The following is a 57,995-nucleotide window of genomic DNA, read 5'->3' as shown; positions in this document are numbered from 1 at the left end:
GAAGACCGGATCAAAGGCTGCAAATCAAGAAATATTCACTGATCTGCTAGATGAGGAGGAAGATGAAGTCATTGTTCTCCACCAGTCAACAGAACTGGTTCATATCTGTCATACAAAGGATTCAGTATTTAATGTGTCAGGCCTGCCTATTGGTCTGTGTGTATCATGTGACTTAGTTACCATTACGACTTTTGATGTTGACACTCTAACCTCAAGAGTCTTCATCAAGAAAGAGATTAACCTGTGTAAAAAGAAACTGGTGATGTGACCCCATTCAGATGTTTCACCTTTCCAGTCAGAGAAGGCAGGAATGCAGATTTAGTTGCATCCAAAGAATGTCAGGTTTTCCTTGTAACATCATTTTTGACACAGGTCATGAAAACATCGAGTACTGACACAATTAAAATCAGTGACAAACTGTTTTATGCCATATTTGGTGCAGATGTATGCTTACTGAAATCCCCAGTTCTGCTGATGTGTCCCCCTGGTGGTTCAGTATACCATGCACCACTAAAATGCGCCACAAAAACCACTCTTTGTATGCCAAGCATGGGATGGGAAATATTTTGTGAGACAAGTAGTCCTGTCATATCTGTGGCTCAGTGTGAACTAAATGTTTCTGAGGCAGACAGAGTGGGTGCTGGAGATATGGATAATATCTGTCAGTCAGACACTTTGCTTATTTGCATGCAGAATGGCGCACTTTATATCATACATAATGAAACCGCAGTGAAGGGGAAAGGCTCAACTGGCACTCAGATTGTCATTCTGTACCTAAAAAACTGTGTCACTGATTTTTGTACATATCAGAACTTAATTTACTTTTCGACTGAACATAATACGTTTTAGGAAGCTCTACTATTAGAGAAGGGTGTTAGTAAAGACAAAAGTAGCACCATGTAACTGTCACAGTCCAAGAACTTGAATATTGCTGGAGTCAGGGCAGTTGGCATAGTTTCGCAGCATTTGGAGATGGGCGGTAAGGTTTTCAGCATCACATGTTGACCAGTGTATAAAATAGTTTACTTTTTTATTATGGTAACCAAGCAACCAGCAACTCTTCATTAAAGTTTTGTATTAATGTTTTCGTAAGTCAGACATTAGATCAATATAGAGATTAAAATTGGTTAAGAGCAACTGCTTTGTAGAAGTTCATATCAGATGATACTTCAGTTCGAAAGATAAGAGTCCACACTGTATATATTTAAATATTGCTTAAGGTGTTATTCATTTATACATAAGCACCCATATGAAGATCATGACAATCTTCTGACCCTTGCAGACCTTTTCTCCAAAAAAGTTGATGTCCACCAGGTATTTGTGAAATTCAATATAAATACATTAATAAAGGGTGTTACTAGTTGTTACAAATGAGAAATATTGATAAATCCAAATAATACAAATACTGAAAACTATCCTTTTTTTTGTACTGAATTTTATGTTGCTTCATTGTGATTATTCTTCTTATCTTCTTCACTTGTTTTCTGTCAAAATGTCTGAGCAACAATGTTATATGCCACTCTTATGTTTTTTCCAGGCCAGACTTTCATTGTAAAGAAGTAGACTTGCAGCCTCAACAATACATACCTCCTAATTGACATATATTTTGTACAATCTGATGTTAATGCTAAAATTCCTCTGCTAATTTCATTTTCAACATATTCAAAATTTGTCTGTAAACACTAATATGGGTGGAAAAGATTAATTCCTTATGGAAAAGGTGCCAGATATTTGCTGTGAAGGTTAAAAGAATAAAATCATTATTTCTCCTTCAAATATGTTCCCCAAGATGAAAATCGTCTTATCATGTCTATTTTTCGATAGACAAAGGGCAGTAATTCTTGTCCATTACCTCCACTTGATACCACCAGGTGTCACCAGTTTTTAGCTTTGCTTTCATGCAATGAACACGCAGTGCTTTAACCTCTAACAATTCAGCCTTTTTCTACTTACCTAGAGACCTGCTAAAAGCATTTTGGATTTATTCTGTTGATTTACATCCTGCGGGTTGTATATATTATTTTTACCAATTCAGCCAAAATTTGACTGATTTTGCTACTTATTGGGACTTCGTGTTTTTGACCCCATCGCACCATGCTATCGTTGACCTACACAAGTCATTCTGTGCTGAGCATGAATTGGACATTTTTCGTTCACACTTAGTTGCGGAGCGGCTTTAACATTATAGTTCAGTGTCACCTGATATGTAAGGTCATAATTTTTATTTCATGCTCTTGGTTAACTAATAATAAGTCCATAGGGCCTTAATATTTGTTTAAAAGAAGCATCACAACACTTTCATTTTTGATCTGTTTAGCTTTAGCATTGTAGTAATTTTACACATTAGTATTCACTTGTTATTTATGACTATAATATTTTTCTACACTCAAGTTTTGATAATCTAGTGTTTAATTTATATTAAGCCCATTAGGGCCTTAAATAATGTTACAAACACCTTTAATATATGTCCCTTAAGACACTGTCTTCTAGCGTTTAGTAATTTCAACCCATTACTATTTCTTTTTGGCCAAGTGGTCTAAAGCGCTCACCGTTATGGATCACTGCCATCTTACCTCTGTCTGCGTCGGTTCGAGTCTCGGATTCGGCTAATGTGGTTATGTGAGAAAGCTTACCAGTAGCTTCTCCTGGGTCGGTGGTTCTTTCCGGGGGTTTTCCAGGTTCTTCCTCCACCATTAATGCTGGCTTCCATGTATAGCCTATCTTGTGCTGAAAAATGGCGTTAAACCCTACAACAACAACAACAACAACAACTATTTCTTTTTGTCTCATGTCATTTCAGGGCCATGTTTAAGTGCATGAAATGCAAGAGACTTAAAGCCAGAGAGGACAACCATGACCCCTGCATTACACGTACAAAATGCACATCTCAATCAACATGCTAAAAAATAAAGTGTTTGGTCAGAAAACACGTGGACTGCAGGGCTTAAAAAAGCAGCAGAGGGGAAAGATATACGGTCGAGGTCAGGGCAGGATGCCTCTGACATCCTTAATCTCCACCCCAAATCAGCCTCCATGGCAAATTCTTGTTGGGGATGCTGGAATTCTCCCCACACTAAGCTTCATAAGCTTCATCACACATAATCAGCATATACAGATATGGACTGAGAGGATGATGGAGGGGAATACTCGTTGCTGGATAAAATGCATCACTTGCAACAGCAGACAAAGACACAACTCCATCAGTCTGAGCAAATCATCCCTCTTTTCCCATCTTTTGCAGATACTTTAGGGGAATATTCCCCAAGTTTTAGCAACCCAGATGGGGTAAGCCTTTCCATAATATCAGCATGGCCTTCGGGCTGGTAAGTTGGGGTGCATTGGATTAACGACAGATCAGCTGGACCCAAATAATAACAATACTGCTGCACTGACACCAGACATCCAGCCAACACCAGCAGCCACCCCGACATTACCAACAGTCCAGCAGCCCCAGCATGGGGAACACCTGGCCGGAATGGGTAAAATATACAATGTTTATGGGGATGTTAGTGATAGATCCTTCCGTCTAGCTGGGCAGCAGGCAACATATCCTTTTTTCACTGGTGATTTTGATGAGACATCTACCAGTCTGCCCATTCTGCCATGGCTTTGGAGAGACCGGCACATGTGCTGGCTGGGCTGAAATATATACAGCAAGTCACTGGATCAACCTGACACCCCTTTCACCAACCTATAGTACTGGAAAGGCTGCCAGTTCCAGAGATGCTGGATATTAGATTACTAACAGTTTGTCCTCAAGGGAGAGATCATGTCTTGGAGAGATAGGACCGAACAGTCTTCATTGCCACCCAGCATGTGTTATGCCAAGCTTGGAGCTGAGTCGGATGAGGACATGGCACAAAGTGAGGAAATTTATAGGGTGCTGGCCACTTTGGAGTGTCCCACACTCCCTCCCACCTGACAAGCTTACAAAGTCAAGGCGTTCGTGGATGTTACGAAAGAGGGGGAGATGCTTTCTTTCCAGCTTCTTCTTCAGTCAGCAAAGATTAAGGAAATTAATGACCGGCTTTTGGTTAGAATTGGCAACCCTGGCGACTCAAAGGCATTCTTTTCGGAAAGCTAGGTTCCAGCAAACTTCACCTTGTACTGGTATCAGACACACTCCAAAGCCTTCAGTACAGAACTTATAGCCTTTCACATGTCGTCTCCTTTGTTTTGCAAAGTAGATAATAATGTGTTTCATGCCATGTCGAAGCTGGTTCGGAACATAGTGGTGATATCATCCATGTTAGATCTTTCAACTCTCCGAACAATCCAACAATAGCCATGTGTGGGAGGTGATGGCTAGAATCGCTTGTTTCCTTAATCAAGCAGCTCACCATACTATGGCTAATGCTCTGACGGCTTCAGCTGATCACTGTCTGATGGTCGTGTGGTCGGCTCCACTTAAACCACACAATTTGCTTGCTTTACGGACAACCCCTTTTGCATCTATACTGATATTTGGAGGACAAATTGAAGATACTCTGAGGCAGGCAGCTCAGGACCTACCAACAGCCACGAGAAATACCTGTAAGTGTATAAAAATGTTCACCAATGTGTGCAGATAAAAGTTTCTGCAGATTTCAGCAGGTTTTAACAAATAGGCAATATCAGCCCCTTCGCTTCCAGGGAATATCACTCACTTCCATCTGATCAGGTTTGGAACCAATTGTTAGAGGATAATAATGATAATTGTAATAATAATAATAATAATAATAATAATAAAGATTTTGTTGATAGTCATTTTCTTGGTTTTACTGGAGTTGAAAGCTATGTATTGTTAAAGTTTGATATATGTTTGGTTCTCTTTTTCAGCAAATGGTAACAGCTTATATTAGAAATTCTCAACAATTAAGCTGTTAGTGGAATGTGGTCTTTTAGGCAGAAAACTAGGGAGGCAGTAGGAAATCATTGTTTGAGTTGATAGAACTGAATAGAACCCTATAGTATGCTTTGAACTTTCACAGTCAAGCAAACAAGTTTGTGCTTTGGGCATTTATATATGGTTATGAATTTATGTTTTGGGAAGGAAAAATGGGTTTTTACAAGAAAAGATTTATTGAATTTCTGACTGAAAGTTTGTGATGTTTTTATCTTTGGTAACATATTAAAGTGTTGAAACTGAATGTTAATCCCACTATAAATGGTAGTTGGGAACTGCCTGCATTATGTACTGAAGTCCATTATAATGAGAACTCGTCTAAGTTGAATAAATTAGATTAATGCATCAGTGTAGTATTATGAGGATGATTAAATATTCAATTATTTTGGGGGTGAGGCAGGAATAAACAGAATGCAGACAAACTTATAGTAATAATTTTATTCTCTGCTAAGTTGCATATCCTCATACTCAATGAAAATTAATAATAGCTGCATAGGAACATTGGTTATAGTTTGTAAACTTTGGATTTTTCAAACTTGACTGAATTTATTTCATCTGTTTGACAGCTTGACTGATGTTTTGTGTACTGTCAGGTTACTGGTGGGTTCTGTGGGGTTTTTAATGCTTCTTTTAAGCACATGATAGGATTTACTTGATGGTCAATATATTTGGTAAAAAAAGAATTGGTTCAGGTCCCACAAATAAGGCACATCTAAGGCAAATATGGATATGGCATTAGGTGATAACACATTGTAGAAAACTTTAGTGATGTGATACACAGAGTACATTCTCGTATCATACAAACATTGAAATTCTCTCATGTACAAGCTTTGATCATAAACATAATTAAAAGATGTCGAAAAGAAACTTTCCATAATATTTCATTACTGTCTATGTCTAACTTGCTCCAAAAAATATTCTACATTCCTCCATCACCTTTGCTATTGAAGTGATGAAGTGCCAGCTGAAAAACTCATTCATTGTTTGAATTTTAGATTCATAAATTCCAGCTCCAATCATTTATCCAAGATGTGTATACTAATGCTAGAACTTATTTGATACAAAGAACTCAAATAAAACTGAAGAATAATGCAATTTAATGGTGTAATTCATTTTAAAGAGAAAACATAAAATTTCCTAATTCTGAATCCCAACCATAATCTATGCAAAACAAGAAACTTTCACCAGTCTTTTGAAAAATAGTAATTCTCAGTCCTGAAACTTCCCATATTCTCTGTATCATATAAAATTCTGACATTGCCATTGAAAAATCAAACAACCAACCAGTCTTGTTTTGTAAATATCAAACTGCATGGTTTCTTTGCAGCTGAATATATTCCTTATGAGAAAAAGAAAATGAAAATGGTGTGTGTGAGAGAGAGAGAGAGAGAAATGTCTGTGCTTAAAAGTTAAAACCTACCACCAGCTATAATGTACGAATGTTGAAATAGGTAAATATATACTCAAATCAACCTTTCCTTGGTGGCGGATTAATTATGTATCGCAACATACAAAGTGTATTCCACTTACGGAAAATTACGAGCAATATTTCATTCCACACAAAGTGAGAGCCTCAAAAAATAACAAAATAAATTCATTTAGTGGTCTGAAGTCTTGACATATTATTAGCCTTCAGTGATAATACAGTTAACTTTCCAACACATTATATTAAAGAATAGTAAAGAAATATTAAATCAGTTTAATGTTGCAATGTACCAATGTTAGATTAACATCTAAACACTAAAAATCTCTATACTATATTTTAAAAAATCGCAGACGGTATCTTACCTGTAAGGATACAAGCCTCTTTGAGATTCTGACGAATGGACTACTTCGTCAAACTAATCTCCTCGCTCTTTATGCATTTTTTAGGACGCAGCCAAATATGGTCATACATCTAGTTCTTGAATGTCGCCAGAATCTCAAATTGAGGCTTCACAGTTTCTTAGAGACTACCATCTGGGTCTGCGTACATCATTAGACAGACAATTTTGCCACATCAGCTTATTTACCCACTTAGAGGGAATTTTTGGAAATCGTTAGTTCAGTGACCTACACAACGTACCGTGTGTACTTTTTGCTGACTTTATGATACAGGCGAACTGTATAGTGAAAGAGAGTTTTGCCTTTTTGTTCATAAGGGCGCAATCTTTATTAAATAGTATATAATTGTAATACCGAAATAAATAAATTTAATCTCAATATATTTTAGAAGAAAATTACTTTCGATATAATTTAATCATAAATTACTTTTAATACAATTTAGAGTAAATTTCAATCTTATTACTTTTACTTAAAAAATTCTGTCCTGATACAAATAAATTCTCTTGTGACCAAGAGTAAGTTATGTATGTTCAGTTTCCACATTTATTCTTTTTTAATATTTCTTAAAATTTCTTTATTTATTTGTTTATTTATTTTTTATGGGGAGAGGGGGTTGCCAAATATGGAGATTTCAGCAGATATAATTACATTTGATCTATTCAAAAATTTTACATTCACTAAAACATTTGCATGGAGTAATAGCCAACTTGACACGAACAAAATGAATCCACTACACTTGGCTAGCGATGTTGCTGAAGACCAGAAATAGTCTAAGCCCAACAACAACAACAAAAGATTACTCTTGCAAACTAAAATCAATTAAATGGTATAAAACATCTATTAAAAAAATCAGGTCATCTACATATGTACACAAGCATGCATAGCAAGCTTCAATTTGCCATGCCAATTGAGTTCAGTGCAATAGTTTAAACAAGGATTATTGCCAAAAATATCTGAGTCCACTGGATATCCATAAATCTAGACATCTTACTTTAAATGACACTGCAGTGATATATATATACTGAATTTACATTATGTTTGATGTAGACATGTACATTGACGATATTCAATGAAATAATATTATTAACCTTTATTAATTATGATCAACTCAATACTACGTTTATGACATAACTTCTGCAAGTTTTAAGAAACCACCATTTCATGGGAAACTTAGTACATTCAACTAACTATGTGTTATGTGCTAAGATCGATTCTTAACTCATTAACCCCTGGAGATTTTTGTCATTTTTGCCTGAAATGCGTGTAGGAAACACATGTTAGTAGCTACTTCTGATTGCATCCAAATAAACCAGCTTGCAAGAGATGTTAGGTGGCAGAGTCCAGTTTTGTAAATTGGTCCCTGGCAAATTTCTTAACTTAAGGCTATGGTGTTACATTTTCAGCTATTATTGTTTACTATTTAAAGATATGGATATATTTGTGAACTAGGTGTTTCAGGCTTGTGTTGTTCTTGAAATTGATGTCAGGCATGTACACCTTCCATCGTTACTCTGCAGTATGTTGATAGTGAAATACCAATAGTTGGCTAGGAAGAAAAGCTAGCCTCCCAGAGCAGTAAACACATGGGTTTGGGGCATGTAGAATATTTCAAAAACAGCTTGGATGACAACTATTTTCAGTTGCATCAGTCTGTTTAGTACACACTGTTTTACACAAGTGACATCTTGGAAAAGGGCTTGTGTTTGCACTGTGAGCATCACATGGTATCAAAATTGATCTTCGGACATGAAAATTGCAGATAGAAATTTGGAGTTGATGTGCATTAACTTCTGCTATGAACTGTCATTGACTTCTTTGGTCAAATGGATAATATTCTTATGCTTTGCTTTAATATAGGTATCCAGAAATATGGACCTTTTTGACCTATTTTATTTTTTATGATTTTTTTTAATACTAGGTTTCTGATTGCGGCATTAAATTTGTACATAAAAACTGGCCCCTGCCTATTTAAGGAAAACATAATTTTTATTGGTGCAGTCAGCCACATCTATTAAACTTTTCTGTTTCTTTGTGTATATTTAAATAATTTTTATGCATTGGCTTCATTATATTTCCTTCCTTTTTCCACCTATCACTTAATGTTGTATGTAATGCTCTTTGGAGAGGGAGGTAACTGTGTTTTGTACCTCAATTGTGAGAGCTGTTTACATCATGACAAAGTAGCATATTTTGGACTTAATAAATATGGGAACAAAATGGTGACCATAATGTATTGTCTTGCACTTTCTGTAGTTGTCAAGGTTTGCACCTCTATTTTTATGAATATTATTCATATTTCAATACACACACACACAGAAACAATTGCATCAACATGCATTCTTAAAAGTAATTGAACTCCACAGGAGAAAATAGATTTAAGAGAAATCATGCATAAACATACTGTTTTGAATGTTGAATGTCACCAGTGGAATGGTCTTAGAAATAGTGATGCATATGACATATTGCTTGCTATATTTTGGTGAGAAGAAGGAAAGTTTTAGCACACCGACATAATTTCTACCTTCATGACCCCACTGTGAAGTTGACATAAGAGATTGATATCTCACACTTGGGTGATAATAGGAAATGTTTCAATGTTACATATATATCTTGAAATTTCTAGATTCGGTTAACAAAGGGGGAAAAGCTTAAAATTATGTGGCAGTTTCATGCATTTGGCAATACACACAGTTTCTCCTCTTATGTTTTCACTGAATGTTAAAAGTACATCAATATCACTTGTTTCTTTTCTTTTTGCAGGTCTCAGTTTGCATGGTAAGAGATTAGGATTAATTGGTTAGTCATGCTGAAAGAAACAATAATGTGAATCTCATCCAGATAGTCATTCTGATCTAAGTGCAAGAGAGTGACTTTGACGGACAGATTTAGCTTCTGCAGGAGTTGTTTTATGGTACGTGCTTATCAAAAGCCAAGCAGGTGAAATGCTTTTTACCTTAAACTGAATTCTCCACTGTAAATATTTGTTCTATACCGTATCTTTTTATTTACTAAGATTTTGTCAGTATCATTAAAGTCAGTTGTAAGTGAAATGGTGTCTGAGAAGAAATTTCTGTTAAACTGCATTGAGCAATTGTGTTTGTGTGGTCAATTTCAGTGGCTATGTATCAATTAATTTATTTGATATGTCACTTTGTAAGTTTGACACGGTCCCACACATCAGTATATCAATTCTCAAGCATGGTCTAATGTTAATTGATTAAACTTTGATCTCTCCAGATTAGCTAGACTTGTTGTTGAGATTACCCCCCCCCCAACACATTCCTACACAACATGATTGCTGCTATCAGCGTCTCCAGAATGATATGAAAGGTTAGGAACTGCATGTTTTATATCATTCTAAAAGTACTTCTAAAGCACATTATTTACTTAAATGTGTGATTTCTTTAAGTTTGCTAAAAGAGTTCATAGAAACTTTTCACTTCTGTCACTGACAACTAACAGCATTTCTGTCATTCCCTCTTAAAATTTATAACTTCCAGATCTCTTCTTGACATTCATGAAACAATGTAAAGGAATTTTGATTTTGTACTGATGCTATGGTGGTAAACAAAGACCAATGTCATTGTAGATTGCAAACAATTTGAAATCTTTCAAGAAATGCAATCAGTCATAATTCACAATGTAAATAATGCAGTGCTTTTTGCCGCAAAGTAGTCACTTTTCTAAAAGCATAATACCATTTTTAGTTTTGCGCACAAAAAGTTTTCCTTTATACCATTTTACTAGATAATGTCTAAATATGTGACATGTACACAACTTTTGACATAAACTATTTTCCGCCAAATTCTTAAGGTGGCTTGGTCCAGTTTTGTAAATTGGCCCCTGGCAAATTTCTTAACTTAAGACTATGGTGTGACTTTTTCGGCTATTATTGTTTACTATTTAAAGATATGGATATATTTTTGAACTAGGTGTTTCAGGCATGCGTTGTTCTTGAAACTGATGTCGGCATGTACACCTTCCATAGTTGGAATTGGGCCACAATTAGTACTTCCAGTTCAGTACTCATGAATGTAGTTCTAGTCTATTTTTAGAACATTTTTTCCTCCTCATTTTGGTGGTGATAGAAGATTTTTATTTTATGCATGTTTGATAGGGATTTAAAGGTAATTGTTTATTCTTGATAATATGAGCTCAGGGTGTTGTTGTCTGTGTGTATTTTGGCGACAGTGCAGTGAGTAATAAGGCCTTGGTGATGATCCGGAAGTGAAATCTGTGTTCTGTTTACATGCTGCTCTGTTGACAGTCCGGCATCTAAAAAAAGAGCAGGTCAACCTTTGACAGGAACTTCACCGTGAAGTCATCTTTGAAGGTATTTTAGATTAACATGATTTGCATTGATTGCCACACAGTGGAAAGGTCAGTACTGAGAAACAAATGTAGAGAACATATAGCAAAATTAATTGTGTTCTATGTCCACTCTGTAGTATGTTTATAGTGAAATACCATTAATCGGCTAGGAAGAAGAGCTTGCCTCCCATAGCAGTAAACACATGGGTTTGGGGCATGTAGAATTTGTCAAAAATGGCTTGGATGACAACTATTTTCAATTGCATCAGCCTGTTTAGTACAGACTGTTTTGCACAATTGTCATATAGGAAAAGGGTTTGTGATTGCTCTATGAGCATCACATAGTGTCAAAAATGACCTTCGGACATGAAAATTGCAGGTCGAAATTTGGGATTGGGGCGCATAAACTTCTTCTGCTATAATTATAACTGTCATTGACTTCTTTGGTCAAGTGGGTAATATTCTTATGCTTTGTTTTAATATAGGTATCTAAAAGATGGACCTTTTGACCTCACTTGTGAATTTGATTTTTATGATTTTTTATACTAGGTCGCTGATTGTGGCATTAAATTTGTACATAAAAACTGGCCCCTGCCTCCTTAATAGGTTAGCCTGCAGCCTAGTTGTGTTAGAAACTTTGTTTTCATTGGCTATTTCACTTGTGCATGTGTAGAAGGGTCAAAGTTTGAGGTTTTTGTGTTATTTTTTGGTTACTGGATGCATAATTTTCGTGTCCTGGCCCCTATTTACTCCGAATCCCCATCTTACCCTACGTTTTGCAAAGGTTCTCCTATCTGTGTGCACTTCAGACAGGTCTGCCTTAGATCTAAGGCCAAAAAGTCTAAAACCCGGACACAAATCAGATGCCGACTACAAGCAAGTGGTGTAGAAAGAATCGGGTGTCAAAAATACGTTTTTCCTTCTGTGTTTTGTAATGCGACAAAGTTCCAGGTTATTTTGGTATCATTGTAGAGCAAAATCCGTCTACTTTTCTGTATTACCTACTTTAGCGTATCTTAAACGATATTGACGCTACAGAGCTCGGAAGTAGGGTACTACCTCCTGACGCTTAAATGGGACGCCAGGGGTTACTGAGTTAACCGAGTGAATAGCCCAAAGTAATGACATATAAGTATTTATTTGGTCTGCTTTCACAACCCTCATATAGCTGCTGTGTAATCTATTTATATTAGTTTTACAAGCATAAATTTGAACATTTTAATAAAAATCTTCATGTAAGCAATTTCATTTTGTATTGCAATAACAGTTCAACATTATCCGTACTGTAATCAGTCTTAAGGAGTCTGTATGCATCGCAGGTTACCATTTCAGTGTGTCCAGGTTTTCTTCTTTCAGTGTCCTCGTTTTGTCTGCAAGAAATTAAAAAATCTAATAACACACGCATATGCACACTCGTGTGTTCGTGTGTTTGCATATCCTACTTTATGAATCAGTCCATTTCCATCTTAGGAATTAAAACAAAAATCCTACTGACAATTTAAATAGATCACTGAAAGAAGAAAATCAAAAGGACTTTAGTACCTGCTCCAATTATCAATGCCAATTATCAAATATTTATGTTGCAAAGAGAAGACATGAGTATAAATACTTATTTCTACAATATTCTACTTACAATTAAAGCGCTCATTCTATTTTATTTCTGTCTTGATTTAAAACTATTTTAGAGTGCAGTGGTTTCTGAATGTATTGGAAGCTGAAGAGAGCAACTTTGATAGGATCTCATTGGTAAGGTAACAACGAGTAATTAATATGGTAAGTCTTTCTGCTGTTCAAGATTGTGTTGTGAAAGATTTTGACGTTTTATTTATGTACCATCTTACTTTTGTGTGGTAAGCTTCACAAACATTCCAAAATATGGCATGAATATACGCTTCTTAATTCATCCAATGCAAAAACTTTCAACCACAGACCTTTTTTTGACTCACCCAGTTAGTTTGAATAACTTCCAGCCCCAAAAATCAACTTCATTATGTCTTCGCCATTAAAGTCTTGCTTTCCTGCAAAAAAGTATTCCACTTCATTTGCTGCAACATTTCTTATAAAAGTCTTACTTCTGTCCATAAAATGCTTTCAGTGATCAATATCGGAATCACCCAAGGAGATACCATTGATTTCACCAGATATACGGGTAATGGTACGGGTCCCAATTTTTCTACGACGGTAGGGATGGAGTGGAAGGGACCTAGGCTGCCAATCTGACCCTGTCAGCAATAAAACTGTTGAGTTTTTCAAGTTTTAATTACTTATTGTAGTAGTAGATAGAAGGCTAAAATTTCAATAAATTCGAGGTTAAATGGTGCATATAACATTATATATTTTAAACAAGAAGCTAGAGTTTATCGTACATATCTCTTTGCTATTGATAGAATTTGATTGAAGAGAATATTGGTAGTTTCCTCAACACTCCATTGCATACTCTATAATGTGTGAGTTGAATGAATTCAAACAAATTTTTTCAAGCAAAGGGACATTTATGTAAATCGAGGGGGGTTTTTACCGTTACGGCGGAGATCGATGATGGCATTTCTTACATCATCTTCTGTACCATATCCTGTTTGCAGTACACTTTGTGCAGCAGTACCTTGCATCATGCAATCCATGTTGTCATCTAGAAAATAATGAAATTTTAAAACTATGTACAGAAATCATATATATTTTTCAGATGTATCATTATGACACAGCAACACTTTGGCCTGTATATCACACACACACACACACACACGTGAAAGTCTCTAAACAATAAAAAGTAGTGAATGTTACAAACATAGAAGGGCGATAATGTAAAAATTAATATTACCTCCATCTACTCCATGTGTACCAGAATCCTGGTTCACTTCAACCCTGGGCGATGTGTTTTCCATGGGCAGTCCTATATCAGGATGTGGCTGTGGTAGAAAAGGTTTAAAAGTTAACAAATGACAGACAAAGCTTACTGCTTCAGTAAACTTATTTTAAAAATAATATTACACTTGTTTCTGCCAAGTGTGTTCTTTACGACCATATCTGTGAGTGGGGTGGAATAAATTATTTCCTTAGACTCGAAAAGCTTAGTAGACTTCCTTCAAAAATTCTTTTAATATTCTGTACAAACTTCATATATATAATTGTTAGAGCTAGGTACTACAAAAAATTTTGTACTGCGGTATACCGCAGCATTTATAAATATAGTGCGATACGTATCACGGTATACCACAATTATTTTAGGGAGCAACAAAGCAATATTCCGAGGCAGGGGCCTGACACTTTATCTTCTAAAGAAAAAATCCATCTGTCAGTAGCTGGAAAACTAACTCTGATTTATAGCAAAATAGCATCGCATTTTATCCATTAATGTAGTTTGAAAATCCGTCTGTCAGTAGCTGGAAAACTAACTCTGATTTATAGCAAAATAACATCACATTTTATCCATTAATGTAGTTTGAAAATAATTAATTATATTGAGATAAATAAAATATCTTAGCTCCATAGAAATTGGCAGCACCATCCCCTCCCCTCCAAAAATGAAATGGTCAGTACGTTATAATAGATTAATTAGATATGTGTATGTTAATTGTTGTACAAGCTGTAATCTAAAAGCTGTAACTAAAGTGGGATGATTAATTGTACACTATAGGTGTAACTAAAGTGGGATGATTAAGTTTACACTATAGATGAAACTAAAGTGGGATGAATAATTTTACACTATAGATGTAACTAAAGTGGGATGATTAAGTTTACACTAACATTCGAGAAATTAGAGATACAAATAAAAGTATTCACACGGTATCCTTCACTTTGCTATTTACACTACTGATATAATAGGCAGAAATGCTCTGAGTGGGATTCCAACACCTTGGCAAGATTTAATTACACTACTGATATATAATAGGCAGGGAAACATTGAGTGGGATTCCAACACCTTGGCAAGATTTAATTACACTACTGATATAATAGGCAGGGAAACATTGAGTGGGATTCCAACACCTTGGCAAGATTTAATTACACTACTGATATAATAGGCAGGGAAACATTGAGTGGGATTCCAACACCTTGGCAAGATTTAATTACACTACTGATATAATAGGCAGGGAAACATTGAGTGGGATTCCAACACCTTGACAAGATTTAATTACACTACTGATATAATAGGCAGGGAAACATTGAGTGGGATTCCAACACCTTGGCAAGATTTAATTACACTACTGATATAATAGGCAGGGAAACATTGAGTGGGATGCCAACACCTTGGCAAGATATTTTTCAGAGAAGGCCAGTCAATATAAAATAAACTTGCTCATCAAACGAGAAAATATTTAGTGGACTTGACAAATTACTTAATATTCAAACAGGAAACAACTGCTCTCATGACAATTTCTAAGGATGAAATTCGTAATCTTACACAGTAATAAATGTACATAATACATTAACATACACAGTAAATAACTAAAATATGATACGCTTTGAATGCAAAATTTGTTTGAAAGTTGGATTTGGGCCGAATATCGTTCACAACATCCAATTTGGCCATGACGTTGGCATACGTGACTGATCTCAAACGTGATTCAAGGACTATAAATATATTTATAGCTGTAATATTCAAAATTGCTTTGTGACAAATAAAACTGTTCTTCATAATAAATGTTTGAATTATTTTTGTAATGAAAATGAAAGCATGTTGTTAATATCATTAAGTTCGTGATAATATTACTCTGGAATTTACATACATTCCTTACTGATGGAAACTAACAATGTACAAGTACTGTATAAAAGTACCATGGTACGTACCACCGGAAAAAGATACAGAGGTATACATGTAATATCGCACACCTCTATTAATTTTACATAATATCAATAATATGCCAATACATATATGGCACAAAATAACAATCCTTATACTCGCCCCTCCCCCCTTACAGTTACTTAACATTTACTGAAGATTACTAATTCAAGTTGATAAGATAAGCCATCACTGAGAAAATGTGTGCTTTGGATAAGTGTTATTTGCATACACCATAATATGTGTCCAAACGAATGATATTACATGTAAACTATCTTACATGACAATCTGATTTCATTACAGATATCCTGCTATTGGATCAATTGATATGCATGTATTTTAATATAAATTTTTATATTCATGACTATATATGTTGCAAAATATCGATACAAATCATATACATTTTCATACTTCAGGTCAGGCTACATACATTAAATCTATTCATACAAATTGTACATATTTTCATATGTCAGGTCAGAGTACGGTTAGGGTTAATAAGTAACAGTAGACCATATTAAGCGTGTCTGTTAACCCAGAATGGACAGCTTCACCTGCTCTCTTTGGAAAGTTCTTTCTAGTGGATATGGAGGTCCAGCAGACATGCTTATCCCCCGGTTGTGAAGGCAGTTGGCAAGAGCTGTGTGGACAGCGCAGGGCATCAGCTCAGGTGCAGTAGCAACTGATGGCAATCCACTGTATCCTGACTTGTCTCCAGACATCTGGACATTGTCGTGCCACTGGATTCAGACAGGCCTGGATGAAAGCGTGAAAGTGACTCTGCAACTTTCCCTGACTTAAATCCAACTCACATGCAAGTCATGGCATTACTCCTTTGCACCCACCAGATACCTTCAAGTCATGTTGTGTTTGCTTTAACGTAAAATCAGCAGGCGTGGATGCACTTGAAGCTGTAGCTGCAGACCTATACTCAGGGTATATGGTCACTTTTCACTAAACTGAATCAGCAGCAGGAGAACTAGGCAGCCCCCAGAGTGACTGGGCAGCCCTATTGAGGATCACACTGTTCAACTCCGTGGGATGAGAATGGGGCTAGAAAATGTACCATAAACATTGCCTGGTTCACTTTAACCCCGGTTAACATAATATAGTGATCAAAAACCTAACATGAAAGCAACACAACTCGTTGGTGCCTGGAATGAACACACACACACATTGCCATCAAATCATAGCTTATTAGCAAGCTAACAAATCTCCCAACGAGTGTGAATGACATATGAATGTAAATGAGACTCCCACTGTTTGATAAACAACATGCAACTATCATGAATGCCTATGCATTCACCATGACCAATTCTAATGAAATCAAGGGCAAATTCTTTGAAGACCTGGAGTCTTAATTACAGAAGTACCAATTGCAAACAGTCGCGACATCCTTGGTGACTTCAATACTAGAGTTGGCACAAATCACCTGGCGTGGTCAACTGTCATGGGCAAAAATGGTTTTGGCAAATGCAGCAGCAACTGACACCTTCTCCTGAGAAAATATGCTGAACACAAACTCGTAATCACCAACTCGGTCTTCCGCCTGCCAAACCACTACAAGGCGTCTTGGATGCAACCAATCTACAAGCACTGACATCTTAATGAGTATGTCATCATCAGGAGAAGAGACATGCAGGATGTCCGAGTGACGAATGCAGAATGATGGACTAACCGCATTTCAGTATCTAGATTCAGCCTAGCAGAAGAACAGAAAGCATAAAAAGTGCCCCAAAGATTAATGTCTCCAAATTGATAAAGGAGAATGCAAAATAGGCATTTGTTGAAGTACTGTAAGGGCAAAATAAATACAATCGAAGTAAATTATGAGAATGTCGAGGAAAATTTGGCATCATTCAGAAACGGATTTATCAGCTGCATCCAAATCCCTTGGTCCCACCTCACATAAACATTACAATTGGTTTAATAAGGATGTTCCTATACAAAGAGTTCTGAATAAGAAATATCAGCAAAAAAAGTGCCTTTTCAGAAGACAGCACTCCATTATTCAAGAACCTACAACAACAAGATCGATAGGACTGTTCAGTGCAAACTGAGAGAGTTGAAAGACTCATAGCTAAGCAAAAACGCAGATGAGATTTGGTTCTCCGCAGACTTGAATAGCATGGCGTATCTATGATGCTTTGAAGACAATCTACAGGCCACAGGAACATTAGCAGTGTCGAGTGCTGCCGTCGCCACACTGCTCACTGACATGATTGACTGCCCAAGTGGATATCAATGTATCACCTGCTGATTCTCCAACGCTGACTGAAACTGTGAAAGCAATTGACCTGCTGTCAAATTCAAAGCACCTGAAGCAGATGCAATGCCAGCTGAAGTCTACAAAGCCGGAGGATCGAGCATGACACAGAAGCTGACTGAACTCTTCCAGTCAATGTGGACTCAGGGAAATTTAGCCCAGACTACATCCAGCGTCTACACATATGCAAGCAGAAAGGCAACAAACAATCCTACGACACCTATCGATGCATCTCTTTGCTGTCAGGAGCCTGCAAAATTATCACCAGAATTCTTCTGAATCGCCATGTGCCTCACATTCATCAAGGGCTTCTGCCGGAGACAAATCAAAGTGGCTTCAAGAAAGGACGAGGATTCACAGACTGTGTTTGCAGCGCATCAGGTCCAAGAGAAATGCATGGAACAGAACTCCAACCCATATGTGACATTCATCGACCTGACAAAAGCATTTGACACAGTCAGCTGTAGAGGTCTTTGAAAGACCATGGCAGAATTTAGTTGCGCAGAGAAATTCGCCGTCTTCGTTTGGAAATTACAAGATGGCATGCTTGCTTGTGTCGTGGACGACGGAGTGTCATCTGAACCATTCCCAGCACCAATGGAGTCAAACAAGGCTGTGTGTCGGCCCCAACCCTCTTCAGTATGTTGTTCTGTGCCACGCTTACTGAAGCATTGACTACAGCACTGGCAGACGACAGACGAAGACCACATTACATAAAGAGTCTGTAATCTATTTGCTAATGACTATTCCCTGAATGCCAAATCTGACTCTGACATGCAACAGAGTATAGACCATTTCTCTTCCGAATGTGACATTTTCGGTCCCACAACCATTATCAAGAAGACAAAGGTGATGCACCAAGCTGCACCAGGAAAGCCTTACGTAGAGCCTACCATCACAGTAAATGGCCAAATCCCTAACGAAAACAACACCAGAATTGCAAAAGCAAATGTGGCCTTTGGCAGACGACGCGCAAATGTGTGGGAGCGCAGATGCATTAGTCTACAAACAAAACCAAGTCTACAAAGTCAATGTTTATAGGGGCTACCTGATAAAACTGACGAGGCTATGATGGCAGGACCAGGTTCTAGACACTGAGGCTCAAACGGGAAGGTTTTCAAAGCATGCACACCCTGCTGATGAAATAATAGTTGAGATGGGCAGACCACGTCATCAGGATGTCAGAAGATCGACTACCAAGGAGACTCTTCTACGGTGAGCTCAAGGATGTAAAGTGATTTCAGGGTGTTCAAAAGAAATCCTCATGTCATCCTTGAAACACTTTAACATTGATCCCTGAAATCTCACACAGGTTCTCTCCATACCGGAGCTACATGCTTTGAAATGTGGATAATTGCAGAGGCAATGAAGGTGCGTGAACAGTATGTCCTCTGTTGGTCAAACAAAGACATGAGGCATCTTCTGTCAAGCATGCCACAGACAGTTTAGAGCACAAAATGGCGTAGTCAGCCACGTACACGAACTCAAAGAACGAACATCAAGATTTTAATATGAAGATGCCTACTTACTGTACAGTCAATGTGTCAACAGCTGTAACCAGTTCACTTGTCTTTAATTTTCTGTCAGACTAGTATAAATTGATTTGTTGTTCACTGAGACATACAATTTAAATTTCTGCATCCTGGAAGTTATTGACAATATATTTGATATATTAATTTCTACTCGGATTCCTTCACATACTTGCAGACAACTTGAAGATCTTTGAGTAGAAGATATACATTTAAAGTCTCAGTGGACCATTGGAAATATTATAGAATATTATAAATACCACTCGAATGAAACATTGGGTGTTTACTCACTGTACGATGAAAATACCACTCGAATGAAACATTGAGTGTTTACTCACTGTCCGATGAAAATACCACTTGAATGAAACATTGGGTGTTTACTCACTGTACGATGAAAATAAACAGCTTTATTCTGATAAACCATACCAAGAGCAGACAGATCAATTATCAAGTATCGCTTTTTTCTTTTTTTCATTTTTCGATGAGAAACAAAACTCATTTGGGAGATACGTCTTTAAGAAATATGTATCAGTCTTGATTAACAATTGCTTTGACTAAAAGTATTTTCGATCGTAAATGAATATTTCTTACTACTTCTTCCTCTCCTCCCCTACCACCTCCACTTGCTCCTATTTGGACACAATTTTCTCTAACTTCAGAACCTTCTGAGAACATGTCAGTGGATCTGATGGTGTCCATGTTTGACTCTTCGTTGTCTGGATCAGGTTGTATGTTCTGTTCAACAGACGGCTGCAGTGCTATAACGTACATAACGTCGTGTACCTCGCCTTCAACTCTCTCACCTACGGAAGAAAATGGTTAAATAAGCTTGCATTTATACGTATACATACCACATCTGATCAATGAATACTTTTACATAAGAATTATATCACACTATCTAGGAAACCTATTTAAATTTTCATCCCATAATACTTTCAATTGAAAATCTTCAACCTATCCATAAATCAAAATTATTCAAGAGAGATTCCCTACAGCAACTCGGTAACAGTTCTTGTAAAAGGAAAACGTGTTCAAACACGTTACAAATTGATTCCAAATGGACAAATATCAAATATCAAATGGCCACAAAGATAAGTTATAAAGACACTTCTTTGGAGGTATGATCAACAAATACTCCCTATAACATGGATATATGTACAGGATCACTGCTGTACATGAAAACAAGGCTACATTTTAATTCAGGGTAGTGGATTGCTTGATTTGGGCTTGTAATGGAGATTCCCGTGAACAAATACCATTTTATTTCAGGGCAATGAATACTTGGACTGGGACTTAAAATAGGTTTCTTGAACTGTGTGAAAATATCAACAACAGATCTAACACCAGCATTTTGTCACCACTGACATCCTCAGCCTTGCCCATATCCTCCAATGCTAGCAGTATCTGCCAAGCAAGGCCATAATTCATTTTTTTTAATCATTAGCTCAAGTAGACACAAACTATGCAGTGCCTAAATATTAATACCTCCCTCTTGTCTTGCCAAAGTAAACCCATATACACTCATCAAAATGTAGAAGACAGTGAAGCTAATCAAAATAATGCATATCACAGCAGTGCTGCACAGGCAGACATAATCCACAAAGTGCCGAAATTTATATAAGACATCCCTCTCAACAGGCCAATAAAACATAGAGCCCCTTCATCAAAGTGTAAAAGACAATGCGACTAACCAGGATAATGAAACTTCTTTCAAACATAATGCAAGCAACATTGCCAAGGAAAATTATTTTCTCATTGACTTGATAGTTATGACCAGGAAACTACTCAATGTGTGCATGTATATGCATGAGCATCCATTTAGGAAGAGTAGCGATAACAAGACTTTGTGGCAGCCATGTTGAATGTCAGATCGAGACCATCTTCATTTACGACCAACTAAATATAGAAGTCCTTTGGTGTAAACCCCCATGTCAGTATGACTTTCTGTTCAGCAGGATTTGCGATAACAAAATTTTCAAGATGGCTACCTTGGTAGGTATATTAAACATCAGATCGGCACCATTTCCTTTAGGACTGACTACACATCATAACAAGTCTTGTTGTTAAAGCCCCGTGTTAATACGATCAATCATTCAGGAGTAACCATAACAAGATTTTCAAAATGGTAGCTATCAGATCGGCACAATTTCCATTTATTGAAAACAATTTTCGGTGATAACCTGCACATTTATTTCACCATCCATTTATAGTAGTATCAATAGCAAAATTTTCAAGATGGATGCCATGACGGTCATATTGGATGCTGCGTGGGTACCATTTTCTTTTCGGATAACTACACGTCATAAAAAGTATTTTCAGTGAAAATCCCATGTTTATATGACCATCCATTCAGGAGTATTAGCGATAGCAAGATTTTCAAGATGGATTCTATGACGGCCATATAGGATGCCAGATTGGGACTGTTTTCATTTTTCATTTTCAGTTCTTAAACTAATTCTAAACTGCATTGTACCTGTGAATTTATTGCAGGGCCAGATGATTTTGCCATCTGATGGTGTTCTCATTTTCGTAATATCAAAGAGCTGGTCCTGAAAAAAAAAAATGTATTATATGCCCTAATGACAGATGAAAAAAGTCCAAGGAGAATGTCTAAAACACAAATTCATTGTCGGCAATTATGTGCACTAAAAACTCAGTTTTGAATTGAAATATCCCTAGCAATGTTATCAGTGAACCGTTCCTATTTCACTCTTAGCCCCTACAACAAAACCACCCCAAACCTCTGCTTATTTAGGAAAGAAAATATATTCTTATACATTCATAATGATAAGAAACTTTAGATGCTGATTATATTAACTGAAAGAAACACAAGTTCTATGTCTGAGCGAAGTCAAAGTAGTAGTTGTTGAGATATTCTGGCCCAGAGTTGCTATATATTTCCTGTATTTTAGTCTTGCTTGTGGAAATATTTCTCACACGTTGACCCACGATGTGTAACGTCTGACAGCTACTAACACCTTGATTGAACTAGCAGCCTTTCTATTAGCTATAGTAATCGGATCAGTGGTTTCTAAGTAGGGTATATCGGAAATATATATTAAAATATCAGTAGAGCGTATACAGTATTTATGAATCAATTAATCGACTACATTTTTATCGAGGGCTTTCCGATAAAAATTCCCTCTGGGTGTCAAAAAAGTTGTAATACCGTTCACGATGAGAAAGCCAAGATTTATTTTAATTCTCACCTTCATCTCAGCAAGATCTCCAGCTGGAATCAACTGAGTGAGATATTTGCAGTCGGGTGCGCGTTTTACATGCTCCACAAGAGGGTCCATATCCTTAGTCCAGCTCCTGATGACCACCTCACAACAGAAGCATCGTACTGCATCTTCCTCTCCTGACAAGAAACCAAAACTTGAGATATGGGTGGAATTTATCATGCAGCTTAAAATCTCAAGCAAAAGTGGAGATGAAACAAAACCGTATTGTCTAATAAAGCCTCAGGCTCGGCTAACGTGGGTACGTGAGAAAGCCTGCCAGTAGCTTCTCGTGTGTCGGTGGTTCTTCCCGGGGTTTTCCAGGGTTCTTCCTCCACCAATTATACTGGCCGCCATGTATAGCCTATCTTGTGCTGAAAAATGGCGTTAAACCCTACAACAACAACAACAACAACATTGTCTAATAAAGCAAGAAATCAAAGGATCAAATAGCTAAATAGATCCAGGATATGTTACACCATACATACTATTATATTTTGCATGGAAATGAAACTTTCTGCTTCCACAAGAAGCATATGCAGTTTTCCTTCTCGTTACCATCTCTGTAGGAATGAGCTTTCAGAGGATTGGTCGCTGACCCCATGCCCGACCTGTAATGTACAAGAGGGTACTTTTAGTTTGGCCACAAGCCTTCGACCTTTCTGGCTTGATTTGGAAGGAAACGTTCCTATCCACATAATTTCACCAGGTCGCTGACGCACGCACACACCTTACCTTGATATTGTGGCTGTCACAATGGAATGCTGAAACAAAATTATTATCTTTTTATCTCTATACGAATGTGTTTTGTTGCAGTTGCTGATAATTTACATATGTCTCAGTTTTACTGATTAATTCCTTTGTGGAGAGAGCGGGTTGATATGATACCATTTCTTCATCCTTTTTTCCAGAACACTACATATGTATATGTGTGCGTGTGTATGTATGTTAACTAAACACAAAAATACTTTTAGAGTTGTTGTGCCAGCATGGTTTTTATAAAATAAACTCTGAAGCTCAAAGTGTGCCGACAATTAATTAAAAGAACTGATTCTAATGAATGGCAAATAATGTCAGGTTATTCATACAAACATTTAAACAAATTTGATTCGCTTGGTTCAAGCAGTTTTCTGCATAATCATGCTGACAGATGTTTACAGAAGCTGAAACAATTCATTTTACAAATTGTATTAATTGCTGAATTGCTATAAAAGCTATTGAGGTCATGACCAGAAACATGCACGGCAAATTTTGTTTGGCAATGTCGTACTGTTTTTAGTACTTAAAAGATTAGTCAGAACGCTCGGACGGACAAAATTATGTACAGACTAAATCAAGATGCCCCTGCTGCATTCGCATTTGAAATATAAAACCAAAATAGTATCAGAAGCATTTATCTAGAAAAATAAAATCTATTACGGCATTTTCTGAGAACAGTGACTGCCAGTAGCTTCAACGTGATGCTAAACCGTATTGACTTGTAAAAGTACAGTTCAGAGAATCAAATAGCCCTAATATGGTTTACACATTGACATCATCAGGATGGAAGATTAAGAAGAAAGGTCCACTACTTCTATCTGCGCCTGCAAGTGTTTGTCACGCGTGACATTCAAGATCATAATTCATACGCTTGTCATGACTAATTTGTTTGAGTAAAGTCAACCCTTATCTAAATCTGCAGAAAAAGTCTTATTCGTGCTTTAAAAATTCGTCATCATCTTCATCTAAGTGTTAACTGATGTCTCATTTACCCAAGTAGTAGAATCCAGCAATAACGAGCGCTTCCTTGTCACTCTGTCCTCTCCAGCCTCTGAAGCTATCTAGACGTGCATTGTCACTAGCAGAATGTGCCTGTCTCGTTCCTTCAGATCTTTGTCTAAAATCTGTTTTTCTTTTTGTCTCGTTCCTTCTTGACATGGCTTTCCGTTCTTCCTAGAGGACTAATAAAAGCATATTTTACGTTGAGCTTCTGCAGCATTCAAACCTTCAGTGCATTATTTTGAAAACTGTCTTATCAGACTAATCAAAATGCGATACGAATTAACACGTTTTGCTCTTGTGTTCAGGAATAATATATTCCTTCTTTTGGACATTTCAAAATTTTGTATTTCATCGTACGCTTTAGCTCTGTCTTCACTTATATGCATAAATATCCAAATAAATAAAACCATAAAGCAGTGATACCTTTCTTCCGCATTATGAAGGTATCCTCAACAAGAAAACTGTGAATCCTGAGCAAACACATGTAAACTGTAGTCGCATGCCTCGCTGTAACATGCAACCGTGTATGCATCTGATGGCATGAATTTCGTCGATGCCTTAAAAATGCATGAAAATAATCTAGAATCTAAAGTAAAATAAAGTTGAAGTTATATTTCTTTTTTTACTATATCTCTGATCGTGTAATTATAATAAAAACTACTGTTTGGGAATGATAACCGTGTAATATAAACTATTGTCTGTGAAGGCGTTGAATAAGTTTGACTTGACAATTTGATAAGTCAAAATTTTAAGATATTCCGATAAATAATAAAAAAGGGAAGGGGAAGTTGAGTTTCAAAAACTTCAGAATCCTACCTAATAGAAAATAATGATTGTCGACACTTTAAAATCTTCCTGGATACAACTTCTTCCCAGGGCGTGAAAAGGACGTTGTTTGATAATGATAGTTTTCGCGGTCGACATCATATATGCCATATTTTATTTCCCTGCCCCTGCTAGTACATAACAATTCAACATATTTCTAAACTTTATTTCCTAGTATCGGGTTAAAATAGCATGTTCCTTCTGCGCATCATAATTTCTCGTCTGTCAGTTTTAGTTAAAACTTGAAATGTACATGAATATTATTTGTAGCAAAAATAAATGGCTAAAAATAGCATCACTTCAAAACCCATCGATTATCTTACCAATCAAGACAAATACAGAAAAACAACTTCCGCCTACGTACACATAATAATAATCCAAACTTGGTCAATCTCGTTTGACCTTCGGCAAGACAACGTCATTGTTGCACTACTTTGGAGAGTGGACCGATATTAGATGAGGTCATATAAGGTACAGGTCGAAGATTTTATTGTCCTATATTTTTTCATGGTTATCGAAATATTGTACAAAATAAAATAACACACCGTCAGCTGAGAAGCTAAAAATAAAATGTCTATGTATAAAATTGAATCGAATTTTGTTCCATTAATGCCAGTTTTCAAGCTATAAAATTCCAGGAAGGTGAAGATACCAATTTTTCTTTCACCTATACCTTTTTCAGAAACAAATTTCAGAGGTAACAGGCTACAAAGGTCATACATTTTGCATCTACAGTTTGGGCGAATATTCTGCTGGAAACCAACAAAACGAAGATTCAAAATATTAAGGCATTAATTCCAGCTATTACGTTCTGAGTCTAGCTCAGCCGTACACTTTACAAGCTAAAAGGAGTTCTAAGTGTGCGAATATTAACTATTAGTGAATATAGCATTACGTTTTTCTTTTTCTAACTCTAGGGTTTTTTGTTTGTAATAATAATAATAATAAACAACTTATAAGCGATTTGGATTCATGTATTTTTATTCTAATTTTAATTTGTCTTTTCTCCGTCTTTGTGGTATCGGTGTTTAAAAATGACAAGATTGTTTGATAGGCATTTGCTCTTTGTGAAGTGGATGACGTTTTGACGCTAAGCGTTACAGAGGAGATCGGTAAAGTGGAAACGTATATGATGGACTGGGAATATCTCATAATGTACCATGTCACCAATGAGGTATCACCGAAGTGAAGCCCGGTTTTGGAGAATTGGGGACAAACTCTTCAAAGCTACCTATTTTTGTTATTCATGGTGATGTTTGTAGCTTCATCGACAAGGCTGTAGAAGGTGGAAAAACAATCTCAAGGAGAACGAACATTTGGATCATTATACAAACACCAACATACAGATCAGTTGTGATTAAAGTAGACTAAACACTCATCTACCGATTCCTCCAAGCAAGCAATGCATAAAGACTGAAAGTGAGAGAAGCAGTATCACACCAGATCCTCGTATATAATGCAAAAGAATGAGTCAACTTGACAAATAAATTACAGCATACAGCTCTGGTGAACATATCTAAAATAGAGAGCATTTTACACAATCTTTATCGTATGAAACTGTCACGAAAAAAATAATCATATGACAACGTGAAGATAAAGAAATATGAAATTAATTCTTGGATAGGCATATGCGAAACAAAGAGCAGAGTTGTGGGTGAGATTAGATAATACCATTATTTCACAAGAAACACAAACAAAAGTACCAATCATGCTTCCATTACGTCCTGATATTCAAAATTAAATATGGGGCACAGAGACGATAAAAAGATCTCACATAGCAAAATAGTTGAACTGCATCTTCATAACGTGGTTTAATGAACAGTTACAAAGTAAAATAAGGCACAAACAAGTTTTCCTTTATATATGTTTTATCAGCTGCTGGATGCCTACCGTCTGCACACTTACATACAACTGGTATAGCTATCATCCCTTCTATATCGTAGAAAAGTGTACGCACGTGATAGCTTATAAAAGTGCGTTCACCTAATTCAATGGGGAAAAAAAACAGACGACTGTCTTAAAGCATTCAATTTTCACAGGTTGCCAGGAGAATATTTACCCAATGTATAGATCCAAAATTTATAGTATATTGTGGTTTCTTACCTTTGAAATTTGTTTCTGAAGATGGTAAGGGCGGCGAGAAAAGACAGGAACTTTAGCTTCATTGTATCTATTACACAAGAAAAACTGCACCATGATTCAAATAAACCTCGCAGAAATTTCACACATAAAGGTTTTATGTAAACCTTTACAGCTGCCGATGTTATTTTTGATGCGTTGAATATTAGACAGCCATAAAAAAACGCGAATTTTGTACCGACAGTGAGCTTTTTTCACCTCTGACCACATGTAACATCCGTACGCTTTTGTCTAACATGTTTGGTCGTGTACATTCTCCCACGCAGTGGTTTCATTTCTGATTCATTTCCGCATACATACATTACTTACAAGCTCAGTCGATTCTGACTATCAGCAAACGAAAACGTAATCAACATTTATTACTACTTGAAGATGAGTCTCTATTTTCATTTTTCACTACATAATAAAACCATTCCACTGAAATACACGTATGAAACACTGTTAACTATCGAGAAGTCCAGACCTGGCATTGCCGTGGTATTTATTTTCAAGTACCCTACGATATTATGCTGAATTTGCCTGTACACCTTAGTATTAAGGTTATCAATCTTCGTACCACTGTTCACATTATAAAATATACGGTTTACAAGGTCAATTAATCTGTAACAAAGCATTTATACCTGTAAACCAAATAATGTTCAATCAAAAGTTAATGAAATTTAAGTTGGCATTACACATGTAGCAAACAATGCGACCATACTCTATCGTTTATAAAGAATATATTTTAAAAAGTGTACATGTTCATCGCAATATATGACTCATATATTAGCATAGTAATATGACAGTCATATCTTACTTTTAACTATGTTTTGTGTCTCAGTGATATAAGGTTCTGTACTAACAAATCGCATGAAATGACACGTTTAAAACGAAAGTTTAAACTTTCAAGTTTTGAAAAATCAAGATTATTGAAACCAAAATGCCTACAACTTGGGCTTTATGAACCTGAATCTATCTGTCATCCACTAACTCATACATCGGGCGACTGGTTAATTGCCTTCGGCCCTTCCAATTAAAGCACAGCCGACGCCCAAATTTCTCATCCTTTCCATTAAAGCTATATTGAACGGAAAAGGGAAAAACTCTTGAACTAACTCCCTTTTGATCCAATTTATATACTTATCACTATCGCTCCGGTGGCCTAGTGGTCAGAGCGTCCGCCTCGAATGCTGGAAGTAGCGGATTCGAACCACGGCCGAGTCGTACCAAAGACTTATAAAAATGGTACCAGCAGCTGCCACGCTTGGCGCTCAGCATTAAGAGGTTAGTGTTAGGACTGGTCGGCCTGGTGTCAGGATAATGTGACTGGGTGGGACATCATGCTACATATATGCGGCAAGATGCCCCAGTGCTTGACATCTCTATAAACTGTCACAATACAGACATCGCATCAAATGGACTGGGTCAGCGTGGAAAGGAGGGGGGCACCAAGATTTATCAGTGCTTAGGGCACCAGTGAGCCTTAATCCGCCCCTGCTTATCACTAATAAAATAAGGATGAAGAATTATAATGCCCCCATATATACAGGTGTAATGGTTTTATTGCCAAAATATGGGTAAAAAATTATAACTTGTTTATATATCAAAATTGTACGAAAAATCGCGGATTATTCATAATAGCATATTTCATATGCCAGGCTCCCCACCCCTTGCCCTGAAAATTAAATGTTTGATCCGTAAGAATATACATAAAACAGCAAGTGGTTTTTAGTGTGTTTTCTCCACGTCCTGTATCATGTGGTCTGCTGTACCTTCAGCAGTAAAGGTGATAACTTTAAAATAACAGGTAAGATTCTGTCTGATCCAAGGGGCCCCGAGTGGCCGAGTGGTCTAAAGCGCTCTCCGTTACGGATCACTGCCATCTCACCTCTGTCTCCGTGGGTTAGAGTCTCGGATTCAGCAAATGTGGGTATGTGAGAAAGCTTGCCAGTAGCTTCTCGTGGGTCGGTGGTTCTTTCCCGGGTTCTTCCTTCACCATTAATACTGGCCGACATGTATAGCCTATAGTGTGCTGAAAAATGGCGTTAAATCCCACAACAACAACAACAACTGTCTGATCCACAACTTGATTTGACATTTGATCATAAATGATGGTCTGAGTAAAACATAAGGAGCATTATTGTGAAAATATACTGGGATCTATCTTTTGTATCGGATATTATCTGTGCTCGCCGTCAATTAAAGACTGCCATGCATGTAAACCCCACAATAACTTCCTGCCTCATTTCTAATAATAGACGATAAGCAGTGAATAAAGAAAACGTATGATCAATATTTTGTTTCAATAAGCATGTTTATTTTTCTTCACTCCATTGAAATATGATTAACGATAAAGTATATGTTCATGTATCGATGTTGTAATCTAAATTGGGATTAAGAAGAAACGCAGTTCAGTGACAGTTGATGCCTGGCTTATACGCCTTTTATATGAATATGTTGATAATGGTAGAGTAAAAACAATATACTGTTAAATACGTTATTTCCATTGCAACGTTAACATAAAGCAGACGCGCGATAATACAAATTTTAGTGTTAAGATATTTTTGCTCTATTTTATACCTTATTTTCCCGAATGATTTCAGAGTGAAGTTAAATCAATCGCTTGAATATTTCTCGAAGTCATCATCACTTAAAGCCTCGTTTCAATTTTGAAAGCTTTTAACACCGTCATTCTGATACGTGGATAAAAGCTTTTCCATTTAAAACAAACAATGACTCTAAAACTAATCGTTCGTAAAATGCGCATAAATTCAATTCATGCTAAATATATTTTGAGGCTGTCCGTCCTTCCCTGGTACAGCATACGTACTTTCTTGCGGAAAATAGACGCCATGCTTGGGGAGGGGGGGGGGATACTCTGCTGTATTATATTGGCTTATATGTGGATGGCAAGGCAATTTATGTGGGGAAAAGTATTATAGTGGACCCCTTTCGTTCCCTTTTTTAATTATACATAATGCATATAGTTGTTTTAATCATCCTGCAGGCAATATTTTTCTAATCAAATAAATATTAATAAAGCAGCTTTTGCTTTTTTGAGATTTTCCCCAAATGATACATACATGGGCAGAATCGAAACACGCTGTGATTAGAGTAATCAGTGTATTATTATGCATATGTTTACTGGTCCACTGTATCAATGTGGATGCACTACATGCTCTCAGTTAAATACGCCGAGGTAATAATTCTAGTTATTTTAATTATTATCAAAAAGTACTCAGCACATCTCACTACTTAGCCACTTTATCGAAAAGTTTCAATACATTATTTATAGATAAAGAAATCTTACCTTACCCCCATTTATCACAACACTCCTACCATCACAGTATTTTTCTAACACGGGTAGTAACATTATCTGCCCATTAGCGCCCACACATAGAGACAAGGGGGCACTTGTCCCTCCCCCCATTTCACCTCTAAAGATGTTTGGCCTATATTCCGAAAAACTTAATGGCTGGCCACTGCATGTTGCCCACCCCACAACCCAAAAAAAACCAACAAACTTTCTGTATCTTTCTGTTGATTATTTGCAAATGTATATATATTTCTGGAAAGAGCATTGAGAACTTACAACACGTGTTGAGTAATTGTGAATCAGTCACAAGTTACAAAAGTAATTAATACGAATAGAGGTATAGGCCAGCTTAGTTTAAAATGTTGAAGTCCATTGCAAAGTGTATCATGGGAATATATTGGCGTCAACTAATACCAATACTTTTTTTTTATCGTTATAAAACTAACGGTATTATCTGCTAAAATGTTGATAGGAAAATAAATTTTTTTCAAAGTTAATTTTCAAGAATATTTCGATATTTAGAATCAATTACTGACCTATCTGCGAAAAAGTTTAAGACCTAATTATTATCCAATAATTATCAGTAGCTGGAGGAACAGTAATTGAACTATTTTCTGCTAATGTCTCGGCTTGGAATGATAAAACGACGAGAGCAATCCAAATATTAATTTCTTGACATTCACAAATCCATAAAAATGTTATTAGACGACAATACCATGACACGAAACCTTCACACTTTTATTCTGTTGCCTCTTTTATTATTTGTTTATTCCTTTAATCACCTCCTCCTTTCACTTTTCTTTCGGCGATATTAATACTTTTTATATTCATACAATGATAATGACTGCACATAGACGCGTTTTCGGGACGCGTGTTCGACATTCATATATGCAAGCATAAGAGTCATCTTGTACGGCAGTTAATCACTTGAACATTTATCAAGAGTTTAATTTTCCCACACTTTCGAAAAAGTCAAGCATTGTGATTGCCTCTGTTTATCCATCACGCCAAAAGGCTACAGTTAACAGGTGCGACAATTATCTTGTATCTAACTCCGCCCCACCCCTTTTTTGAAGGGCCCCGGGTGACCGAGTGGTCTGTCACGGGCTCGACCAACGTGAGCATGTGAGAAAGCTTATCAGTAGATTCTAGTGGGTCGATATTCTTCATGGAGTTTCCTACGATTCTTCTTCCAAAAATTTTATTGCCGCCATGTATTGCCTAGCATGTGCTGAAAAACAGCGTTAAAGTTAAACCCTTAACAACCAAGCAACGACCCTTTTTCATGCCCCACAGTCAAATACACAAAATGTGCAATAGCATCTGTAATTTTAAGTATTTTCGAACATTTTTTTTAACATGCAATGATTTTCATGAAAGCGTGATTTTTCAGACACGAAAGAGTAATTAAAATAGGAAACCGACACTGGTTACTCCTTACACCTCAGAAATTCAGCCCTTGATACCTTTTTTGGATCTACTGACTTCCCACCATTTTATCATTTACTGGACGTGAAAAGACAAATTCAAATATAGAACTCAGAGTGACGCCCGATATATATTCTTCTCATCTGCGCCCGCATATAGTGCCGGGGAGGGGCGGGGGGCACTTGGATTTCCCGGTAAACATGTTTTGGCCTACATCCGTAAAACTTTATGGCTGACGACTACATGGTTGCCCCCCCCCCCCTCCCCCCGCCAAATTTCTGATGGCGCCCTTGATTCTTCTCTATTCCGCCGACACTTCGCTCCTCGCTCATAAATTGTGAACCGTTGACATCATCATACGGTAATCTATATATAGTGAATGGGCACGTGCGTTTATCTATTCTGTCACTCAGTATCTTTGACCTTGCGGGATATATTTAGAAGTTTTAACAAGTGAAGTTTGGGGATATTTGCTATTTTACCCCTACCACCACCCCCATCCCAAAAAAATAAATAAAAAACTATATTTGCTTGTTGTGCACAGTGAACGATACTTTCTCAATTCAACGAATCGCTCTTGATTGCAAACTTGTTTATGGATTTCAGTGGAGATAATAAATATAGCCATTCAGATCGGAAAACCCCACGTATTTCCATTTCTATATTTATGCCTTATTGGTAACAAGTACAAATGTTCTAAAAATATCACCATAATTCTTTTTTTATACCTGAAAACCCCGTTCTTCTAAAGAACCCGATCTTATGATAGAAATATGGCTAATATGCGAATTGCCTATGCTACAAAAAGGGTAAAGGAGAGACACCACGAGCGTCACTTATGAACTTAAATCTTATTTTGCAATCAAACCCTGTTTATTTAACACTTGCTTCAAACTAAATTACATATTCCTATCCACGATTTTACTTAAGGGTATTTTTGTTCGCAAATATAGTTAAAACCCCGCATATTTAAAGCGTATCTCAGTTTTAAAATTCCAAACATAAATAGCCGAATAATAACAAACGAACCAACAGATGAGTGAAACTCTGTCTACATATATACTTTTTACATAAAGACTCAGTCGCCTTGCATGAAATCGGGAGAAGAGAAAGAAGAGGAAAAAACAACAACAACAATAAAAAGGAAAAGCAAAAAACAAAAACGCCAAAAGCCCGCCATGCATCACCAAATGCCCTTCAAAAATGTAAAGACTCGATGTGATTTTTCTTGATAGTTTATTCCTAATAAATAAGCAATCTGAATCAAATATTTACAACATAATCCTTCTGTATTTTCTTTTTTATTCTTGCTCGACTTCAGTAACAGTCTGTGTTTCAGCAAATATATTGGCATTACTATTGTTAAAGTCCTAATGACTCAAAGGCGTAAGTCTTCCCCCTCCATCCATACCTCTGGGAGTTGGGTAAGGATATGGGGGAGGGGCAGGCTGAATCCTCCATATATTGATTAGATTTTCCATCGTCTTCGAAGCAAAAGAAAAGTATATATCATTTTAAATAAATATAATTATTTTTATTTCTACAACAATTTCAAACGCTATTATTTACAGTGTTATGCAAAAAATATAACGTATAGGGGTAAATTTCGGTGTTTTTAATTTTTGTGACTTTCGGGTTAAAGCAGAAGAAAAAAAAACAACATTAAGCACATTAGGATATTTCAGATTGAATCACTTATGGAGGCAGTTCTTGGCGTAGGGAATGGGAATCTTCGCTAGCCAAGGTTCCGCTATGTTAACCCTATCTACACCTTGACGGATCGAACCGATATTTTAATGCTTTATCTTAGCGACATCTATTGAGTCCGTGAATTGTCTCCCTTAGTATGTATGGCAACTAACCAATAGCGCGTAAGAGCGTTGTATTGCATGTCGGCCGAAAATGGTGGAGGCAACTGACTTCAAAAGGATACTTTGTAAGTTTAACATTGAAAGTAGGACTACGTACCAGAGAGAAGACATTATTTATTTGAGTAAAAGGTATTTGCACAAACATGGATCGGCAATGGAAAATTGCTTATTCATGAGCCCATTCCAACTGAGTGCTTCCCTTGTCTCGATCATGTAGGAACAGTGTTCAAATTTGAACAACTTAATTTTGATTGGATGCGGCGGCTTGCCGTCCATTGAATTTTGCAGCCCTGAAGCACATCAATATCTGCTCGATGCCTAGGTGTAAATAGGAATAAAATATCGTAACCTTGGCTAGCGAAGATGGGGAATGGGTATCTAATCGCTGTGAAAAGTCTTGAAACAAGACTGGTTTTATTTTGTGACATCAGGCGTATTTTGTGACATCAGATATCAGTAACCGTCAAGAGTACGTGAGATAATGTTACCATTTCCTGACTAGTCCAGCTAACCATAAGGTTCCAGGCATGTTTGTCTGGTTATAATGCAAGGGACGTTAGGTGTCTACCCTTGATACACTTAGTGCACCGACCAACCCCGAACATTTAATGGCACCGGGGATGACGGACAGCGTTTCGACCACTTTGAGGTGTGTATATAGGTTATTTGAGATTCAGGAGGCTACTTTGGGGGATAAGGAGTACGAGTATGTAAGACCTCTTACTGACAAGCTGTGCTGGTCCGGAACTTTTGGTCTTTATATATATCTGCCTTAATGTGACGGTGAGGACCTTGGATCAAATGCGTGTTTCTACTTTCAATTTATATTGCACTCATGCATTTAAAAGATATGCGTGATTTATTGTACTGTCTTGCAACTTGTCCTCATAAACAAAGTCAAACTTCTATTCATTTTTTGTAATGCGGGTTTGGGCGGTTCAAATCAGCCACTATTTATAGCAACAGATAACAGTAATCCCCATGTAATTATATCTCCGAGTTATTCCTAGTTGAATGGTATAAAACCGTCCCGAAAATCCTTACCTGATTATACTTGAAGGGTGCAGCATCGTATGTATATATAAGCCCTATGAAGTCGAAAACTAAAACTGATAATGATACAGGAAACACAGTGTGGAATAGCAGCTGAAGAATGCGACAGGATGGTGTCACTCGTTATTGAGTTTTCTTCTAAACTATTCTTAATATGTTGTGGACTGGTGCACGCTGTTGAATTAATAGGAAAACCTTCTGTAAGAAGTTTGACGCGAATAAATTTTTGGTAACAGGCCTCTCTCACTCTCAGTTTTGCGCATGATTGTATGACTCTATGATATATTCAAGATCACCATACAATGTATAATTTGGAAAAGATTTATTTTCTAAAGAGCTAAAACATATCATGAACATTAAGTGCGAACTCTAATCCTTCTAAATAAGATGACATGACCCTATAAAGTATTCCATCTGTCTTTTTAGTTTCTTCATGACAACTCAACGTTTTACATTTGCGAGTTTATTTTCTGTGTATTTTATCTTCTTGAATCTTGACATATAACTGAAGCTATTGTTCTATTTGTAACATAATTAAAATCCTGAATTGTATAAACTTTTCACTCGAGACACTTTTAAATTTAAAAAAAAAAAATGTTGCATCAATTCATTTGATGTCAGTAATCAGCCGAGTTGCAATGGTTGTGATATGTGGTTTTGTGCCGGTAATTCATTCATTTTCTTGAAATCAGTTATTTTACCCACATATTGAGTGGCACATATTTTGCATGTCAGGATATAGATTACATAGTTGCTTCCATATCCTAACTTCTGATTGACAGCAAGGCAGCCTTTTTGGAACCGACCGATTTCGTCTTGGGCAGGTATCTGCAGATTAAGCAGTGCTTGTTTGTGCAACCGTTTGTGTCTGAATCTGTGGACTTATCCGAAGTTACCTTGACACGTACTAAGTCGTTCTTGAAATTTTCTTGTCTACTTTGGAACTTCTTGAAATATTCTTGCAGACGTTAGGAAGATTTAATCTGGTGCCAGTGCTACCGAATAATCTATTATAAGTTTAGGGCTTAGGGTAGAAGGATACTTGTGAGTGTCAGTCGGCTTCCAATACCGGTCAGTTTCTTCGGAGGATGGAAGCAACTGGTAAATTAAAAAACCATTTTGAAATTATTGCCCGTTTCGATCCATTTTGATTCCATGGAAATACTGGCGATATTGCCTCATTCGTGCCTATTGCAGTTCCGCTGATTTGTAACAAGTGTTGTTTGCCAGAACTTTTAAATGTAAGAACACGGATTGAAAGCTTGACCAGATAACTATTAGGATGGAGACAATCAGGCCGACCACCCCGTGCTGCATTGCAGGATTTGATTCCATTTAAGGAACAGACATCCATAGTGACGAGGAGAACATATACGTATCTACATTCTCGTTATCTTCGTTGTTCATTTTGGAAAAATCCAGTATACTATATATAGATAGATACATAACAAAAATCCTCTTTAATTTCATTGCTTTATTCTTTAAGACCAAATGGGTATCTAATGGATGTAGAGTCTACACACTACTATTTCCATTGTTTCGAAATGACTAGTCTGGAGGATTTTGGCTAGAAAGGAAATGATATTTGTAGAAGCATTACATGCATTCAAGTTACAAATAGTAACGGCCCGCTCCCCGGATAGGTTGCTTGTGTGTGTATATGTGTGATACGCTTTAATTTGAAACGCAAGATTTTTTACAATAAATCCGAACTCCCTATGAATTTTCAAGTGTACTACCAAGTGTCGTTCCTTACGTGTGTGTCCTATATCGGTCCATCTCAGGTTCGATTCAGTGGGTTATATCTCGAGGTACTCGATCGAATGAATGCCCATTCGAGTTGTAGTGGTTGCGAGTTTCTCGTTGATTTGTTGCTAATGTAACTCTTGTGGTTGTTCATTTGTTTTCTAACATCAACGGTTTCGCCAACACATTGTTAGATTTTGCATGTTAGAAGACCGATTACGTTCTAGTTCGTCAACATCCTAACGTTTGATTGATAGTGAAATATATTGTAGGGTTTAATGCCATTTTTCAGCACACGATAGGCTATACATGGCGGCCAGTATTAATGGTGGCGGACCGACCCACGAGAAGCTACTGGCAAGCTTTCTTACATACCCACATTCGCCGAATCCGAGACTCGAACCCACGCAGACAGAGGTGAGATGGCAGTAATCCATAACGAAGAATGCTTTAAACCACTTGGTCACTCGTGTGTGTGTGTGTGTGTGTGTGTGTGTGTAACATTTATTTGTTAAACAGTTGATTAAATAATTATTTGGAAAACAACAAATGCGGGGCATTTTGAGATGTTAAATATGTTATTAATAAGGTTGAGGTAGATTCCAGTACTTTTACAAAATAAAATCTGGCACCGTGAATGATCGCCTCGTTCTCAGTCTGCTCAGCGGTGTTGTTTCGGCCTTTGTTGCAACAAATATGGTTCGACCCGAATCAATACTCATATTTTATGACTTTGGTTTAGCTTAATTCTACAAAAATGAATCCGTTTCTTGCCAAAGTCTTCAAGGTCACTAATACTCTTGGAAAATAAAAGGTGAAAACATTTTTCGTTGCTTTCTATTATTAGTAACATTTGCCGAAGTTGATGCCAAATTGGCGTTATTTTTAGACCTGAAAGGGCCTTAAGCCAGAATGCTTACTGTTACATTTTGTCAAACTCTGTTGTCAAACTCTGTTGACTGCATTCTAAAGAAAAGGCAATGTTCAGGGTTTTCTTTTTTGAATATTTTGGTGAAGACAGCCATATTGAATAATAAAAAAATATCGTCTTTAAAACTTAAAAGCTTCAGAATGAAGGGAAGGAAAATAAAAATAAAACAGTAGACCAATTATTATCAAATGTATTTGTTCCAGTGTACACTCCCGTTCATCCACTCATTATTTCATCAATGTTATTGCCGCCTTTTAACCAATTAGAACTCATACAATGTACCTGGCTCTCAAATACCTTGAAACATTTTTCTTGGTCTGATGTATAGATGTAAAACGAAACTATTATACCCATTTTATTAGCTGACAGGAATTTCTTGAGGTAAAAAAAAAAAAAAAAAAAAAACAGGCTCGAAAAGAAAATCCCAGCATAGCCCACCACCACCACCAACCGAAAATGAAGCCCAGGCCTAAAATACAAGTAAACCAATTGTTTTGTGTTAAATTTAATTACGTGACAATGAAATAATCAAACGTTTAGGTGTAACAAATATCAAGATGTTTTTCGTGTGCATTGATTGGGAATCCATTCATATCCGGTAAGCAGTATTTATAAACACTCACGCACGCAAAGGTACACACCAACAGACGAGGCCCAGGGGACTTAGTGGTCTAAGGGGGTCGTCTCTACAGATCACCTACATCTCACATCTGTCTGCGCGGGTTCGAGTCCCAGGTTTGGACAGTGTGGGTGTGTGAAAAAGCTTGCCAGTGGCTTCCTGTGGGTAAGTGTTTTTTTTCCGGGTTTTTCCTCCACCAAATACACTGGCCGCTATGAATCGTGTTCTGAAAAATTGATTTAAACCAAAGCAAAAACGATAACACCCTCAGACATGACATCGAGCTGTTGAACATCGGGGGGGGGGGGGGGCGGGAGGTGTTGTAAAGGAACATCATACTCAGGGATAAATATAATTTATACAGCTTTTAGGCTGGCAATCAGTCTATTAATTTATCTTTTAACTTCAAATAAAACTATGGTAGACATTTTTTCCGGTATGGACAAAACTTCATTTTATGTTTACACACAATCACATGTGTACACATGCAACACATATGTACAAATACGTTGAAAAATCAACAACAAAAGGCATAAGACATTCAATATGTAGCAACTGAACACTGGCAAAATGTTAATGACATGACTCACCGCCAAATTTGTTTTAGTTCAATTTCCATGAGACACGTGCCACCCCTTTATGACTAAGAGACCCACCATTTTATTTTATTTTTTATTTTATTTATTTTTTTTTGGGGGGGGGGAGGACGCGGTTGCTCATATGGTTGAACATTGGGTTCGTAATCTAACGGTCGCGTATGCGATACCTTCCAAGGGTACAGCCCTGGCTGGCTGTCTCAGTGTGTCATTGGAAAAGGCACATAGCTTCCACTTCCTCTGCATGATATAGCCATCAATGTCTATTAAGTGCCTTTTACAGCCCGCACGCCCGGCATTTTTAGACACCATTTTTTTTTTCGGGGGGGGGGGGGAGGGACGCGGTTGCTCATATGGTTGAACATTGGGTTCGTAATCTAACGGTCGCGTATGTGATACCTTCCAAGGGTACAGCCCTGGATGGCTGTCTCAGTGTGTCATTGGAAAAGGCACATAGCTTTCACTTCCTCTGCATGATATAGCCATCAATGTCTATTAAGTGCCTTTTACAGCCCCCACGCCCGGCATTTTTGGACAACATTAATGTGTAAGCAATCAGATGACATTGTAGTATTTTATAGAAAATACTTCGACAGTTATTTTTTAAATTCCGAATTCAAAGTTTGGATAGAAAACAGTTTGAGTTATTCACCAGAAACATGTAACAAATGGAAAGTAAGACCCCCAAAATGATGCGAACAGAATAAACGTGAATCACAGAAAGCAAAATAAATAGAAAATTATTTATATGCAAAAGATGTGAGATGATGTGATTTGGATTTTTAACGTAGCTTTAAAAAAATTTCAGTCATATCGCTACAATGTCTGCAATGGGGCAGTTTATAGTGATGTCTAGCACCGGGGCACCGTGCCGCAGACATGTAGCATGATGTCCCACCCAGTCACATTATTCTAACACCAGGCCAACCAGTCCTAACACTAACCTCTTAATGCTGAGCGCCAAGCGAGGCGGCTGTTAGTACCATTTTTGTAAGTCTTTGGTTTGACTCGGTCGGGGAATGAACCCACGACATCCCGCATCCGAGTCTGACGCTCTAACCACTAGGCCATATGCAAAAGAAAAGAAAAAGAAAAGATAATAAATCTAAAAGAATAAAGACTACAGTCTGGGTCGAACAGCTACCATCTGATTCATTATAACTAAAAACGAAACCGCTTTAACTTATATATATATATATATATATATATATATATATATATATATATATATATATATATATATATATATGCTTCGATTATCTGTTTGTTTTGCTTTATTGTTATTTGAAACCATAGATGAGTAGACTATAAATAATAAATACAACTTAACGTGATTAATGTAAAATACACGGTGCTGTTATTTATTACGATAATTCCCTTTTAACAGACCATTTTATTCCATTTTAGCGACCGGTTTTTTTTAAAACAAAATTACCTCCGTGCGCCTTTTCTATATGCAGCTGTTCTCATCCAAATATTCCAATCATGGTTTGCGCAAAAAAAATGCCTCAAATTCCATCCAAAAACAAAAAGAGAAAATACCCACCAATATCCTATGAAAGTTTGCCCTTTAGAGATGAACTCAAACGAGAACATGTATAAAATCTGCATGTTTATTAGATGGTTACAAAAAGTATCTTATGTCAAAATATCAAACGTGTTCTCATATGCGCTGTTAGTTTCTGAGGACATCAACGGGCCGGAAAATTCGAGTTTTTGATTGAACACAAGTCTACTTAGGAACATAATTAACTTTAACATTCACACTGTTTCGTTATATCACGTGTACATATGTTGCAATTGATATAAAATGGATATGGAATAGCCACAACAAATACTCTTACAAACACTTTAGTTTATCGCCAATTTGTGGGACAAAATTGGCCAACATCGAAACTTGTCCTTTGGACAAGTTCTGTTCACAAGGGTTTTGATAAATGATTTGAACGTTTTCTGTTTTTAGTAACGGCAACCATATTAAGTGTCGGATTAAAACCATTCTTCTCAATTCCAAAGTCCTTTTAAGCCAGAACGCTATCAAGGAAATTTGGTTTAATTCTGTTGGACAACGAGTTTTTGTTATGGAAACAAAAGTAATTTATATCATTTTAGTTTCAGCATCATTGGACATTTTGTGGCGAATCGACATAATTTTGTAATATCTAAAAGTTTTCATGCCTGGAAGATTTGTGTTAAATTTGAATTGGCTTTAGTTGTACATACCTGAAAAGTTTACAACGTATAGATTGCTTTAGGACTGATTTACTCCAGTTCTGTTGAGTAATTAATTTAGTTTTTAATGTAATAATGCTTACTGTTCGCTTCCCTTGAGCGGTTTAGATAGGTTGTTAAAATGTTTCATCCACTGCGGCTAGATTTGAAGTGGATTTACTTTATTTGTACAGACTTATAAGGCCTTCAGCCAGAATGCTTTATATAATTAACTAATTTTTTTAAATCCTTGAATTTGGTTTAGAAGAGTGCTGAAAAGGAATTAAAAACATTAAATGTTGAACGACGGTCGATGAAAGGACAACGGACGATGGACGCTTGACCATACCATATGCGAACTTTAACCTATGGTCAGGTGAACTAAAAATTAAATGTAACCCACTTCACACGTCCAAATATAGTTCATATCGCAATAATGGTCTCGCTCAATTACATATAATTGTCAGAACCAACAAAGTATCTAGCAATCAGTCTATCGAAATTTGTTGTCGAGACATTTTAGCATAAAAAGATTCCTTGAAGAAAACAAAAATAGTGAAGCGGTGATTGGGTACGATATGACGAATTCCTAATTTGAGAAATTTGTGACCATACAAATTACACTAGTATAGCCTACCTAGCAAAAAGCATATATAATATGTCAGTGGAATGAAATCGAAATAAATTTTAATAATTACAGAAGTCCGTGGTATTCCTGATATGGCAACGACGAATAGGAATAATCCAAACACCGAAATGAAATATCCGGATTTTTAAAACAAATGCATTGATTCTGGAATCCCGTTCTCTTCGCATTGTACGCTGAATTTAGCGGCGAGAACTAGCTATAAATATTGTGGGCGGAGCCAATAATATAAAATAGCAACAGTAGTTAAGGCCTTGTAGTATTTGATTGGTTGATTGTAACAATGACATGTAACTTGGTACAAATGTAATTAGAACGTAAAATTTAAGAAATTCTGATATCGATTGTATTATATTGCACTTGTTGAATGTTCATTCTCGACAAAGATTATTTCCTTAAACTCCTAGCCATATTTTAACTATCCAAACACTAAGCTATTTCCATTCAGTACACATACAGTAAAGTATAAAGAATCTGTGTGAATTACTTTCAGTCTGTGACTGTCAATTTCAAAACAACTGTCTTCCTCTTTGAAAGGCATTATAACTAACTGTTAGTTAGCGGTCTAATTAACATATTTAAAATTATATCAAAAGAGAGTAAGAAAAATAAAACGGGAGATCATCTTTTTCTTCAGTCTCTATCAATACAATTTCTGCCTATATGTAAACAAAAAATGCAGTAATAGGAAATAATTTCACGAGATTTTGTCTCTTTCCAATCCATACACTTGATTATTAAAATGATAAATGTAGATACCACGTATGAATGCATACCTATCATGTTCTAGTCCACTTTGTAAACCGCACATTGATTCCTCTCACCTGCGTGCGCTGTATTGACTGAATATCAGATTTATTCAATATCATCAGTCTGCTCCGAATACAGTAACCTCAAATGAAGTTAGTTTCTTACCAGCCATTTGCATTAGAGCCTAAGGTTATTTTTAGGTACTCAGAAATGAGAAATGACGATTAAATATAGACACGATAAACGTACGGGGGTTTTCTATTTGTGTTGCCATAAATAGTATTTCAGTTGAGCTTCTCAAACCTTTCTTGCAAATAAAGAAAGTTGGCTTATTTTATCAGGGAATTGTAAACCAAAAATATTTCCTTTTTCTCCATGTTTTTGTTATTGTTATTTTATTTTTGGTTGCATTTGTTTCGGTGGCCTTATTTAAGATGCAAAGAAACAGATTTATGTGTATAGTTCATCTGTGCAAAGGTCACTAAAGCATGCACGTAGTTAATTATATCGGCATGTATTTCTGGTAATAACAGCTGAAACACGTCCGTCAGCAGACTGAATAAGGCAGGGTCCTTTACGAGATCAATATATATTTCTACGAGTACACATAACTAAACGGTACCAATGTAAACCAAATAAAAATATACACTGAATGTTGGCTGGGGTACAAAACGCAAATTTTTCACTTCCATATATTTCATATGGTAATGAATTGACGCTTAAATCATAAACTTTAAGAGGATTTCTACGTGTAATGGTGCAAAATGTTGTAGAATAATATGTCTGTAGTATAATGTCAAAGTGATTTCTTTCGTGGTCATTGTGACACACGTACCCATTAAATCTGATGTATTGGCTAGGATCGCTATATCTAGGTAACTTGTAATAATTAATCTGTTCTGTTTGGGGTATGAACTGAGTTTTAATTAGGACCCGCTTGTTAACAGTTAGAACCGACGTGGGTGGACGATGTTAACGCGAGGTCGTAGCGGTAATATACCAAGAGTTTATTTAAACCAGAGAATATTTTAGGAAAGTGTGGTCCATTTGGAGCAGGTGTCATATTTTTCAGAATATTTGCTATTAAAGGCGGAATATATGAAGAATTCTATGACTTCTATGGGACTGATAAGAATTTTGTCGGGTAAAGTAGTAATCCTGGTTGGCTAAGCTAGACGAGGGGGGAGTGTTCCCAGACAAAATTTAGGGGTTTTATAATAGTGCAAAATTTCCTGCCGAAATGGGATGCTGGCTCTGAGATCGGTAGATCGGTCTGTATAATAAACAGTCCAGTGGATAAGGGGGTCTGGAACTTTGTGAGACCAGTATCCAGAGAAACGACGGAGAAGATTCTCAGATGATAGCGAGCGGTGGCTCCAAAGGCACAAATATATTGTCTCAATTACATGCAATGCATCTTCATTGGTGTAAGTTTTTAATTATTGTTGAATTTATTCCTTTTAAATTCTTATTTTAATTTTTCCTTCAGTTCAAAAATAATGAGCGCTTGTTCAATGATTCATGTTGCAAGAATGTCTTATAATAATTCGCTATATGAAAGAGTTCAGGTTTAGAGGTCTGGTATGCAAATGAAATCATGTTGTAAGATTTCATGCATTTCTTGTCACGCAAATTATGTGAATATGTAAATTATCTCTCTTAAATGATTTGTATCACTTATGCTGAAGATCGATTTTCCTATGTCTAAAATTTTGTGTCAATGAATCACTATTTACCAAATTAACCTGTTTAGGACAAGGATTGAAGTCCATTAATTCGTGTGTAATTAAGATGTGAATTCTCTTCTGCAAAGAATCGAGTTAATGTGTGTCAAATTCAGCTGGTAAATGTATAGATACATCGCGGCGTTATCGTTTATCAAAAGAGGTCCAATTATGTCACGGTCTCAGTAGGGAACAGCTAACAAGACATTGATTTATGACAATGGGATACTAAGTGTGTGCGTGTGTGTGTGTGTGTGTGTGTGTGTGTGTGTGTGTTGGGGGCGAAATAACCGTAGCTAGTTATATTCATTTTCGATAGACGATATCTGACGCAAAGAGAGAATGGTAATATTTGTTGTTCTCAGAAAAAAATTCTAACATATATTTAGGCTGTATACAATATTTTTATTTGAAGGGGAAAAAACAAATAGTTCCACGTCTGACTGAGCAGTGGAGAGAGAGCGCGGTCTGCAACTATGATTTGATGACCGAAAGAAGCTAGTAAAGAGAGAGAGAGAGAGACAGAGAGTGAGAGACAGACAGACAAACAGAGAGACAGAGAGAAAAAGAGAGACAGAGAGTGAGAGACAGACAAAGACACAGAGAGAGAAAGAGAGTGAGAAGCAGACAGACAGAGACACAGAGAGAGATAGAAAGAAAGAGAGAGAGACAGAGGGAGGGGAAAACGCCGACCGAACACAAAATCTGTTTCTGAAAGAACCGGAAGTAGTGAAGGGGGTCACTTTAGCGTCAATGGGAATTAGCATTAAAAGCCACTCTGGGTCACTTTGGCGACAATGGGAAATTTAACATTACGAAAACCCCTGGGTCACTTTAGCGACAATGGGAAATTAACATGGGAATATATTTTGGGTCTGTTGAGCGACAAGGGAAATTAACATGGGGAATAAATCGTGGGTCTGTTGAACGACAAGGGAAATTTAACATGGAAGAAAAAAAGCAATTCTAGGGACAAGGGGAATTTAACATGGGATTTTTTTTTTAAATAAAAAAAATAAAAAAAGGAGTAGGCAATTGAAAGTCGATCTCTTTTCGAGAAATGTGGGTGGCCCTGAAAAGGGTCTTTGGGTTTCTTCTTCTTTTAATTTCTTCTATTTCTCCACCAGCTTCTTATTTTCTGTCCTACACTCTTTCTCTTCTTTTCCTTCTTTTCTTCCTTCTTTTTCACTTCTTTCGTTTTCACCTCCTCTTCTTTCTTCCTCTTCTCATTTTCTTCTTCCTTTTCAATTTTTTCGTTCCATACTCTCATCCTTATCCTTTCCTATTCATTCTCCTTCTCCTCCTTTATTTCTTTCATCAGATCACTGATCATTTCCTTTACTTTTCTTAAATTGTTGATCTCCATCTTTACTCGATGGGGACTATAAGAATAGTGATCCTCGTTTAACCTAACTAACATTTGCTCCATCATACCCAAATTGTCCAGGACGTCTTGCAATGTTTTCATTTTATCAAGTTGGTTTGAAGCCATCTTCTTTTTTATTCTTTGTAGAATGGTTTGAACGACGAATACTGTGGGTTCTTATAGTGAAAGCGCGGACGTGATGGAAAACATCCCCCAAAACATAAAATTGATATTACCTCGATTATCACTTAAAACGCGCGGACGTGAAGGAAAACATCCCCTACTTTTCTCATTTCATATGATCTACTATTCACATACGTGTAGCAGCAATAAACAAACCCCAAAATATACTATCCATACAAACGTACGTGAGCGTTTACAAACACACACACACACACACACACAAGGAAAAAAGAGTCAGTGTTTATATTCACACTACTCTACCTACACACATTGGCAAATCGATTACTATTTCTTTTCTAAATGTTTGGGTAGCCCTGAAAAGGGCTGTTTTTTTTAACTCCATGATGGCACCTTCCAGGCCTGGCACCACACACACATCTTCTTCCCCAGTCTCTTTTCACTCTTTTTTGTGGGAGAGCAGAGGCGGGATAAGTGGCTTCAGAATCCCAATTTTCTGTCTCTGGGATTTTGAAATTTTCTTCTTGTACTTGTGGTACAGCCATTCCTCTCTCCTTTTCCTCCTCTTCTTTTTTTCTTCTCTCCTCCTCTTCTTTGTTTCTTCTCTCCTCCTCTTTCATCCTTCCCTCTTCTACAGTGGCTTCCGCGGCCAGTTCATTTAGTATGTGCCTGGCATATTCCAGGTGCACATGAAGTTCCAACAGTTTTGCTAGCCTTCTGCTCATTCTCAAGTGTTGATCAATCAACAAGGGTAGCTAGACTGCCGAACGATTTTTAATTGATACTGAAAGCGCGGACGTGATGGAAAACATCCCCCTTGAACAAAATTGTTAGTTAGTTAGTTGGATTATAGTGGTTTTCGTTCTTTTGAACATGTACCACTTGTTTATTCACGCACTGCGTGATTTTTAATTACTCCTGGGGGAAGGAAAAGGAGCCTCATCCCCCAGGCTTTTATGTACTCAAAGAGTACTTTTTAATTTAGCCACTCAGGTGTAGGACTAACTAGTCCTTAACAACCTGACTGAAAGGCTAATAAACATGAGTTGGAATAGTCACACCACACATTCGTGTTTCTTAGTTGGATTGAAATGCCCCAGGTGTCAAACCAAGCAGTATGTGACTCCAGCTACGATTGGTCGGCAGCGATGACGTCACATTAGGACACCTGGTCTTGTGGCATTGACGAAGTGGCTCGCTTTTTTGATATCATCAATTGCCTTTCCCAGTCCCATATTCCGGTAGACAGAGCCTTCCTTTTTTCCACTCTGTTTAGGTAGTGCAGGTTCATCAGCTTCATCGCCGCTGGATGATGATACTTACAGGGCCGCTGCCAGCGTGGAAGTTTCAAATTCTTCAGGGTCGTCTGCCAACATTGCCTGGATTTGGCTGAACTATGTTAGTAGAAATAGCTGTGGAAGCTTGATTTAAAAGTTCAGCCAGATGTTGTTTTAGAGACAAGGAGACGGTTAGGAGTATATTTTTTTTTCTTTTTCTTTTTTTTTTTCTTCATGAATTCCTTATTTATTTTGATTCCTTATCTTATTGGTTTGGAATGAAAACTTGTTTTATGGTTGTTTGTATGTTATTATGGAGTCCTGTTTTAATTAATTCCTATTTTCCTATTTTAATTTTTTGTGGCCTTAATTGGTTTTTATTATTCGGGCTATGAACGGCTGTGTCAGTTTATGAACCTACGAGACCTAGCAGGTCGTCATAATTCCCAAACAGTGATTTTGTAATATTCGTCCTTAACTGGTTTTTATTATTCGGGCTATGAACGGCTGTGTCAGTCTGTGAACCCACGAGACCGAGCCGGCCGTCATAATTCCCAAACAGTGATTTGTAATATTTTTAACTGGTCTTTGATTTACTTTCTTAGATTTTTTTGATTAGATTGGATTCGTGTATAAAACTTATGATATTTTTGAATGTTAGATTAATATTGGGGTTTGTATTCATCAAGAATTCTGGGTATGTTGCAGGGGATCCAATATTATGCTGTTTAACTTTAAACTTAGCCCTTTCTTTTTCAAGTGTATGGCAGTTGTTAAAAATATGCTCTATGTCTTCTGGGACCCTGCAGTGGTAGCAGTTAGGGTTATGTGGTTGTGGTCCTATGTACTGTCCGAAGCTGTTAGCCAGCTTGGTTTTGCCCGTGAGTATTCTATTTATGAATTTTTGTTCACTGCCTTTTGTTTTGGGTGGTTTTCTATTTCTACATACTTCTTTAACGATAGTTTTTAGTTTCCTGCCTTGAGTGCTTGTGTTCCATAATTCCTGCCATTTATTATCAATGAGGGTTTTAGATATGCTGTTGAGTTCGCATATTCTATAATCTAGGTCGATGTGAGTGGTTTCGTTTAGTTTTTGTTTAGCAAAATTGATCTTACCTAGATGATAACTAAACAAAAGCGCGGACCTAAAAGAAACACTCACTTTTTATACTACATATCACTATTCTAAAAATTTTTATTAAACAAATAATATACTATCCACATACGCAAAGCAATCCAATCAAACCCCAAATCTACTCTCCCCACACGTCAAACAGCAAAAAAAACATCATCATAATCTACTATCCACACAAACGTACGTGAGCACTTACAAACACACAATCATATACACAAACACATACACTCACACTATAAAAAAAGAGTCAGTGTTTATATTCACACTACTCTACCTACACACATTGGCAAATGGATTACTATTTCTTTTCTAGAGTATTGGGTAGCCCTGAAAAGGGCTGGGGGTTTTTTTGTTTGCTATGGCAATCTTTTAGTTTCTAAGAATGCGATGTCCTCTGACGATATACTTTCTGACGATAGGTCTGCTTCTTCGGAAAGAGAAGAAGAACTCTTTGGTGTCGATACGACAATCGACAAAGCCTCTGTCAGCTTCAGGTTGCTGTTGCTGCTGTTGCTGCTCTCTCTGCTGTTTCTGAAGTCTGTACTTCTCTGTCCATTCTTCTTTCTCCCTGTTCACTTCTTCTCTGAAGAGCTCTTCTATCAGGTCTTCAGTGACTTTTAGCATTCTCACATTCTCTATCTCTTCTGGCTTCGGTATCGGACTGTGTCTGACCCTGTGCAAATTCACGTAGGCTTCGTTTAGCTTAGCTAGTTTGGAGCACATCTTCGTAGGAGGATGAGTCGACAATGGATGGTTAGACTGGAGGCTACCCCGGCTTTAAAGACAAAGCGCGGACGTGAAGGAAAACATCCCTCCCTGGTTTTTGAGCCGGAACGTTCAATGAGTACCATGAGAGGGATAGTAAGAAGTCAAACAGCATGAATCAAGATTTCTATAGTCAAACAAACCACAAAGGCATTTTTTTCAAAACACATTTTTTATTCAAAAGCACTTAACACTAACAAACAACTCTAACATTTTTAACAATAATCCAACAATATAACATCAAACATTTTGTTTCAAATGACAAACATTTTTTTTTCCAACTCACACATTATTTGGACAGGGCTGACAACGTTGTGAATGAAATTGTGATTTCCACTGTTGGAAGTCATTAGGCCATTGATGGACACTACGTTTCCTAACTTGAGACAAAAGATAAGCATAATGGTCACAAAACCATTGATCTACTTTCACATCGTTTCTAGAAGAAGAACGAGGATCAAAATGAGTCACTAAATGTTCTAAGGAATAACCCAGACTGCGATGATGCAGAAAATACACACAGTACTGTCCACACACCAAGGAATCTGTGCCTTGTAATTTCACATTATTGAATCGGGTGGTCTGAGCATTTCTTCTCATAAAGTCAATGATATCGTCTTCCAAAGGGTCAATCCATACGAATCAAAATATTCCACACATCCTTCTTGAGGAAAGTAGACGGCTACCCAGTGGGTTCCTGGGAGATGACTGTCGTCCGTGTTGCTGACATAAGCTAGATGGTCTTGAGGTTTGCGATGAGGGAGTTCATCTTTAGCACATACGACAGGATTCCAAGAAGCCATGTACGAACTGTGGTTCAAAAGGTAATAAAGTTCCCAGGTATCCATGTTTTGTGTGTTTTTTTCCTCTTCACAGGTAATACTAAGTCATCAATTCGATCCTGACTTTTTGCTTGAAAATGTCTGACAAATAACCGTTTCTTCGCTTCGTCTCCCCACTCTGATTCAGGAGAGCTTCGATACGATGGATCTCTTGAGTGGTTAATGGTGGACAAGAATGTTCACGCAAGTCTTTATACCACTGATGCAACACGACTTCGTCCGAGATGAGGCTCCAAGCTTCGTCCAGATACTCGTTCAATTTTTCTTCTTGACTCAGCATTAGGCATTTATCGTGTTGAATTTGACTGGGATGATCGTTTTGACATTCATAGCAATCTTTCTTGATCAATTCCGTCATTTTTTCTACCAAGTGTTTGGCAAAACAGGAGACTAAATGGGCTTCTTGTTCTGGCCATCTTGACTTCATCATGAAAACTTCTTCATCTTTGTCTTGAGATTCTTCTTCCCCGGTCTCCTCACATTCCATCTTCAAAGTTTCTCCACTAGGTAAAGAGGGATAACAGTCTTCCATGGCTTCTAATAGTCTAGAATGACTTCTCTCAAACTGTTGATTTCTATGGTATTGTCAAATACTGCATACAGGAGGACGTTCACTGTGTGATCTGGAGGTGGATTTGCAAACTGAAGTTCCACACGAATCTGACCTGATTTTATAGGGTGGAAATGTCCCTCGTCGCTGCCTTGGTCTGGAGTGAAATCAAAACCCCACAAAGCATAGCCTCCTGCATAATCGTCGTACGAAATACCGTGACTGGTGTTGGTTCCTAACTGTCCGGTGGCTTCGTACTGGGACAAGTACGATCTCAAATAATTCTTCGCGACACCAAAGTTAGGCTCAAAGGGTCGCGACTGACTTCGATCTTGGACACATTGTAATGTTGAAACTCAAAAGGATTTTGATGGTGGGTTCCGTTGAAGGCTGAATTCCTGACGATACCAACAATCAAACGCTTGGGTAGCTGTCCTTGGAACAGATGATCTTCGATCATGGATCGCTGTCCAGCGGGAATGGTGAACGTTTTCACTTCTACGCGTCGTATCGGATACTTGGCGGTCGTTCTGCTCAACGTCTGACTGACGTCGTTTCCCACTTTAGGTAACACTTCCACACGACGCACGTAAAGTCGGGCTTCTTGAATGATAGTTTTGTATTCATTGGCATGGGCCATCAAATGGAAAGCGGCACTGCTACGATTCAGTCTCAGACGGATATCCACCCCGTTCAGCAAATACTTTTCTTGTAACCACAAGTCCAAATGCAAACGATCCATCAGTTCTAAACTTCGCCCTTGCAGAATTTTCTTACGACGGTCGTTAAACCCCACATTGTGAGGATTGTCATCTTCTGTCAGGACTGTGTCGCTAAACGTGCCTACACTTGCCGTGTCAGGTTTCCATACCACGCAAGCATCCAGATGAGTATTCTTGGCTTCTTTTCCGTACGTCAAGAGATTTTCCAGGTAGGCACGATATGGGTAAGTATCCATGCTGCTGCTGACCAGTTTGTTATTCAAGTACAAGTCCACTTCGCTGAACAAGGAATGCATGAAATTGTTGACAGGAGCTACTCTAGCATCGCCTCCTGGATTGGTGTTGTCCGTTTTGATCACTTTCACTTTCAAATACAGGTCACTGCTATTCAGATCGATGTAATCTTCGGGTTGTCCTTTGATTTCAAACTCGATGGGAACGGAATCCATCAAAGCGGATACGGGATGAAATTCCACCCACTGGGATTCGTGCATGGTCATCATGGTGGGGGGGGGGGGCATGGCAAACAGATCCAGTTCCGACTTGGAACAGGCGCAAGACTCTCGGTGCATCATTTTTTTTCTCTTTCTCAATAATCGAAAACGTCTAAGTCTCGAACGGTTTTTCTTTTCTTTGCCTTTCTAGCTTTAGACGTGTGAAGTCTGGTGAAAGGGTGTTTTCTTCGTCGTCTCTTTCTGCCTTGTCCTTGCTGAATACTTGACTCTGTAGCGTGCAGGGCATTTATAGGTGTGTCTCGTTGGCCCAAAAGGTCTTTGCCCGTTTGCAGCAAGACATTTTTGCCTGCTCTCATGAAGGCTTCTTTAGGATTTTTTTTGTCGCTGATGACATTTTGGAGAAATTCTTTGCCTTGTGTCAGTGCCGCATCTTTCAAGGCGTGCAATCCGTGTGTCACCATCGGTTTCAACACCGGGGTCACCGAACGAAAGGCCGATTTTAACATATCTCCTAAACCGTGTCCTCGCTGTCGAGCAACCCCTCGGTACACTGGATACATGACTTACAAGTCGTGAGAGAACCGTTTTCGAAAATGGAGTTTCACCGTGACTTTTCCTTTGGTGAATGGAATATTTTGTCCCAGATCTCCTTTTATAGAAATGTTGACCGTGTCCAAATACGACTTACTGACAGGCAAATAGTGAGGATGGACAAATTCGCGGTGGACGTGGTAAGTGTTTCCACCTTCCTCGTCAGTGTTCGTGGCAGAATCCACTTTGAAAGGAATGACACGCAGTAACGGTACGGAGGTGTGTCCCACCACGTTGTACTCCACCACATCGGAATACACGAACATCAAATTCAGTCCTTGGTTCAGTTCTACCGGGGCACGAAATAACTTGCTAAAAGACTCGTTGTCGTAAACGATGGGTAATTCGTTTTTCTTGAGCATGGCCTTTCTCATGTCCATGTCTCCGCCCAACATGTCAAACAATTCACGACAAAATAAAATGGACACGATTTTACTCCCGTCAAATTTCATCAAGAAGCGACGAGCTGCTTTGTGGTATTCCATGGTGACACTTTTTCGACACTTTCCAAAGCTTTCAGAAACACGACATTAAACCTGGAGGTTATGGTGCTCACCAAATGTTGACCACTAAAATAATAGCCTGGGGGAACGAACAAGTGATAGGTGGTGTACTTTTGATTTTTTGTGCCAGGGGTTTTCTTGTCATATTTGTCATGGGAATCCAAGTACTGTTGCAATTGTTCGTCATGAACTTCCACATCAAAAAAATTTTGATTAGGAAGGACATTGAGAACTTGGGTCGGGTGAATGATTTCTACTAAAGCCACTTCCCAATGGGCTTCGTGATCTAATGGGATGGTCTGAGGTAATTTGACCGTGTAACAGCACAACGTGTTGTGGGGAAACACCTCCATGGAACTGTCACTGGGTAAGGTTAAGTAAAATTGGTTTTGGTGACTCATAATTCCAGAGTTCTGTGACTGTCCGTGTGGTTACTGGACGTCAGAGGCGTGTCTCCGCTCAAAATGGGGTTATTGTTGTTGTTGGAGTGGTGCCTGGCACTGGCACTGGACACAAGGTTCCCGTGGTTCCCGTTCGAGGAGAATTTCAGGGAGGGATTAGGAAGCAGGTAACCGATGCAACTGCTCAATAAAATGGTCCACAATTGTTTGTCTCCTTGTTGCAAACTCAAATTGGCAATGGCTGCCCCGATGACACAATACACCACGAAGATTTGGCAGAAAAAAGACGATTTGCGTTTTAGGCACACGTTCTCCACACCACACCCACAAGGGTTGTTTTTGTAAATCTTGGAGAGAAGAACTAGGTGAAGGAGTGGTCGACGTAGCTGCGTCTGTGTGAAAGGGCATGATGGTCACTTCTTTTTATAGTCGATGACTTGCGAAGCGTCGATCCAAGAATCAAAACTGGGTGGATATCCTTTCCAACGTACTTTCACTTCTTTGACACGTGGTTTGTCCACTTTCCGGGTTCTGCGTTCGAGAATGCTTTCGATGTCGTACACGTCGTCTTCTTTTTTGGTGACACGTTGTAACTCGGGTAAGTAAAACATTCCTTTGAGCACTTCTCCGTTCATGTCTTCCAATTTATAGACGACAGGATGACGGCCATGCACTCGTCCAGTGACACGAAACAATTCGGTCGTCCAGTTAGGTAAGTAACCTTTGTCGAAAGTGCGTTTGGTTTTGCCGATGCGCACCCAATCTCCTACGGCCAACACTCCACTTTTCTTGGGGACAGCCCTCGTCGGGGACGTACCAAACAGGCGCTCAAACACCAACACTTCGTTCTCGGTAGTCACTTCTTGCGGGGCACGTCCGATGCTTCGATGGTAAGATTGGTTGTACGCTTGCACCAGGTGCGGTAAGATGTCGATATACTTCAGAGTGTGGTGATGCGTAAAATATTTCCACATACGTTCTTTCAACGTGCGTTGAAAACGTTCCACGATGCTGGCTTTGGTTTCGGGATTCTCGGTGGTAAAAAAATGAATGTCACGTTTCTTTAATTCTTTTTGGAAAGCTTGGTTCAGAAATTCGGTGCCTTTGTCCGTTTGCCATCGAAGAGGGTGACGACCACTTTGTTTCAACACTCGTTGCAGGGCTCGCACTAACTCGCTGCTCGATTTGGAAGTCAAGGGTACGACCCAGGCAAACTTGGAAAAGACGTCGATGACACAAAACAAATATTTGTAGCCACGATTGTAGCTGGCCAAATGAGAGACATCGGCTAAATCGGCTTGCCATTGATGATCGATGCCTTCCACTCGGGTGCGACTTCTGGAAAACTTGCCTCGAATGAGTTTGTGTAAAGTGTAGGTAGCTTGTTCTTGTAACCATCGTTGCACTTGAGGTAAACGGAGACTTTTCAGTCTCGTTTTGGCAGCACGATACAATTTTTGAACTCCTGCGTAACCTGCAGGATGGGGCGGATCGTAGTAAATGCTGGCTAAGACTTTTCCATTTGTTGGTTTGTGTGTTAATAAGGCACCCCCTCTTGGAAGATGCTACTCTTTTTCTCTTGGGGTACTTTCTTGGATTGCAATGCTTTGCGTGTGCGACCAGCAATAGGTGTCGCAGATGAGGATGTCGGAACAGGGGATATCGGTTCTTGTTTCACTTCTGTCTTCACTTCTGTCTTCACCTTCTTTTTCTCTTGTGATGAAGAAGGAGTGGTCATCATCTTTTTAACCCATCCAATTCTGGAGGTAGGTGGTGTTGTTAACTTGCGTACTTTTTCTGGTGGAGTTTGAAACCCTTTTTCTTCTCCTCCTTTTTCTGTCTTGGTCACTGGTAGTGGCGGTGGTGGTACTGGTAATGGTTCTGGACGTTTCATCAAGGTCTTAAAATCTTTCAGAGTGGGTAGAGCTTTTTCGTCTAAAGCTTTCTGGTGAAAGAGTTGCAGTCGTTGCAAGAGTTGACCGTACTTTTGCGATTTTTCTGTTTCGGACAAATCTTGGCGATCCATCAAGGACTGCAATTCGTGTTGTAACTGGGACATCTCGCTCAAATGGGGATTGGGAGGTAAATGCGGGGTGCGTTGTTCTTGCCAACGATGGTATTCCATCCATCGTTTGTAAGGCACTAAAGCTAGTTTTCGTCCTTCCATGGGGTTCTCAGGGGACGATTCTGAGATATTGGGACTCCAGAGGGCCTTTTTATCTTGCTCCCACCAGTCCTCCCAACATGGTTCCCAAGACTCCTTTCTGCAAGGGGCCTAGCAAAAGGGGTAAAATGCCTCCACGTTAGACCAACATCTTCTTCTTTTGACGAAGGGGAATTTTCTTTTGAACCATTTGGCGAAGAACGTGACGATGTTTACCTAAGCATTGTTTCTGGTGTTTGGACAAAGGGATCGTGCCTTTCAAGACGTTCAAACAACATTCGCACACGGTATCGATGCCCTCTTTGGAAGCTGATTGAATGAGTTTTTTTCGTAGGAGTGGAGAAGCTTTGGACAGGACAGATAACATGTTCCCATGTTTGACTAAACGTAGTGGCAGTCCTTTCCTTTTCTTTCCTTGGGGTTGTTTAGAAGTGGGATGTTTTTTGGAAGGTGACATCTTTGAATCGTCAGGAGCACCAAAACACTGATACCCCGACTTGGTCACACACCTTTTTTTATACTGGAACGCGTCGCCACTGATTGTCTTTACGTCGTATCAACTTGAGGACAGGCATGACACGTCGTGCAGGGGTATGCAACGGACTAAATCGAACCAGTTCTTGCTTGGACAAATCCAGTAAACTTTGTAACATGTCCGATCTTTATTGGACTTTGATTTTGGGAGAAGGTACTTTGTGAGCAGCAGCCACTGCCACTAAATTGGAGGGTCCTGCCACTGGGGAAGTTCTTGGGGTCATCAACGGAGAAGTTCTTGGTGTGGTCAACGTCTCCAAGTACTCTTCAGTTCTTGGTGTCATCAACGGAGAAGTGGATGAACGTGAGGCTGCCGGAGACGCGGTCACCGCCGTGGCAGGTCGTGGTTTGCGAGTGTAAGGTTGCGTCCTGGCCGAAGTGCCTCTCTTGCGACTAGTTTTCTTCTGTGGACTTTTCTTTTTCTGGGGACTTTTTCTGTTTCTTTTTCTGGAGGCATCTTTTCTTTTTCCGGGGTGGTATCTGGTAAGAGGAGGGTCCCGCCACTGGAGAAGTTCTCCTTGGGGACCTGGTCTTTTTCTTCTTCTTGGAGCTTCGTTTGACTTTTTTCTTGGGGAGAAGTTTGGGAGCATTAGGATCCCATCTTAAGAGAGAGCGAATGATGACCCCTCCTAGAGTACCGCTCCCTCCAGGTTTCAAAATGATTTGTTTCTTGGTTTGAGTGTCGATGCGGGGATCGGCCAGTTGGGTCAAAGCGACTTTGTTTCGATCAAAAAAGCGTTTGGTTTGATGAGGAATCTGCATGATCCCTTGTAGTAATTGACGTGCTGTCACCGTGAACCATCGTAAGACTTCTTTGAGACTAGCTTCTAAGACACGATCTCGTGTTTGTGGATTTTTTTCTCGACTGATGCCATACAAGGCACGAATCAATTTGACGGGAAGATGCGACTGAAGGGACGTCATGTTCAAACTGTGTGAGACAGACGAAAAGTGTCTGAGGTTTTATAGATTTTTTGTGGCATGAAATTAAGTCGAGGACGGAGAAGTGTACAGGACAGGCCCTCCGTCTTGGCACCAGTGGTGAAACAAGTGGGTACGGAATCGCAAATCATCGGGGGTCGTTGGTTTCAAATCGACGAGTAAATAGGCGTGTGGAGTTTGAGTGGCATCGTCGTACGCCTGAGTCAGCCAAGGCGTCCCTAACTGTTTGGCTAAGACTTGCACTTGCGATTTATCTCGAGGGCTTTTAAACAAGACCACGTAATGCGCATTGAGACTGATGGTGCGATGGGCTTTACTTTGCTGAAACAAATTTTGGGTGATGTAAACGACACTGGCATTACGATGATGCCCTTTGCGCGTGAACCAGTTTAATTTCTTCTTCGTCTTCTCCTAACATGTCGTCGAAAATGACCAAATGGGTTTGACGGGAGTCAGAGACGATGCCGTTGTCTTCTTTAGGAATGCCTTCCACAAACACGATGGAATCGCCTTGACTTTCTTGCAGGAGGCTGTACGCTGATTGCCACTCTTTGTAACACCACACGATGCGTTGAGGTGGACGATCGATCAAATGATGTTTGTGTTCGATCAAGCGTTTGACGAATTCGGTTTTGCCTGAACCGCTAGGTCCAGCAATGAGCATGTTAAAGGGATGGCGAAGATACAAAGCCTCCCAACTGGCACGATCTAAGTGTTCGTCGATGACTTTGACAGTAGAGGAAGAGGGAGTAGAGACAGTAGAGGTAGCCATAGTGTTAGGAATGTCACTTGTGACACGAAAACAAACAAGACGAGAGTTTATATACTTTTTTCAGGACACGTTTATTGAATGTTTCAAATATGAACAACACGAAAGACAAAAATACATAAAAGCCAAATAGTTATGTACAGGAATAAAAAACACATCAAAACGATCAAAGTGGAATATAAACAAGTCTGTGTACAACATGTTTTGGGTAACCAAGATGTCCTAGGGACAGTGTGTAACGTTCTTACAGTCTCTACATGAGGTATTGTCACACAAGTGTCCTCCCGGAATGACCTTTCAGGAACGTCCATGACAGTCCTGTCCTGAAGCGAGTGGTTGTTCTCGTTGACGGGCTCTTCTGGCACTGTCACTAACACAGGTTGAAAAGTAACTTTTCCTTGAGCAACTCTTGTGCATACTGGGCCACTTCTTG

General features: G+C 38.2%; 1 protein-coding gene across 4 annotated transcripts; it reads right to left on the bottom strand.

The window, feature by feature from the left end:
• Window positions 1-12,966: 12,966 nt before the first annotated feature.
• Window positions 12,967-42,843, bottom strand: LOC149773578 (uncharacterized). 4 transcript variants are annotated; one of them, XM_089946274.1, is made up of 8 exons: window positions 42,708-42,843; window positions 24,562-24,750; window positions 22,799-22,950; window positions 22,063-22,138; window positions 20,181-20,392; window positions 13,839-13,926; window positions 13,539-13,649; window positions 12,967-13,038 (listed from the first exon to the last, which is right to left on the bottom strand). In XM_089946274.1, the coding sequence occupies exons 2-8, from the start codon at window positions 24,725-24,727 to the stop codon at window positions 12,971-12,973; spliced, it is 873 nt and encodes a 290-aa protein (XP_089802400.1). In that variant the 5' UTR covers window positions 24,728-24,750; window positions 42,708-42,843; the 3' UTR covers window positions 12,967-12,970. The 4 variants fall into 4 exon arrangements, with proteins under 4 accessions (XP_089802400.1, XP_089802401.1, XP_089802402.1 ...); XM_089946275.1 differs by lacking the exon at window positions 42,708-42,843 and adding an exon at window positions 41,984-42,117; XM_089946276.1 differs by lacking the exon at window positions 42,708-42,843 and adding an exon at window positions 23,299-23,421 and having other exon boundaries at window positions 24,562-24,695.
• Between the last annotated feature and the right edge of the window lie 15,152 nt (window positions 42,844-57,995).

This window comes from Sinohyriopsis cumingii, unplaced genomic scaffold, assembly GCF_028554795.1.
Source record: "Sinohyriopsis cumingii isolate HCF-2022 unplaced genomic scaffold, ASM2855479v2 utg000624l, whole genome shotgun sequence".
Classification (NCBI taxonomy): domain Eukaryota; kingdom Metazoa; phylum Mollusca; class Bivalvia; order Unionida; family Unionidae; genus Sinohyriopsis; species Sinohyriopsis cumingii.
Note: the sequence above shows the minus strand (reverse complement) of the source record. Positions and strands in the feature narration are given on the sequence as shown.

What these genes read in the sequence shown, in the direction of transcription:
- LOC149773578 (XM_089946274.1), bottom strand. Translation starts at nt 24,727, where the DNA reads ATGTCAAGAAGGAACGAGACAAAAAGAAAAACAGATTTTAGACAAAGA. An exon ending in GAGATCTTGCTGAGATGAAG is followed by an intron (nt 22,139 to 22,798) that starts GTGAGAATTAAA and finishes TTTTTTTTTCAG; the next exon opens with GACCAGCTCTTTGATATTAC. An exon ending in GGGGAGGAGAGGAAGAAGTA is followed by an intron (nt 13,927 to 20,180) that starts GTAAGAAATATT and finishes TTTCTACCACAG; the next exon opens with CCACATCCTGATATAGGACT.